At 37.8% G+C, this 60,948-nt stretch overlaps 3 protein-coding genes across 6 annotated transcripts; 1 reads left to right on the forward strand and 2 right to left on the reverse strand.

Annotated features, from left to right (window-relative positions):
* Positions 1-1,035: 1,035 nt before the first annotated feature.
* Positions 1,036-8,640, forward strand: LOC117422213 (zinc finger and BTB domain-containing protein 25-like). 2 transcript variants are annotated; one of them, XM_034036943.3, is made up of 3 exons: positions 1,036-1,137; positions 3,041-3,227; positions 4,968-8,640. In XM_034036943.3, the coding sequence occupies exons 2-3, from the start codon at positions 3,055-3,057 to the stop codon at positions 6,124-6,126; spliced, it is 1,332 nt and encodes a 443-aa protein (XP_033892834.3). In that variant the 5' UTR covers positions 1,036-1,137; positions 3,041-3,054; the 3' UTR covers positions 6,127-8,640. The 2 variants fall into 2 exon arrangements, with proteins under 2 accessions (XP_033892834.3, XP_058847430.1); XM_058991447.1 differs by lacking the exon at positions 1,036-1,137 and adding an exon at positions 1,150-1,901.
* Positions 8,641-13,834: 5,194 nt separating this feature from the next.
* Positions 13,835-20,945, reverse strand: LOC131698646 (uncharacterized). The gene is made up of 2 exons (XM_058991448.1): positions 20,284-20,945; positions 13,835-16,879 (listed from the first exon to the last, which is right to left on the reverse strand). The coding sequence occupies exon 2, from the start codon at positions 16,751-16,753 to the stop codon at positions 14,969-14,971; it is 1,785 nt and encodes a 594-aa protein (XP_058847431.1). The 5' UTR covers positions 16,754-16,879; positions 20,284-20,945; the 3' UTR covers positions 13,835-14,968.
* An 8,159-nt stretch (positions 20,946-29,104) lies between these two features.
* Positions 29,105-60,231, reverse strand: LOC117424974 (C-1-tetrahydrofolate synthase, cytoplasmic-like). Of its 3 annotated transcripts, none has more exons than XM_034041595.3 (28): positions 60,049-60,231; positions 54,028-54,112; positions 52,996-53,055; positions 51,970-52,023; positions 51,470-51,606; positions 50,635-50,735; positions 50,181-50,317; positions 49,952-50,063; positions 48,511-48,638; positions 47,881-47,978; positions 45,977-46,150; positions 45,368-45,504; positions 45,163-45,209; positions 44,791-44,898; positions 44,414-44,488; positions 43,397-43,499; positions 42,452-42,528; positions 41,266-41,406; positions 40,675-40,743; positions 39,666-39,777; positions 38,858-38,997; positions 37,991-38,032; positions 36,594-36,694; positions 35,358-35,535; positions 34,259-34,366; positions 33,386-33,538; positions 30,015-30,116; positions 29,105-29,447 (listed from the first exon to the last, which is right to left on the reverse strand). In XM_034041595.3, exons 1-27 carry the CDS (start codon positions 60,084-60,086, stop codon positions 30,027-30,029), a joined length of 2,805 nt encoding a protein of 934 aa, XP_033897486.3. In that variant the 5' UTR covers positions 60,087-60,231; the 3' UTR covers positions 29,105-29,447; positions 30,015-30,026. The 3 variants fall into 3 exon arrangements, with proteins under 3 accessions (XP_033897486.3, XP_058847433.1, XP_033897485.3); XM_058991450.1 differs by lacking the exon at positions 60,049-60,231 and adding an exon at positions 55,323-55,340; XM_034041594.3 differs by lacking the exon at positions 60,049-60,231 and adding an exon at positions 54,205-54,461.
* Between the last annotated feature and the right edge of the window lie 717 nt (positions 60,232-60,948).

The raw sequence follows: 60,948 nt of genomic DNA on the forward strand, positions 1-60,948 counted from the left end.
AATTTCACACCTTCAGTCACTGCTAAACCAAGCTGGAACTAGACAGCGAACCTGAAAGTGAATGGTGTGATATTTCATTGTCAGTTTAATCTGCTAAATTTAAGAGTAACATTATATATATATATATATATATATATATATATATATATATATATATATATATATTAGCTCAAAGAGGGTAGTTATTTATTATTATTATTATTTATTTATTTCTTAGCCGACGCCCTTATCCAGGGCGACTTACAACTGTTACAAGATATCACATTATTTTTACATACAATTACCCATTTATACAGTTGGGTTTTTACTGGAGCAATCTAGGTAAAGTACCTTGCTCAAGGGTACAGCAGCAGTGTCCCCCAGCTGGGACTGAACCCACGACCCTCCAGTCAAGAGTCCAGAGCCCTAACCACTACTAGAAATAAAGTTTGAAATTAAGTTTTATATAACAGCAGGGTATTTTATGTAATGGTATATAATTTATGTCACATGAAAAAATGAAGCTGAAAAAAAAATATTAAAGATGCAAAATTATGAAGATTATTAAACTTTAGGGGAAACAAAAATAAAATTGGTTTTGATAAAAAAGGAAATAGGTGTGTTTCTGTAATTTATTCAAGAATAATTTGAATAATAAAATTAGTTGTGGCTGGGTCATTTCACTATGTGGAAGGAAACGGCTGTTAACTATTTTAGCGTGGCTGCATACGCTTAACTCCAGATACTATGCTGGGGCAATATGTGTTGCATGTTTATATGCGATGACAACCCATAGGCTTTGCGTGAAGTTAAAGTATAACCTTACCGCTAACGGTACCGATATAATGCTGTTACCAAGCTACAGTAATACAAAATTGTTTGAGATTCAGCAATCTTCAAGCTTGTTTGAAAATAACGTATTCGTTATTTTAGATACAATTGTAACTTATTGTCGTTATTTATTGATAATCCGTAGCTGTATTTTAAAACATTCTATATATTGGATGCAAAGCAAAATGTAATACTGTATCATCATAACGCCTGTACAAGCACGTGATAACAAAACAAAAGCTCACTGGAAAGAAACACCGCGAGACAGAACGAGAACGTCTGCACAGCAACAAATACAAATCAACCCCAAGCTTTAGCGTATAGGGGGTAAGAAACAGTTTACACATTTACAACATTAATTGCTGTGATGGCGTTAACTGCTAAATTAGATTGCATGCATACAGGTTTAGACTACATGGTTGAAGTTCAAGGGCAATATTTGGCTTTTTTTTTTCTTTTAGTAAGAGCTCTGGTCTGGATGCAGCCGTAAAATGGATGTGTTGCTTTGAAATTAGTTAGGCTAGTTGCATTGCAAAAAAGGAATTATACAAATAACGTTTCCTAAATAACAACTACGAAAAAAAGGGATAGGTACTGCGGGTTGCGTGTTAAAGCAACCAATACACACTGTTGTCATATGTCTATATTCTTAACAACTGATAAATCTGTCCAATTATTTATACAATTGTTAATATATACTATGATAATTTGATTCAGTATGGGTCTGTGTTATGCTAAAAACCTCATGGTCTGTCGGTTACTAGTAGCAACAGCAACGTTCTCTTGGTATTTATTTATTTGGTCAGCAGGTGTTTGTAATGCTTTTTAAAATAGTATTTCTAAAATAGCAGATATATTATTATGCTATTGCATGTTGTGTTGTAAATGACGCCAATCACAACGGGCAATGCAGTGCACAAAACAATTGCTTACCGGTGTAGTGTTAGAAAGTAGTGCATCGTCAGAATGTGGTAGGTGCCCCAAACACGACCTGTGTAATGCCAGAAAGCGGAACACTCTCAAATTTTGGTACATGTGCAATCAATTGCTATCTGATGGGTGTTTTGCTGTTGTCAAAAAGAGGTACAAAGGTACGTAAAAGACTGAAAACAGCATAACGTACCAGATTTGAATGGCTGTTTCCCTGCTTTCTTAGTGGAAGTTGTTTAGGCCTGCGCGACAAACCACTTTTTAGAAGGACTACTGGTGTTTAGTTTATGGAACTGAGTGACCTGAGAGTTGTTGTCAGTATTTCGGTGACTTTACTTTGAGTAACTTAGTTGCTATTAAAAGTAATGCCCCTATTAAGATCATCACAGTCTATTGCGTTTTAATAAACATTTCAAGAGATTGCATCACTATATATTTGTGACTCCAAAACTACAGAGAAATGTGACTGTTTTTGAACTTCAGTATCATGTTCATATACCACATGTCTCCTGTTGTTAACCCTTTTTGCCTGTATGCTATCCTCCAGGTAACGGGATTCTGTACTTTAAAAACTACTACAGTGGTGATCCTACTTTGTACTTTTGAAATCTATTCTTCAGTAGGGGTCATTGTAGTATGTGAAACACCTGACTAACACCTCTAAGCTGTATTAAACACATGAGCAGTTAACACTAATAATACACCAAATGTATTTCCTAATGAAGTGATCACATCCTATAGAGTGAATGACACACAGTTTTATTTTTTGATACATATTATAACACCCTAAAAATGGTGGTACTGTAACTTTAATGGTCAGTTCCTTTAGCTCAGCGCTTCACATCTCTGAAAAGCTGCACAAAAGCACCAGAAACATGAGCAATTAAAGCATATAAAACTGAAAAGGGTTATTTATAGTTTTGGAAATTCTGTTTCAAATGTGAACTGGTAGCTGCTGTATTTTATTATTCCTTGCGCAGCTATAGTGGATAATTCTGCTCATCTGTATGTATCAAGGTTAACTGGATGTATTTCGACAACCATCATCCAATTGTGATGAAACTTGGACTGGGCATTCATCAGCTCACGTTCTTGAGAATATGAGTTTGTGTATGAAGGTTAAATCTTTTCGGCTGTCAATAAAATAGTCATTAAAAAAGCAGTATTTATTGTTGTATTTACGTACATTTTACTTATTCTTTTTATTTAAAACAAAATAAACATTCATTTTACTTCTGTACTTCACAGGGTATTTGTTCGATACCTATAGTTTCTAGTTCAATGTATATTTTTACTGCAGGTCACCCTGGCAACATGGATGTGTCCAATCACAGTCTGGCTCTTTTGCAGCAGCTGAACATTCAGCGAGAGTTTGGCTTCCTGTGTGACTGCACAGTGGCGATAGGCAACGTTTACTTCAAGGCACACCGCGCTGTGCTCGCTGCTTTCTCCAGCTACTTTAAGATGATATTTATTCATCAGACGAGGTAAGAAATTTAACTTCAGAATTATGTGGAGCAGTTTGAAATAAAGAAAGACTTTTTGACATGCCATTGAAACCCCAGAGGGACAGTCTGGTTTCAGTTAATCCCTCTAGGGTCAAAGCTATTGGAAGCAGTGAAATGAGTTGCTGTGGTTTGCTGTGAGGTGACAATAGATAAGTGAGTGTCATTTTAAAGTAACTAGGTAACACAGTAATTCCATAAGTCAGCCATTTTGTACAGATGTGCAGTTTTGAAAGAAACACCTATTTTCATTTTAAAACATGATAATATGGTACTACTCAAACTTTCAGTTTTCTGGTTGATAGCATGTCAGTAAATAAGGGAAGCAGCTTCACTCTCCAGGTGCACTGACCAAGGAAGCGCAAGACAGTTTAAAAGCATGGCTTGTAAACAGAGATTTATTTAACCTAGTGTAGAACCAGATATAACATTTTAAAATGAAAAAAACATGTTTGCTATAGCACATGTTTCTTTCAAAACTACAGAGTTGAGACCTACAAAATAAACGGATGTGTATGGTTGAGACATTTCATCGAACTATTTTGTTAGCTACAATGACTTTAGGTTAAACAAGACACAATTAGGGAAAACTTGTCCTCCACATTTTTATTCTTGTTGCTACTACTGTAGTTCCTACTACAATAACATGGGGGCCAGTCTTGTTAAATCTGCCACTTTTACATTACATCTGTACTGGGCTGACCCTTATTTGTATATAAAATGAGTGCTTTTATTGAATCTGTATCTGGCTAAAACCTTTATGCTAACTTGACCATTCTTGTTCACTTGAAAGGGTTTTGGACAGATATAACTAACTGCATAAATACTTTCAGTATTTTATACTGGGTGAAACACATTTTATAAAGCTTTTGTAGTCTGCAATTTACTACTATTTTTGAAAGGCAGTGCCTGTTAATTAAAATCCCACAAAAGTAAAGTGACTCTTATTTCTGGCAGTCTGCCTATGTAGCTTTCTTTAAATTAAAGAAGTAATACATATACTGGTAAAACTGGTCTAGGAAGAAGCCACCCCACAGTACCACACCCAGTTAGAATGTACCACATTTTGTCTGGAGTTTGCCATAGTAAAAAAAATAGCAGTGTGATAAAGCATAGTAAAACCATAGTTAAGCATTGCAAAGCCCAGAGAGGTATGGTAAAGTATATAAAAAATATTGCAAACTATGGTAGCATAGTTTGCCATGGGAAAAACATTGTAAAACTGCAAAATTACAATGCAAGAATATGATGTTAAGCTTTTATAAGGGTAAATCATAGGTAATTAAGCTTATAGATCACATACCTTTCTATTTGAAGTCTGTATCAATTGTAAGGCTGCTGACATGAATTCCCTCATCACTGTGTTCCTGGCGGAGTAAGAAGATAACCATGGTTAATCAATACAGGAAGCAGCCTGTTGGTAATTGGAAAGTGGTTGGAGATGATGGAAAGCAAGTTGAATGACATGTTTCCCAGACACAGTTGTACGTGCAGAGTAATCCACTTGCTGTTTCCTAGAACACCAAGTCTGTATGAGCTATAGCATGATCCAGTTGACACAATTGGTATGAGGAGGCTAAGAAAACAGTTACTGGAGCTACACATTGTGTCTAAAAAGAGAATTCTGGTGTGCCTGTCATTCAAAAGAAAGACAGGGGGTTGATGGTTTCAAAAAGTTCTGCTTTCTTTGTTCCAATTTCTTCCCTTTTGTTCTTATCACAGCGAATGCATTAAAATACAACCTACCGATATCCAGCCAGATGTATTCAGTTACCTGCTCCACATCATGTACACTGGAATCGGCCCAAAGCAGCAAGTCGACCAGAGCCGCTTACAGGAAGGGATTCAATTCCTTCACGCCTTTCAGCTTTACCGTAACGTAAGCACAGCAAACCAGGAGGCTGCTTTGGATGCAGTAAAAATGTCAAACCTCTACGGGATCCAGATATCATCGCAGATGACAGCCAAAGAAACCCTGGGGCTGAAGGACAGTCAGTCGATGGGCTTGGAGGTAGAGAGAGCTAGCACTCCAGATGATCACTCACAGATCCAGCTGCCCCTCGCTGTTGGGTTGGAGGGAGCCTCTTCAGACTTGCAGCTGTCTAACGTCCACCACGTTGCTTCTGCAACCTCCAGAGAGGAGACGGAAGTCTCCAACATCTTTGTGACAATAAAGCAGGAAAAGGTGGAGCCTGAGTTGGCCAATGAGCCCCAAACCAGTTCTCCCCATAGCCAGGAAAATCAAAGCCCCAGTGACTTTAAAGGCGGCCTAAAATCGTTGTTTTGTCACTATTGTGGAGAGCGATGCAGTTCCCGTAGCAGCCTGTGGGAACACCTTCACACGCACGCGACCGGCTCACTTCCTTTGGATGTGCCGGGAGCCGTTTTGGAAAATAACAACCTGGGGGTGGTGCAGAAAATCAGTGAAGACTTTGACAGTCTGGAAGATCGTCCACTACAGAGTTACCTCACCAGCAAGAACCCTCTTCTGCTTGAGCAGGCAGACGCTGGCAGCATAGAGGAGGCAATGTGCCACAGTCAGTCCCTGGCATTATCTTCAGAGGAACTGGCAGCAGAACTAAAAAACAGCAGTGCATACTCCCGTAAACGAAAGATTGCTTGTGTGATCTGCAGCCTTAGGTTTGCGCAAAAGAGCCAATTGCAGGAACACATGTACACCCATACCGGTAAACATTCCCGCTGTCACAGGTACAACAGAGTTTGCAGTCAGCTGATTCAAACATCCCATCAGTACTGTGAAAACCAGGCTGAATATACAGTAGAAGAAACCACTAGGGACACTCAAGACAACCTCAGTTCTTGCTATTCTTTAGACTCTGAGGTTTCTCAAGAAAGTATCGATACTGTTCTCGTAGATTAAACCCAATTCCGGGACCTTTTCTTAGATGGTATGTGTTGATTCTTTTGCCAATGCATCTTTTTTTTTGTTGTTGCTTCCCATTGTGTGTCTCATAATGCAGCTCTTCAGTTTGGTGTGTCTATTCTTGAAGCTGCTCTGTTGGTTCCAGTGTCTGTGAAGCTGTTTGTTTATTAATAGACTCTTCTGAATTGAAAAGGAAAATATTGGAGTGACAAAATTAGAAATGACAAGAGTCTTAACCTTCGTAAGCTTTACTGCAGCTGCATGTTAAATTTCCCCTCTGAGGTCACCAGGGATCAATGCATACTGTAATGCAATAGCCACCATGAAATGATTAGAGAATTGCAACAGTAGTCATAACCAAGGTTGAGATTTTAGATAATCTGCTTTCCTCTTATTCTAGCTCAAGTGGACCAAATTCAGTGGAGGTGTTTCCTCCATTTGTTGTTGATGGTGCAAATGGTTGCAGGGTAGGTGCTGTGTGCATACATAAGAAGAGCTGCTCCACTTGGTCATAACATGTCTACAGTTAGCAAAAATGACCATTTTGATTTCTCCATGTGAGGGAGAACCATGCCACAACGGGCTCTTAAAGAGACAGAAAATTGAATAAAATGGAATAGACTGTAACCTTAAAAAGGTTTTGTGTATTAAAACTAAAAAAACTTAATTAAACGGAAGACTAAATAGGGTGTACAAAATTAAAAAATTATCTCATAAATGTTATTTGTTTTTTTTAATTCTTGTCTTGTTTTCGTTTTTCATGACATCCTGAAACATATTTGTAAAACGCTGAGCATGGTTCATTCATATCAATATTTATTTCTCCTAAAACCATTAAAACATGCTTTAAGTTAGTTCTCTACAAGGGCTTTTTGCATCATCATCAATGTGAGACAAAAGTAAGAGAGAGAGACTAATTTGATTATTGTATGCGAGTTTCACTGCAATGAAAAAAGAACATCAGACTGATTGCATTTCGTTAGCAGCAGCCATTAACTCAACCAGCCCATCACAATGCAGTTGTCAGTAGGGAAGCTCGTACAGAAGGTGATACTTATTATTATTATTATTTATTTCTTAGCAGACGTCCTTATCCAGGGCAACTTACAATTGTTACAAGATATCACACTATTTTTACATACAATTACATTATTTTTTTACACATTATTTTTACATACAATTATCCATTTATACAGTTGGGTTTTTACTGGAGCAATCTAGGTAAAGTACCTTGCTCAAGGGTACAGTAGCAGTGTCCCCCACCAACCCCCAACCCCCAACCCCCAACCCCCAACCCTCCGGTCAAGAGTCCAGAGCCCTAACCACTACTCCACACTGCCGATAATGATAATAATCATATTAGTCTCAATCTCATAACCAGATTAAACTAAGGCATAGTGCCAGTATTTCTTGCTAAACTTGTTAGTTTCTGTACTTTCTATTAAAGACAACTTTTTGAATTGTTTTTTAAACCCATTATCAGCCTTAAAAGGCTTGTTATAAGGGCTTTCCCACAACGAAAAGCAATAGACGTAAACAATTGATGCAAATCATTGATGTAAGGGGTCGAGCAAAAATGTTTTATTTTATATATAGGTTACTGTGTAGAAGTCTTGCAAAACTACTTTTTACTGCTTTTACAGTAATTGTGTAATTTTAAAATGGTGGTGTTCATGACATGTGAAACAAAAATAAAAACAAATGTGTGTTTTGTAACACACAGAAGTGGATTTAGAGAGACATACAGAAATGCAACTTCCTCAAAAGTTTATCTGAATACAATTCGAAAAAAAAAGTGCTATTAGGCCTAAAAGTAGTTTTCTAGATCCATTCTACAGATTACAGCTCTTCCAGATTGTATCAATTCAAAATTTTGGATACATTTTGGGTTTAATCTAAATTTAAAGGTGCAGTGTACCCATAAATACTTTAGACCTGATCTAGTGTTAGAAAGTGGTACATCGTCAGAATGTGGTACACATACCAAAACATGACCCATGTAATGTCAGAGAGTGGTACGTGGTCATGTTAAAAGTGGTACGCTGTCTTATTTTGGTACAGGTGCAATCAATTGCGATCTGATGGGTGTTTTCCTATTGTCAAAAAGAGGTAAATTTACCATTAATTATACATTATTTTTTTTTGTAAACTTAAACTGGAAACAGACAATCAATTTATCTAAAAAGAAAAAATAATTCACGACAAACAAGACAAAATGAGAAGTCCACTGCAAAATTGCACAAATTAAAAAATGTACAAGGCCCAATGTATTGCATATGATAAATATTTGCATACTGTTTTCTTAATGGTGAAAAAATATGATAAATTCAATTAAAAAAAAAAGATGTAAAAGACTGAAAACAGCATAACATACCAGATTTGAATAGGCGCTTCCCTGCTTTCTTAGCGGAAGTTTTTTAGACATGCGCTGCGTACCACTTTTTATCACGTACCTGAAAATAACAATACACCGGTTCTATTTTTTTCTTTACAATTAAACATATATATATATATATAAAAAAACTAGATATACAAAATGTACAGTAGTACCAGAAAAACACAGGCTCATCTACTCAAGCAACTACTCCACATGGCTCCTGCTTTGTTGCTCCTAAAACATTAAGGCATCGTGTGTACATGAAATAGCCTACTGAACACTGGGATGCGTAATATACCAATATAGCAGTAATGTCTCACCGCCACTAGAGGGCCTCCAGGGACTGCAAAAGCGTTATTGATGCATACTTTTTGCTTCTTTTTTTTTTAAAACTGACAACTTTACGGTTTAAAGTTTAAACTCTGTTACTATACAACATTATTACATATCTCAGTTATGCGCTTTCTCTTCTATACAGATGTATACAGATTCATCTAAGAGAAAAAAAAACGGTTTATTAAAATCCACAATTAAAAAATAATATATTATTCAAAGAGTTTATTTATTTAACCCTTTCAGTCCTGGCAGGACAACAAGGTCCAGCCTTATCGTAGCGCAGTAAATTAACATATGCCGTCGGAAACTACGTTGGACCCTCCCGCGACTCCTCAGTCTCAGTCTGAGGCAGTGTACTGTATACTGCCCGCGTCAGGCGGCTGAGGCGTCTTCATAGGAAGTACCAACCACACGTATGTCCACTTCCTGTAATCGCATTCTTCAGCTCGACAAAAGTAATGCAGGACTGAAAGGGTTAAAGAGTGATCCGCTACACTCCACATGGCTGGCCAGGCATCTATAGCAGAACCTATTCCTTCACTGTATGTGCCATAAAGCAGTTACGTTAAGCCTTGTAACACCAGTGCTGTACATACATATTTTTTAGACATATTGTGAAGGGACTTTGGAATACAAATTAGTTCTGATTCTGTGACTATCAATAGGAATATTACAGCTTTTAAGAAGAATATCAATTTTCTACAATCATCTCCAGCAAAAAAAAAAAAAAAAAAAACACACAAAAAACCAATTTGGAAGCAAAAGTAGGAAAATTGCTCTCAGCAGTCATCAGATATTTCAAAGAAATCTAAAAGTAATTGCCCATGTTACTATGGAAACTAGATGGCATTTGAAAACTATATTAGAGAGTTTATTAACACATATCTTTCTATAAAAGAATTGTGTTCAAGTTGAAAGAGTCAAATTAACATGTCAAAAATAATAATTGCCACAGGCTGTGGCCACTTTATTAGGGATATTCTGGTACACTCCACTCTGATTTTCAGCACACTGTTTTGGTCTATGCAGCTTGCTCACAACCTACATTAAGTGTATGGATTATTTCACCTATTGATTTACGTCTTTTCTGCTCTTCTGGTTTAGTTTAAATTAATCAGTAGTGTAAAAAACACAAAAAAATCAACAAAAGAAATACAATTTAACAGTAAAACAATGCTAAGTGTATGGTTGCAGTGTTTTATTCCTCTCAGAAAAGGGCAAGGATCTATACAATGGGTATTGTGACTATAAGTGACGGATACATATTGAAACATGTACTATGGAAATTGTTTCACCTTTAATGAAACTACCATACGGGTACATTTGCAAAAAATAACTTTTCTATTGCCACATTCTTATTTTTTCCCCATGTTGTGCATTGAGTACCATATAGGTCCACATGCACACATTTTGCTCTATGGTAATCTTTTCTACTTTGCATTTATTTTGTAATGCAAGTGCCATCTTTAAACATTATCGTCTTTTAGTCTTCACCCCATCTCATACTGAAGTTGTTCAAATTAAAAAAGTATTTGCAATAGAGCCTTGTCCCTTGCCTTTTGCTTTATAGGGCCTTATGGACTATCAATATGGTCCCTTTCATCCATCAAAGCATTATTGAAGAGACTGATCAGTTCTGTCAGACCCATTGTGGAATGATTGAGTCCCAATTCAATTGATTTATTCTGCTACTGATGGGCCCTGCAATGGGATTTGAACCGCAGACCTTCTGGTTACAAGCTCTGGACTTTAACCACTGGACCACACTGCCTCACAAGCCACTCTGAAAGAAGCGACTGCAAACTGGACAGCCTTCATTCAGTTCACATGCTAGCAGTCCAAGCACATTCAGGGATTGTTTCCACCTGTACAACCATCCTCAAATGCACTGCCACTGCAAGTGCATGCTAATGAACTGTTACAATATCCCGTCTGATAGCTGGAAAGGAGACAAATTTGGACAATATTGGGACAAAGTGGTGGTTTGTTGCTAGAGGACAGGGATATAATAGCTTCTGCTCAAGGAAGGACAAAGTATGTACTGCTACCTGGTCCAGAAGCATGGCGCATACAACAAACAAAACAGCCAAAGCTAGCCAAGGAAGAGAATCCCACAGCCAAGCTGGTTCCTCTCCTAAGGATGACGACGGACCCTGCTCTTCACCACAGCTGAATCATCAATTACACAATACACCAACTGAACAAGGTGAAGATCAGAAAAGGTCTGATCGAGAAGCTCACAGCTGATATTTCAGAAGGAGGGCGAATAGCCACAGCCGGAATCCCTTTAAATTCTAAAGAAGAAACTGATGTGGTCTGCATCTCAGAAGGATACAGGGGTGCTGTCAAAAACAACCTCTACACTCGGGCCTTCCTCTTTATTTCTGGGTTTTCCATATTTAAACTCTTGCTGGTGCAGCCACCAGCATCACCAGCCTGTGGATAATGTGGGCTGCAGGAGATTAAAGTACAAGCCAATCACATCTATGGGGATGCAGGAGTAGCTGAAGGAAGAATGGTCTAAGCTAAAGTTTGACCTGGTCAACTGGAAGAGCTGCATCCCTGACATCGTCCAGACAGGAACGGTTATGACTGTGGTTGAGTGATGCATAAGCATTTGTTTACATTGAAGAGTGAGATTAACCCTATCCTGCTTTGCAGCACTCGTCTGAGTACCAGCAAAGTGGATACATAAAGGAGTGTGTGATGTAACCAAGTCTGAGATTTTAGTCGGTTTGTTGAAGAGGACCATTAACAGTCCACAGTTTGGCACACCAGAGGCTTTTCTACAGAAGAGAAGAAAAGCACAATTTCATAATTCTAGCAAATTAAAGGAGGCAGGGGGGTCTGTCGAATCTGAAAGAAATGATGCCTCTACTGATAATGGTCTGGACTTCTGAGAAAAAGTGACTGAAATAGCAAAAGCTCTCTGGCTTCCTGTGGCTAATAACACTCTGCGGAAAGCTTATCAGTAGCAAGGCAGAAAGTACCAGTCATGCAGACCACAAGCACAGTTTGATTATCATAATATGAAGAAATAAAAATCCCACTGACTAAGCTCAAGACAAAATCTTATAAAATGTGTTTTCAAGGTCTTACCATTCGCTGTATTCAAGTAAAAAGGGAAAGACACATTTGTAACATAATGATGCTGGGGAGTGCTTCACTTCATTCCAAAATTCCAGTTAATACTGTATTATTTTATTCTACAGTTTATTTAACCTTCTTGAAGAGACACGTAAGTTATTACATGTTGATAAAAATTAACATTGAAATTAGCAAATGAAGGTCAATTTTAAGGACTTGATCAACAAAGATTCCTGGTTACATGGGTGAGTATCATTGTCCACAAACTTATTCAGGAGTGTAATACTTACAGATTACTCACAGATTTTTTGAATAAAATATAAGATGTTAAATGTCAATTCTCTTTGTATTTTTAAAAACTATTGGTGGCATTGATATTTGAGCTAAAGTAACAAAAAAAATAAGTTTGTGTTTTTTCTTTATAATAGGCATAAATGAGAAACTAAGAGGGCTTCATCTCCAGCAATGTAGATTTAATTCTAATTTTGGGCAGAAACAATTAATTTGCATAGTACTTCAGTGTCCAAGGGTGCGTTAGGCTTTGTAAATGGAGTATATATTCAACTAGATGCAATTGTGGCCTACTATAGAAGGCCGTTCAACTTTAAATACTACTTGTTAATATTTAGATTCTATTTGCCATTGATCCCAGCACTGGAAATGTTTAAATACACATCAAGTGCCTCTGCGCCTAATAAAGGGTGAAGGGCCTCTCTTTATAAAAAGCATTTCAAACTGACTGAAATTTCCCTGTTAAAAGCATTGTTCAAAGTCAAGTAAAATCACGGCTCCTGGATGCTTCACAAAATGTCAATTACAGCGTCCTTGCAGAACAGATTTTTTTTTTTAATTCTCTAGAATGGAAAAAAAACAGCTTTTTAAAAAAAGAACTGTGTAATCTTAACAGAATTACAGTACTTGTGTTATTCACAAGCCAGTCGATAACACTGGTGAGCCTATAACACTCCTTTATATTACTCATACTAATGTAGAGTTTTTCAAGCAGTGCGGAGGACCTTCAAATTTGTTTATGTAGCAAATAACATTGTTAAAGATTTAAATTACTCTCCAGAATACTTTAATCACCCCTCTGGAGTGTGAGTTTCATTGTCGCAGGAATTGCATTCTAATCATCTTTATTATTATTATAGAATTTTTTTAGTTTTAAAAAACACAAACTGTGATTCATACATAAAACTATTCAACTAATGCATATTGTCAAGTAGAAAGACATTATTTGGACATTTAAAAATTCTGTTCTGCTAAAATCGCAACAACTAAAATACCCAAAAGACACATTATCTTCATCACAGCTTTTGATTGTTTTGTTATTAAGTATGTCTTTGACTATTTCAACACAGTGTACTGGAAAGATAACTGCTCCTAACATGGAAGTCTTGATTATGCTCAGAAAAGATTAAAACGACTTTTCCATCTCCACCATGAAACCAGTCTGTAAAACTCAATCTCATTTTGTTCCAATATCAAAATGGGGCTGGTGCTGGTTTGATCTGCAGTCTGCAATCCAATCTGTACAGAACATTTCACCAAGGTCAAAGATGTATGGATCACGTATTGTATTATTGACAGTTAAATCATTTCTGATCACCCCTATTCTGTCTACATATATATATTTTTTCCTTCTGCAGTACAAGGTTTTAAACCCGCCTCTCGTGCCCTTCACATTGGATGCTTGTTAGGTACAGTAGGCATCTTCCAAGTGGGAGTTGGGGAGATGGGTGCTGCCATGCCGCAGTCCTAACTGGGGCTGACGGTCCCAGCTGAAATCAGTTTGATGTCTTGAGAACTCTCCGAAGTTGGTGTGCTGGCTCTTAAACTTACCAGACAATTTGCTGATCTAGCATGTGAAACACCGCAGTGAAAGAGAATGAGCAGCTCAAGAACTACTCATGGATTTAGGTAAAAGCACCTTAAGACAATTTGAGTAATTACAATAAGCAGCACTCAGAACAACTGTTTTGTATATTTAATAGAAATGCACAATTTAGACATTGTACTGTACATAGCCTATATATAATATTGACTTGAATACAGACATGTGTTACAACCATTACAACACCTGATAGTAGCTAGTGTCATTATGCATTTAAATAGTACAAGAAAGGGCAAAAATATACCAAGAAAAAGTTTGTCCATACTGTATAGATATAGTATTGTACTGGTAATTTTTTTTTTTTTTTTTTTTAACTGGCAAATCATCTATTGCACATATTTGCATTAAAAGTGTGAAAAACAAGAGGTCTCCAGGGTTTAAAAAGAGTATCATGACCTTGGTAAAAAATAAAATAAAAAAAATAAATAAAAAATCCAGATATACCACATTCAAAAGGCATGCAAAAAAGGCTAATCTGCCCTTTAGTCACAGCATGGCATCATTTCCTATAGGGTCACCCACAAGCATCATATTACTTTCTTCAGCCATATGCAACTCATTTTACAATAGAAATATAGTTTCAAAGACGTACTGAATATAAAATAAATAAATAGAGTTATCACTTATTTCAATATAATACAATGCATTGGTGATGCGGTGCATCGGTGAAGATGTACTGTTGGGATACTGCTATATGATTTTTATCAAGTGTGCAACACAAAAATAAACAACAAGTGAAGAACTAATTAATGAGGGACATTTAAAAAAAGAAAATTGCTGCAGGGGTAGGCAACCTTGTCTCTAAGATCTTCAGCTATTTCCTTATCAGAAAATTATCCAAAAGTCCTCAGTCATTTTTTTATATCTATTAAACTTGGAGTGGGATGATTCTTTAGTTCCCTTACACTTGCTCTTCAGCATTTTAAATTTGGTTTCAAACTTGGAATTTTTAGAGCATATCTGTTAAGAAGTGTTGCTTTCTCATTCACAGCTGAAGCTTCTAAAAGAGTCATTGGAATTCAAAATGTAACAGTCTAATAGGAATGAAAAGATTGAGGGCCTATATACGAGTATTTAAGTCCAGACATCAAGAACTTCTCCCTCAAATGGCACACCCCCTTGTCACTGAGCTTGCATGTCTGTTATTAACAGTTCACAGGAGTGTCTTCAAGGTCCTCTGTTACTTGATCTAGGGCTGCCCGCATTGCTGCCTGCACCAGTGAGCAAGCAGTTTGCATTAACAGGAACTCATCAGACTGTAAATCTACATGCTCTTCTGAAACACGCTCTGGAAGGACACCATTTTCTTCCAGGTGTGTACTCTTTGGAGAAAGGAAACAGTGGTCAGCCTTCTCATCTGGTTTCTCAAAATCAGTTGGTACTCCAACACTAGAATTAACCAAACAATCTGAGATACTGTTTTCTGCTTTGTGGAACACAAGTGTGTCATTGACGGCCATTGTTTCGTTCATTAAAGATTCTTTTGTCTTGTTGCTATCTGGTTCAGGGGCATAACCTGGCTCAGGTTCTGCTCTGTTTCCAATTGTTTCCAACCCGCTGCTGCTTATATTTATGTGACTTAAGTCCTTACAATCAGTTACTCTTGTGTTCACCTGAAACATAAGAGATTTGTGAGAATCCACATCAGGATTAAATGAGGGATCATATTTTGAAAAGTTTGAATCCATGCAATGATTCTCTGGTGACACCGTGTCAGCTTCTTTATTAGGTTTGTCTTTTTCTACAGTGGTTGTTTCTGTTTTTGAAAAACCTGATGATGTTCCAGCTTCCGGTGAACCACAGGAAACCTCTTCATCACCTGCTTTGCATCCTACAAGCATATTCTGAGCTGCAGCTTGGATCATCTTGCTGTCTTCACACATCCCTTCAAAAGTTTTTTCTGAATGAGCATCGCCTTTTATCCCTTTGGTGTTTAGTTCACTCACTTCAACATTCACTGTTAAGAGCTCGGAGGGCAATGCATTGCCACCATCTTCATTACGACTTCCATAGACATCATCTGGACTGTTATGGATTCCCTCCACATTTCTGTTTGATCGCACCGCCTTGGTGTCATTTCCAAACTTGTCTAATGCAGTCTGCTGTCTCTTATCCTTGCAAGTGTCTTCATGGAAAGAATCAGATGTTTGCTTGGTCTTGTGTTTGAAAAAAGCTGTAATGGAGTATTTATTCTTGCAGGTTGCTTCTGTCTCTTCATGACCAAAGCAATAGTTTAACCGTCCTTCTTTGGACTTCTGTGATTTACTTTGTAGGGACACAAGCTTCTTGAATGAGGTCCACATTCCACTTGGGAATTTTCCTTTCACCTTGGGTAGTTGCTCAGTACTGGTACCAGCAGGACTTACCAACTCTGCATGGCTGAAAGTCTTATCAGAGTTTTGCTTGTCATCTTCAATCCATGCTGTTTTTTCCAGTTTGCTTCTTTTTTTTCTTAGACAGAGTAGGGAAGGTTGGATGGAATGTTCCTGTCCACCTCTCAACTGTTTACTTTTATTTCTCATCTTGACTTCTAAATGCTCATCTCTTTCCAATTCTGTTTCTGTTGACTGAACTCCGCTGCTCCCTAATGTATGCTCTCCCTCATCGACCCAAGGGCTTCTTTTCACCCTGGTGTCTGTGTCCATGTCTGCATCTTCTTGGAGTTTTGAGTTTTCTGAATCTTCCCAAGGCATTTCATCCTTTGCTTGTAACACGTGGTGGTTCTCATGGCTGCTTGTCCGGTTCCCATTGCTGTTCTCCCTCCCTTTGACTCTCTTGGCTTGAGCTTCAGTCCTCTTCTCGAGTTGCCTCTTGGCCTTGGCTTTTCCGAGAAGCAGTCTGGGAGGACCAGTCAGCTTCCTTTTGAGACCCACAGTCCCCTTGCTCTGTCCACACGACTGTGATGATGCAGGGCCTTCCCGCACAGACATGTTTTGAAAGTCTCAAATTGGCTTAAGCCCTTCTAATTCAAAACCAGCTTCCTTTTGATGAAAATGATCAACAAATAAATGTAGCAATAAAAACAATTAGGGCCAGCTCCAAGAGAAGCCTTGAACCTTAAAAAAGAAGAAAAAATATTTTTCAGTAACAAAAAGAGCATTGCATTATTGTTATTATTAGAAGATAAACATAGCCAGGGGTATATATAACCCAGGAATCTAGGGTTAATCTGTTTGCACAATAAGTATTCAATTGGCTACGTGCAATACATGAAGCCGTCCTGTTCCACTTGATGTGTTTAATGTTTAATTTTCTTCTAAAACTTCTATCTTGATTTCTGAGAAAATAGTCTACTCATTCAATGTGTTCTTATTTCATTATACCAATTAACTCCATGTGACATGTTTGTTGGCTTTTGGTGAAAAAATAAAATAAATAATCCTCTTTGCTCTTTAATGTCAATGCAACGGCACTACAATGGACATGACACACTTCACAGCGATGGCAGCACAAGGGCAGCTTCAGGACTATGAGCCAGTGGTAACATTTTCATATTTTGACTTAACAATGGTATCATAATGGTATGTACTTATACACAAAGGTAAACCATTGCCTTACTTTATCAGGATCACTAGTCAAATCCATTGCGCTTCCATTGCTGGTAATGACATGCTTGGGTTCCTTTTGGGTGTTATATTTGTGATTTGTTTTTTTACTTTTCTGTGGAGTTCAAATATCTAAAGCCAGATCATAAATGCAGATAGAAAAAAGGCATTTTGAGCTCTGGGATGAAAAATGTGGAATGGAAAGGGAATATTAATAAAAAAGAAAGTAAATGGAAAAGAAGGTGAGAATCTCAACAGCACAGTCATCCTTGAAGACCCCACACTAAAATGGGCAGGGACACTATCTCCAAAAATATCACACACTGTTATGTGTTAATGATACAGCAGGTGGCTAGAATTAATACTGAGTGTAGATCAATGCAGTAGTTGTAAATGCTTGTTGTGGCGTCTCAGTTACAATATTTGATGTTTTGATGCTACTTAATTGCAGAACGTTGCTACTTGTCTCAATGTTATTACGAAGGAAGCAGGGATATCCTTCTGACATTGTTTTGTTTTTTCAATCATCAGTATTGAATATTGTATTGGTCCAGTTTTGCTAGCTTTTTTGAAATCCAGATAAAAATAGAAGGAAGTATTTTCTTATGTTTAGCTCTGTATTATCTTTTCATTTTGCAGCTGTTGACAAAAGATCTCCGTTTTGTTACAAGACACAGACAAGGTGGATTTGGCACATGTTACTTAAGGTTCTGTAAAAAAAAAAAAATCACAGATTTGGTGCCAGTATGTCATGGGTTTACTGTTGAACAGGTGCTATCATAAGTAATGCTGATTTCAGAAATAGTAATCCATTGTGTTTGTAATTATAATAAATTAGCAAATTTACTTTAGGCTCAGCTGAAGAAAGTTAGTGTGCAGCAGTGGCAGAGTGTGAATGCATAATTAGCTGATTCTGGCTCATTGGTCCCATGTGACTGTATGAGTCAGGAATCATACTCACAAAGCACACTGCATTTTAAAATCATTCAAGTACTTTACTGTACTGCTAACATAAAATCATGGGTGCTGATGATGTAGTAAAGTTACCATGTTTACCATTTGTTTTTTTGTAATTAAAAAGTGTTTTGTTTCAGAATCTATACATGTTCATATATAATGTATTTCTCTTATTTTATGTATTTTTCGTTGACAGCTTAAAGTAGAAAATAAGTTTTTGACAGGGTTTGTTCACCTGGAGCGTAAAGGTTACAATCCTCTCCCAATTCCCTTTCTGAGAAATCGTGGGTCACTACAGGTACTTAAGATATTATTTTAATATTGTCCTAATCCTACTGGTATGCTGTGTTGAAAGAAGCAAATCCAATTGATGTAAGAACACTGACATTTCAAACTGAACTGAATTCAAACACAAATAGAGACCTGAGCCAGACAGTAAGCTAGACAAACGTGTTCTTTCCAATTAAATCCCATTGAAAATTGCATTGAATTAGACACTTAAGACTAGACTTAGAAAATTGTATGAAGAACGTTCAGACAAAAAGATTTGGAGGTAAGCTAATTGATGGAGGGTGAGTATTTAGGGGCTGCCCAAATGTGGGTACGGGGGGGCAATAGGATGGAGAACAGGAACAGACCCCCTTTCCAGAACCACAAGTTTGAACCAAACAAGGCTATAATTAAACCAATACAAATGTTGTGTTTCTTTGGTTTTGTTTTTAGTGGCAAATTAGGGGAGGAATACACTCCAGCTTTAAATTGTTTCAAATCAATTATCAACTATCAATCAGTGACCATCAATTAGCATGACATTTTACCTCTGTAGTTGAAAACTTCCATTCAGTTGATCCTCTCCTAAGGCTATTAGCCATATTTAGCCACATCGCTCAATAAGCCATCTGTAAATCTGTCACATTGGTATTGTACTGATAAGAAACTGCTAAATGCATGTTCCAGACATTATTGAGCTATTCTACTGTTTTTGTGTCAATTAAGGATGTTAACAGTTCAGAGATCAAAGTTTAAAATGTTGTGTTATTTTGCTTAAAACATTTTATAAAAATATGCATGTCAAATATGCATGTTATTCTAAGTGATTATACAGCAGTAAGTGTGCAGTGTAAGTCTTATTTATTTCATATTCAATATGAATATAATTTTATACACATGAGTTGCATTAAAGTAGGAGGGAGGTAAACATTGCTCTTATTTGGTCTATTCTAAAGTCTTTATTCTTAAGTTTAATCTTTTAAATAAACAAACAATCTAACACTCCTTTCATTTTGCTGTTGACATTTTAAGGCAACAATATCAAAGTCTCTGATTTGGTTCTCACCCATTTCACATCCTGGCACAAGGAAGTTGAGCAGAGGGAGGATGTTAAATAAGTGTAAGAGCTTTCTGCTTCACCAGCACTAAGCACAGGGCAGCTCCTAAGCTTGTAGACTCATATGTTGCAGCTGCACATTTCCTCTAGCCAGGGATTTAACCCTCTATCTCCTCACATAAAAAATAAATAAAAACCAAAAAACAGAGGAACTACTGTACTGTACCAGCTCTCAAACCGACTGTAGCAAATAGTGTTGAGAACATCCACCGATTTAAAAGGTAGATAACATATATTTAATGGAAATTACAGTACATTATTGGACACATAATCAGTGTTCACATATCTGTACAGCCATTTTTTTAATTTTATAAACCTTCGGAAAACATTCTAAACAAAATTGAAGGCGACAGCATGCTGACTACTTTAATATACGTTTTCTGTCTTAAAAAGCACAGGGGTGACAGGGTGGAAAATGTTTGTGACATTCAACAAAAGCACTTACAGTTACAATAGATACACATTCAAACATTTTTATTTAATAAATACATACATTAAAATAGCAGACTGCTATAATAATGTGCTGTATTCCATTTGAGTATAGAAGTGAATTAAAAATGGTTCTACTCACCAGTGCTAAAGATATTTCCAAACTACTTTGCTCTGTATATAGTATGGGATATACAGCTCCCACTAGCTCATTGCATGCTTCCTGCACGCCAGGTCTCAGCGTTCTGCCAGCTCAGACTGTTACCAAGAATGGATTTGAGTTGAAGGGAGGTAGCTACACTGTTTCCATAGTAACCAAGGGATTGACAGTCAAGGAGAAATATTTAAAATAAAAGGGGAGGGGAAAGTAGAAAATAATGTATGAATACATTACTTTGCTGATATTTTTTAAAAGAGCAGATAATGGCTTGATAAGTTGTGTTTTACATCTATTTTTTCTTTCTTAAATGGACCCCAGCCTGCAATACTAACAGTTGAAATTATATGAGAGTAAAAAGCAAACAGACAAAAAACCTATGTGTCTGCTTCTTTTGCTACCTGAATGCAGAAAGTATCTGAGGTACCAGGCATGATCAAGTGGTGCCCATGTTGACACTCTTGATGTTTCAGACTCAATAAATCATTTCCCTGTCTGAATGTATGGACAGGGCCATATGACAAAGAGGTTACAATTTTGTAGACCTCTCTTCAAGAATTAAGATTGGTTGTTTTGTTGTTTTTCATTAGTTTAGTAACTGTGAGTGTTCAGAGTTCATTGAACTAGGGGAATGCTGTCAAACTACCCTTCCGGGCATTGTCGTTCTTCAGATCAGACTAAAAAAGAAAGTGCTAAACACACCTATCACAGAACTTACGCCTACCTGATTGTTGTTGCACTTTGAACATCCTACAGTTTATTTCAAATATTTAAATGTACTTCTCTTTGCCAAAAATGAACAATACTTGATAAAGACAATGCATGAACTACACCCAACTAAATGTGCAACTGGGACATCAAGGAGTTCTGCGTGGTCTGTATGTGGTCGGAAATGTCCCTGCAGGTGAATTAGAAGGTCTGATTATCGTTAGTCATTACATACAATGACTAACTCCATCAATTAAAGTATCAGCACAAAGGACAGAGGGATTAAAATGCATAAGCAGCCCTTCATCTTGACTGTCTTATGTCAACGATGGCAGCAGTGTGGAGTAGTGGTTAGGGCTCTGGACTCCTAACCACAGGGTCGTGGGTTCAATCCCCAGTGAGGGACACTGCTGTTGTACCCTTGAGCAAGGCACTTTACCTAGATTGCTCCAGTAAAAACCCAACTGTTTAAATGGGTAATTGTATGTAAAAATAATGTGATATCTGTATAATGTGATATCTTGTAACAATTGTAAGTCGCCCTGGATAAGGGCGTCTGCTAAGAAATAAATAATAATAATTATTCATACATGCTCTTCATTCCATTGGAGGGCATGTCTATGCATATCTGAGCATTGTAACCAATCAGTTGCCTCACTTTTACTCTGGTGGATGAGGTGTGCTACAAGACGACAATGCAATTCTGGCTTTTCAGTGGTTCATGGAACATGAGCCATGGCAAACAGAATCTTTGGTTGCATAGCCCAGCAGTTAGACCCCAATCTGAATATAGTTCTAGGTCACCTTAGTAAGTTACAGAAAAGGCCTACCAGGCTACTTCTAGGGTATATAAGAGGATTTCATTGATGGTCATAAAATCTTTAATGGTAGATAGTTAACCCAAGTCACTTTCACCCCCTTCAGAGTATACAGTAATCAGATTCACTTTCTTATCCCAATTCTCCTTTCCATCATCCCTAGTGATGAACTGTTCCCTTGGCAACCACAGTCAAGATGACAGTAGGAGATATTTATTCCTGAGGTTGGTATAGTTAAAACCTGCTAAAACCTGGTACTTCTACAGGAGAGAGACCCATTATACTAGCTATGAACAAACAGTACATGAAATGAAAAATAAATCCTACGGAGGGAACATTTTTTTTTTGTATCTTCACTGAAAACACTGTCCAACTTTAACATCCTGAAATATAATTATCTCTTCACAGCCGACTGCTTTACTGTGATTCAGTGCCTAAAACAGGCCACGCAAATGGTGTAAACCTTAATTGAGACTCCATTTTATTTAAAAATGTATCTGTTCCTTATTTTGTTAAATGCATAAATTACTTTCGCCTGTCTGCACTCTTCTGTGAAAATCCAACCAAAGCATACTTTAGTTTGGAATATTCTACATAGCCCAAATTGGAGTTTTAAAATACAAAAAAGAGCTAAAAGATCTTCAATAGAAGAAAAGTGGGACCAGTGATAGTATTGCAGATGCTAACATGCTTCAGGGACACACACAATTATAACGTAAGTGTCACTTACATGACACAAGATGCATTGCATTTTCAATTTAGCCAGTAGGTTAATTTCCATTGACAGTCCCCAGGCAGACATTGATGATAACTGTAATAAATCTCTCTAGATTTATGTAAACAGACATACAGATGGACAAAGAAAATTTCATCCAAAATTAACAAGCAGTTTTACAGATCGATGGAAACATTTTTCCATCTAGCTATAAAACTGCTTGTTAATTTTGGATGAAATTTTCTGAGGAAAAGTATGGATATTTGTGTATCAAACTTAGGGAAAAACCACATGTGATCACATGTACATTTGCACAAGGTTTTCGGACAGTCTTGTGTGATTATTCACATGTTAATGTGAATTAATTAATGTGTAAATCCTGTAATCACATGTGATCAGGAAGCAGTCACGTGTTATAATAGCCAACCACATGTTGTAACAGGGTCAAGAATGCCCTGTTCACATTTATTTTACACTTGTATGTTATTATTATTTTTATAATTGTATCCATTGATTTGATTAGTGCACGTTTTATGTTGTCCAACACTTTATAATTGATTTGTATCATGTTATGTTGGCTTCTCCACTCGTTTTCCTTGATCTGCCTTATTGGGCACTGACTAATTGAATCATTGATACATTCACGCACCTGAATATAAATAACCCATGTTTTTACAAATGGGATGGCCATCCTGGGGTGGGTCTGTCTGTCTGTCTGTCTCTGAGTGAATGAGTGAGTGAGTGAGTGGGAACGCAGCGTTTGGAGTGTGGAACGGTGAGTAAGAGAGTGAAATGGACCAGTAAACCAAGTTTCCCGACAATATTGGGCTGATTGTATACCAGTGTTGAATAATGGACGTGAGCGACTGTAGTGTTTTTAGTTCTCTGAGCAGCTGACCGGAATTTAAGAACTGAAACCAAAGAAATATATTGTGATGCTTCTCTCTCTCTCTCTCTCTCTCTCTCGATATAGTGTGTGATGTTCAGACTGCTGCTTTATCAATGTAAATCTGCTATCTGTATAGGCTTTTTTTTTTTTTTTTTTTTTTTTTTTTTTTTTTTTTTACAAGTGAAGTGTTTTAGGTCAAATAATAGTATAGTTAACAAAATATATTTTTGACAGCACAGGGCATCTAAGAAATGGCTAAAGAAACATAACATCAGCAGGTAACAAATATTCAAGATCTGGTGATCTTGAGCTTTACAAAGCTCCAGACTGCCTCAAGGCAATTTGCACAGAAACGTGCTGCCCATACCTTAAAAAAAAAAAAAACGAGACAAAAAGAAAAATAGAAGAGAAAATACCACTCCATCAAGATAATATAGAGCAACCAATACACAAGCTTATCTCAACCTTTTAGACACATCTATTGACTAATCCAACTGAAAACACAAAATAAAGAAGAAAGAAAAGGTTTACATAGCCGCTCATCAAAAAATAAAGAAAATACTTGATGGGAAGTTTTCAATGACATTATGCCACTCAGTATTCTTTAAATAAGATGCGGTGGCAATGACTATTGCCACATTCATTATTTTGTTGGTCATTTTTCCTACTTTGCATTCATTTTTTAAAAAATGCGGACTCCATCTTAAAACAATATCAGAATCTTTCAATGATATTTATCACATCTCATAATGCTAAACAACATAATGAAGACTGAAGTTGTTCATATAAAAAAATAGGTACAGAGTTAAAAGAAGAGCAACAGACAAGCTCATTTCTGAAAATATACCCTATGGTAGTTCCATTAAAGATGAAACACTGCCACAATAAATACTTCATTTTTGCCAATCACTTGTCACCATCTTACAGCTCTTGTCCTTCAGTACATCATTGTTCAGCTACTTCTGTAGTTTAAGATGACTGTGTTAAACTCTGGACGATGCAGTACAGTATCATCTGCCCTAGGGCAACGCACCCCAGTCACTTGCTTATCAACCATCTTCACCAAAGCATTGACGACAAGTGTAGCTAAGCTCAGCCATTATGTCTATGGATTTCTATTAAACCCCCTTTCAAAGAGAACACTATAGAAGTAAATGTTGCTTCTACAAAATCACTGTGTGGCTCACTGTGAGGCATTCATCCTTCCTTTCACTACAACCAAGAGACTCAGGCCTTACTATGAAAAACAGCCCCAAACCATTATGCTTCCCCCACCACTTTTCACGGTTGGGATAACCCCTCCCCTCCATCTACAATTTTTAAAAGGTTTAGGTTACTGGTCACATAAGAATTGGCTGCACTCCTGCAATATGTAATTAGTCTTGATACATCTTATGTTCTTACAGCATTTGGGATACCTGGTAAATGTAACTCAGCCTGTGATGGAAATACATAATTGAATCAATCCGAACAACAGCTTCACAAGGTTTTTTTTGTATGAAGGACAAGGAAAGGACACAGAACACTTCCATTAATATAATGCAGGTCGCTCTTAACTTCCACTGCAGCAAAGCATGCCAGGTTGAAATGTAATAAAATGACTCAATGTTTCAGTCTTGTCAAAGTAAATTGTGTTATTCAAATATAATAAAAACAGGAACTCAGGTCTTGTGAAGGACAGAAAATAATGTTTCTTTTCCTGCAAATTAGTATATCCCTATGATGTTTGACTTTCTTATAATGCGTTGATAACTGTCGTAGCCAGAAGTTAAGCTAATGAGGAACACTGTTTGCAAATGTTGGATTCATTAATTTGTAATGAATCACCCCGATGAGTCACGCACGCTTGTGACTTATCGGACTATCTTAGTAAAGCTGACTTATTTGTCTGCTCTGTGCCTATTAACCACGACAACTGCCATCTGACTCAGTGGTGGCCAGCAGAAATGTATACCATTAGGATACTATTAGTGTACAACTCTGATCATGTCACAGCAAAACCGTAAGCAGACCAGTGTTAATTAGCAACATGATGGACTTTGAACAAACATTGTGCAGTCGTCAAGATATGACAGTCTAACGGCAGCCACACTGATATAGGATTGTGGTACTGTAAAGGGTTACAAGTGTGTATCAATTCTACCCAGGGAAAGGGCTCTGGTTTTGTACTGCAGTTTAGTTCTGAGCCAACTGATTCTACATTAAAGCCTAGCCTTTTGTTCACAATATGGAGCAAAGGCACTGAATAATTTGTGTAATTTGCAGGCTTCTTTTTAAATCAAAAGTTATCAATTACACCTTGAATCTTAATATTGTGACCAAACGGTAATTTCTAGGTAAGTGTTAATGATCAGGCAGAACCACTGCAAATTTACAGAGTTTTAAATCATGAGCTGTTTAAAAATCAAAGTCTGCTTGGTTGAATTAAAAAGGGCTTCACCTTTTCATTTTGGTATAGGTTTTTCTGCAACTGTTACTATAATATATTATGAATTATTAAGTTCTGTAATGGTGCTCCCTAGTATTTCACAAATTACACATCACAGGGGCAAGACTATATTTTCTACAGCATAGAAGAGTTTGGAGGAAATTGTTATACAAATATGTATGAATCTTTTCTAGACGGTTCTGGATTGCACCAAATGTTATTTCTAGTTCAAGGTTCAAGAAACAGACTTTTAAAAACTCTTTGGTTAAAGCTCTATGAAGAGAGTTTGATGATGACTGATGCTGCAGTCTTACTTCTGCGATATCTTTCTGCCAATCGCTTATACCAGGGGTAGGAAACCGTGGCTCTCCAGCTCATTATTGAATTAATCCTTAGTAGGGTCACTGGGTCAATTAAATAATAATGTAACTGGTTGGAACAGTCCTACAACAGAATGGAATAGAAAACCCAAGATACCCCATGCCTATACCAGTAGCTGGCCATGTACTTCAAAAGCTTTAGAAACATCTGGACAATTCCCTTAACTAATACTGTACAACTAATGCTTGCTTTGAATGACCACTTATGTCATCTTCAGTCATCATTTTAAAATCGGTATTTGCATATTAAACAATTCCTGTCTGTAAAAGTTAATCTTTTTAAACCTCCAGAGCTTCAATGATTTAAACTCCAACATCCACAATTCTGTGAGGACATGTGGTGAAATGTTTAGTGACAATGAATCCCACAGGAGAAAGACATCTCCACCGCATGACTTTAAAACCTTCGCCTGTCAGTCTCACTTTCCAGTCAGTCAAGCAGAAACAGACTTGTGGGACTTTTGCCTGAGAAGCACACAGACATAATAGAAACAGCATTGCTCACAGAATGTTCAGGACACCACTGTAAGGTTAGCAAGCAGGAGATATGTAACGACTACAGTAAAACAATGCTAAAAAAAAAAAAAAAGAAAAATCATAAATATAGCACAAAAAAAGGACCAATAAGAAACTTTTCCAATTCGGTTGTCCTAGAATTGAATTGCACACTCGCACATCGGCCAAACATTGACTGTCTTGATGGTTATATGGCCAATGCAGCCGGCTGCACAAGCAGCTGCTATAATACCCCTTGTCATGAGATTCTGATTTCCCATTGTTATTCCTGAATAGAAAATGTGAACAGGGTCTGTCTATATAACTTAAGCAATACTACAGCCACAGCAACAAAACCCCTTTTTACCATTCACACACACACAGTTATTTTGGTCCAACCAGAAAGTAAGTGACTCAGGCAATGTTTAGAGACAGCTTTCTGAAGATTCGTGACAGGATACAAGTCCAGCTGAAGAGCTCTCTTTCATGTGGAAATTGCACAGTTGCACTCAAAAAAGAATGTATTCAATAACCAGAATACAAAAATAAAACAAAATAACTTGTTTTTATATAAAGACTGGGCGACTGTTAATGAGCAGTACTTCATAAAGGCAGTTGAAGCAAAGTGTCACACAAAACACAGAATAGGCTAAACCAAGAGGCACGGGTAGAAAATCTGTAATCTTTTAGGTAATTGCATAATGTTTTCCTCCTTTAACAGCCCCTTTGGTACAGGACACTTAATTTTAACTGGCCCAGCAGCAGAAATGTTAAGCAGGAAGAACTGGCTGGTAAAACCGATGACCGAGCAAAGAGACCTTTTTTTTTTTTTTTTTTGTCCAGTGGTGTACTTAAGTCATGAGTTCAAAGCAAAATGTTGCTACTTTCCTCTGCTTGATATGGTGGAGAAAATCCTGAAATGATCAAAGGTACACCAATGGCAGAATATCACAATGAAATACACAGGGAAGAATTTGGTGAAAAATATAGCTTTTTTCATCTAATTGTTTAAATATATTTCATTTACAATACTCACGATCGACGGCACATGTTGTATAACTACAATACAATTAGAGAAAGCAAAACACTCAAGTATTGTATTTACGATTGGAACCAGATGTTATCCACTTCTAATTACATCTTAAAACACACCGTCATCCACCATGCATGCCATTCCTGTTATGTGGTTCATGTTGTCGCAAGGATGCTGGATGATGCAAAATGACAACTATACCATGCTCTTCCCCATGGTCTACTGTTACTACCCCACAAGTAGTCAAGGGCATAGGATTGACCACCCATCTAATGTAGATATTAGAAGAATTCAGTCTTTAGTGTTCTCTATACAACACATCCATTAGCACAACTCTCATCTTTTTAAAAATAAAATGTCATCATGTATACTCATCTCATAATGGCACCTGGTATAAAAGTACCTGTACATATAAACAAGAAGCAACCTCCATTTAAAAAAACAAAATCTGAAATGCAAAACTCGATTTTGTTCCCAATTATGGTAAATAGAAGGTCTTTTAAAAAGAGCCACTCCATCGATGCACACATCCTCTTGGCCTTGCCGCTATAGCAACCCAGTGGAGTTTCAAGGTCGACTAAAATATTCGCTCATTTAAATGGAGGAAAATAAGGACTTTTATTGCTCAACCCTGCAAACGCCATCCATTACAGGATGAGAGAGATTCAGACTCTATTAGGGTTGAAGTCGATGATGAAGGTGGCGAGGAACAGAGGATTTGAACCCTGTCAGAATATAGCAATGTCAACCTTTTAAAAATAGGAATAAAAATAAATCCCTACTGGGAGGTCTTGGTTGCTTTTTCAGCACATTCATGCAGTATGCAATAAGAACTACTTATCTAACTATTACCCATTATAAGCATGATGAAAAGGTCAGTAAAATACACTAAGATGATGAAGCTCCGTGGCCTGAAATATCTACAATCATTTTGTTATTAACAATCCAACTCCCACCACCCCGGTGGGAGTTGGATTGTAATTATTATAGAAGCGTAGTCAAGAATAAAAAATATATATTTTTCCTCTGTTGGCTATAACTGAAGTAAACTCTCAGTTTAATGTTTAGAAAGATCTACATGGTAACCGTTGTTGTTGCTTATAGCAACCAAGACAGTAGCTATCGAGTATGGATCACTTTTCTGCAGTCCCATTTTTTAATAACGTGTAACCGATGTACCGTTGACATTTAAGGCTACGGTACTTGGAAAACAAAGTGGCCGTCGCAGAAAATAAACTTTAAAAGTATACCTTTTGTTTGCAACTCTCATTTATACAGTACAAAAAAACATGCTTGAAATGATTTTTGTTGTATTTACTCATTAGTAATCACCACAAGAGTTTTGAACCTAATGACTTTTATTGCGTTGCCAGGACAACATCCTCAGAGTTCCTGCTTATTACAACAATAAAACAAACTCAAAACTGAACTGATAACAGGACCCAGATTTCATAAATGTCGAATAAAGCCGTGACCTTTTCATTACAACTAACATGGCTGTCTCCCCCTGGAGGCAAGACAATGACAACAACAATTTGGCAACAAAAAACAGCAAAGAAAAAAAAAGAAAAACAAAGAAAACAAAAAATCCGACAAAGCGCCTCCTGTGCCCCTGATCACAGACAGGAAATTGCTCCATCAGTTTTGATTGGGAGTCGCCTAGGAAAGACCTCTGCCCAGCAACTGGAAAAAAAAAAACAAGAAAGAAAATTAAATCAGCTCCTAAAATCCAACTCGGGGGGGGAAAAAAACAGGCAGACTAACAGTGGGGGTTCAGAACTGCACATTTTAATTGAACAGCTGTTTAGTAAAAATGTTAGCAACACACTTCCCCTGCCATGACTGAACAAGCAAAAACAGTATCACGAGAACGTACGTCACCATGACGATTATCCACTATTTAATGCTACAGAAACAGTGCTGTTAAATTCTCTAATATCCAGGCGGGGTATAGGTTGAGTCAAGCAGATAAATGTTTCGGCAAGTGCCCTCCCCACTGAGCAAAAGGTTTGTCCGCTTGTAAGTTTTAGCCACAGCACGTACATGTAAAAATGTATGCGGGCTAACATGAATACAGTATTGTACCTTCAGAAAGTATATTAGAAAGAAAAATTCAACTACACAATGGATAGTAGAGCATTTCTAATGGTATTTAAGCTAACAATGGAACATGTATATTTAGGTAGCTTTAAATTTGACCCCACTTCGTTGCAGATGAACCGTGTACTGCAAGGATTGTTCATTACTAACCTTTAGTTCCATTTAGAACAGTCCGTTCACCTGCTCAGTCGTGGGATCCAGATCAATGTCATAAAAACAGGGTCTAGTGGGAAGTCCAGGCATTGTACTCATCTGAAAGCAATGAGAAACACGTCAGCCTGCAGTGAATCAATGTGTCACACAACTGATTATCAACTGTAAGCAAGTGCCAGCAACTCAGACAAACATTCACTAAATTAGTGATCAACTATTGAGGCAAGCGCACTGCAAAAATATAAATCCATAGCAACCTGATTTCATAGCAACACCCGATCACTTATTGAGGGGAGGCTTATTTAACTAGGATGGAATCCCTTCTGAGACCTGTGGCCCTTAAAATATACAACATTCTTAAATGTCATCAATAAAAACATAATTACAGTCACAATTACATTTTCAACAGACAACTCCTTCTATAACAGTGATTTTGTTAAACTCTCAAGCAAGCAGTCAATGTATTCCGAGCACGACTCTACAGACAGAGGGATTATCCAGCCAGGATATTTATGGTAAACTATAAACCATTAGATCTTAACCTCTACTGTGTCTGATTCTGGATAGCACTGGGATGCCTTGTTGAAGCATGTAATATAAATAAAAATGCTTTCTAGTTATATCCACTTCTAGCATGATGACTGAGGGCAACCACCCTGCATAGTATCCCATATTAAATTTATAGGATGGTTGTCAAAAAGGCTTTTTTTCCCCCCACACATGGATCATTTGATTAGATCTCTTCTGTAGAAATGTACTTGCTAGGCAACCTGGCTTTAACACTGGAGGGGGTGAGGCATAACTTCTATTTTACATTTTGAAGATTATCTTTTGTGTGATGTCAGAACAAAGTTCAGCTATTATTCCAATAAACCAAACATTAAAATCAGGCTGTCTAGCTAAGATTCAACTACAAAGCTACAGCAAAGGGTAGGTCATCAATTGAGTTTTCCTAAAATGTATTTTTTCAAGCCAGTTTATTGAGTGACTGATCCATATTGACAATTCCCTTCACAAACAGTAGCTGGAACAATAATCAAAGGGTAAGTCACATTTAACGAGAGTTAAAATAGGAGTTCAGATAAAGAGTTCTAGACTACGGTAGTTATTCCACGAATGAGGATAGCAGAACAACCCCCAAACCCCCAAAGGGTTGGATTGGGTTGATCATGGCTATCCTCATGAGGGAAATATGCACGGCACTCTATGAATGCTCATGGAGTACTCTGTTTATATAACAAGTAGTTTGGAAAGAAAGTAAGTATGTTTAAACCTGCAGTATATTTAACAGTTGATACCAGAGAATTACTTGCGATTCACCCGGTCGTTGGATTTGAATGATTGCAAGACAGATTCCAAAATGAGATCCGGTAATGATTTGATGCTAGATATTTCAACACTTGTTGAAATGATTACAAAGACATTTTCTAACCCATCGCCAATAAATTAAATTCCTTTGTCCTATATTCTTAACCCAGTATGTTACAGATCAGATTACGTAAATGGACTCTTACAGGTTCACTACACTACTATTGGAAACTTTTACAGGCGAACAGATGGAGTGATTGGTAAAATGATGTTGAATAATAAAATCCCAGGATTGTGGTGTTGACTCTACTGCCCAATCACATGCAGTGTTATCTCACAGGGCTGCTAAAAAAAGATAATCTTCCTGCTGTTAATGTGTGCAGTGCCAGATCCTTTTTCTACCCCCATCTCAATTATCACATTTTAAATGGCAGGCTGCAGATCCGGACAATAAATTCAAATCAAAATGTCTGACAATCATTGGCTTAATACAGCCTTTTAATCTCACCTACACATGACAAACATCTTAACATACAATGTAAATACTACACAAAATTGTTCTAAATTGTCAAGCATTTATAATGTATTCAACAAAATAGCAGTGTTCTTTATAATGTCTGTCAATGTGTCATTGTAGCCTCCTATCATTTAATGACAATGGGTGCTGATTTTAACAGCCTACAATTTACCCCCAATTATAAATTTGCACGGCTCTTACAAACAGCTCTCAAGTATGATGATGGTTCCCTGTAGCAACACAGCTGAAGACAATGGCTTCTTCTATAAAAAGCACAAATGAATTATGGTTTCACAAGGAACTTCTTTCTTTCTAGAACAATTTTAACACAGTATATTGCTGTATAATTCTCAATTGTTCCTTCTGCTTTGATTAGTATTAACCAGGCTTACAGGGAATACTCAAAAGACTACTGAGCAGAATTTTATAAGCGAGGTGGTTTTAGAAATGACCACTAAATTTCACCCCTGTAACTGCGTGTTAGTGAGTGAATACATCTGTAAACATCACCAGTTTGAGAGACAGAAATGACAGAAACCAGCTATAGAAGCAGATACAGTGGTTGCTGCAATATACTAATCCTGATATATAATGTGCTAAGCAAAATAACAGAGACCACATACATTAACCAGAAAAGACATTAGCATAAAAAGATACACCTTTAAATGCTTTTTCTATCCAGCTGAAGATGGACTTGTAGTCCGAAACGTCCAGATATAATTGACTTTTCTATCAATTATTCACATTTTTATGTACCTACATGTCCTTTTTCTTTTTGATCTTGGTCCTTTTGGTACGTAACAGCTTTCCTTTTTCAAATTTTATATATGTTGTTTCAGTTTGGTTGCGTTTTCAGATGATCTTCAGATCGGGATCGTGTTCGGATAAAGTGATTTTCTATATCGTGATGGGGTCATTCGCAAGACAACGCCACCCTGAACACGAAATTGTAATTAACCCCAACCCAATGTGGTTGACCCGATCTAGATATATACACACATATACAGTCAGCCTTGGTTAACTCAACACCCCACAGGGATGCCATTCAGTGTTGACTTATCCAAGGTGTCGAGTTAACTTCGGGTGCAAAAAGCCATGGCATTAACATGCATATAAGTAACAGAACTCACATGTTTACAGTATTAACAAGTTTATTTTTAGTTAAATGTACTTATGAGAATGGTTGAAAGAACTGCAGTGAATGAATCAATTACAGTACAGTATTGTACAAACTGTGTGTAATGTCCTTACTCTTTAGTAAACATGTAATGAAGATTCAGATGCACCAGTCGAGTTAACCGAGGTTGACTGTATATATATATATATATATATATATATATATATATATATATATAAAATGTGCGTGTATATATATATATATATATATATTTGCTCAAGAAGCCAACTTCATTATATATATATATATATATATATATGATGGATTTATATTTTTGCAGTGTGCACCCACACACACATTTTGAAAGCATATTTGAATTTAATTGAATCTCAGCACTGATAAGGTAACATTTAGCCCTTTTCTTACCGTGCCCACCAGTGGGTAGAGGAATCCTGCACCCACACTGGCCCTGATGTCACGGATGGGCAGAACGAAGCCGGTGGGCGCTCCTTTACACTCAGGGTTGTGCGAGAGGGAGAGGTGCGTTTTCGCCATGCAGATCGGCAGGTTCCCAAATCCCTACAAAGAGAAGAAGAAAAGATTAAATTCAATAAATTAAGATTTCTTTGAATAATAATGGAAGACCTAACCATTTCTAATTATTGCCTATTATAAACAGTTTCAGCCAATCGCATTCTAAAGCTGACAGTACAAAACTGGCTTAAAAACAGCAACATAAATAACACATAACCAAATGGTCCAGGTCCACAACCCAAAAAACCTTTTCAATTTATAAATAGCATTAACATCTTACCTGTAGAATACTGATCACTGAGCTGGTAATAGCTGTTAAGTTGGTCACTGATACTTAAATATAGGCTTCTTGACTAAAACTGCATGAGGCTAATATTTATTTTATAAGCACATTCTACATAGACATACATGCTGCATATGTGAGGTCTTTACTCCTGAGGTGAAATAACCTAGTGTAACAGATTTCCTGAGAATAAGGCATAGAAACTGAGAATGTTCTTTATCATGTTTTAAAATGAAAAATCCACATTTGCTGTAACTGCACATTAGAGACCTTCACAGCAACTGGAAGTACACAACAGGTAAGATTTATGAAATGGCTTTGTTAGGTACAGTACAATTACTTTAATAGTGAGACAGAACTAAAGCTAGAACCTAGAGGTACAATACTTCAACTGCTGGTCCACAGGGACACAGCTGCTGTTGTAAAAACACAAATCCAACTGTAGAAAACCTGTAACCCTCACCAGCCCACAGAGCACCCACCTGCTTGGTGTAAAGATCTGCTTTCTGCTGGGCCTCAGGAAGGAGTTCTATATCAGCAGCACCATAGATCTTCTGAGCAATGATCCTGATCTTGTCTATGATCGGCAGCTAAATAAATAAATAAATAAATAAATAAATAAAAAAAAAAAAAAAAAAAAATATATATATATATATATATTATATATATATATATATATATATATATATATATATATATATATATATATATATATATTCGACAAATGCTTTCTTTATGTCTCTGTTGAAGTTTATGTTAGTATGACAAGTTTATAACCCACTAGCTAGGTTAACGCATTGGGAGCTGGCATTCCAGATACAATAAATCAATACCAAAATGAAATGTATGTTGCCAATAGCAACGGACAATTAACTCCACTTGTAATTAATGCAATTATTTTTTTCTCCCTGAAAGAATTAGTAGACGACACTTATATAAAACCACTAGAGACTTTTTGAAATGCTCACAACATGTTTATTGCAATAGAAGATATACCATTATCCACCCACCAATGTCATTAGTTTATGTTTGGTGGATTGACACATGCAGTAAAGGAACCCACTAAAAAGTACTGACTCAAAAGTTTTCAACCACCCCTGCTGGTTCACGGTGAGCAAGCTGTTATTTATATACAAAAAGGGAATATCTGAATAGGTGGCAAAAATGAACAGAATTTATAAATGACTGTATCAAAAATATATCATGTAAAGGAATGCATGTGACATCAGAAATAAATATCAGACATTCTACGGTATAGAAGAGCGTTTCACTGCTTTCATTAAAAGTACCAGATTCATGAAGCTCCCGAGTGGTGCATCCAGTAAAGGCGCTCCGCGTGGAGTGCAGGATGCGCCCTATAGCCTGGAGATCGCAGGCATTATTTAAAACCAATATTCTTTGTTATAATCGTTTTTCTGAACCACACAAAATTTCATTCGTTATTCATTTTATACCACATTTAGTGTTGGCATTTTAGGTATTAAATGTAGCTTAACTGGGAACTGTAATTAACTGTAATACACAGAAGTATGGATATACTGTAAAAAGTTACTGAATCAGTTTTGATGCCACTGTACTTACTTCAACATCATAGAGAAACTTGAAGTTACTGGGTGTCTCTGAAGCTCTCTGTACAGCATGAGCCAGAGCGACAGCCCCCTTCCCCCCCTCTGCCCAGTGAGTACACCTCACAGCATCCAGAGCCCCTGCTTCCTTAGCTAAACGACACACCAACTCCAGCTCCGCGTCGGTGTCAGTTCTGTATTCAATAAAGAGGCATTGCATCAGCCAGGAATCAGGGTATCAGGGCAGGCATACAAACCCAGAACCACACTACAGGCCAGACAAAGACCAAACAAGTCTTTATTCGAATACGGTAAAAAGTTATGGGTATCCTGAGCAGGACAGGAATTATAAAGGTTACAGCTATGACTGGAAGAGACTGGACAAACAATGAAGCCAACCTGCCTGAAGGGAGGAATGTGTATACATACAAGGCTATCTGCAGTGAAAACGTAACTCAAAACGAGCTTGGCTTTGCTATCTGTGTGTTAGAAATGGTTGACTTTTGTTATCCAAATGTCACAATTATGACAATATTGTTCCTGCTTTTTGGTCATGTATCAAGGATTTGGGGATTTTTAATGCCAGAGTGCAGTTTTTTTAGAGCTTTAAAAAACTGGCAACTCTTTCCATCAACAAGTTAGCTTTGTTATTAACATCCATACAGAATTTTTTCACTATTTCACTAGAAAATGGTTCTGCATAGACTCTAGTGGATAGAAGTCATTAGCTAAGGCTGTATATGGTGTTGCTATGGTTACAACAGTAAATGTGTGTAAAAGTGTGTGAAAGATTGGGATTGATGAAGTTGTTTTTTGTTCTTCACAACACAGACTTTACCCAAGATTTCAATTTTCATGTTTAAACAAAATCTTTGAATGATAATGCAGAATTTCAACAGGTATAGAAAGCTATTTTTTTTTTAAATACACAATTCTGGAAAAACTGTAATAAATGCATATGATTTGAATTATCAATTGGTATGTTCCTATGTATGTATTATTCATTTCAATACTTAACCATAATCTTTTACATTATACATGTTCATTTAATGATTATTTTATTCAAATGTAAACGTTATTTCTTCTGTCTATCTACATGCCTAATATAGAAAGCACTATGTGCCTGCACTCCCAGCTACTGAAATCCAAGCACTCAAATCAGGATGATGGAACACAGCCTAACAATCTGTGACACCTCAGTCAGTTTAAGAGTTTTGGCAACAGTACAGATCCTAAGTGGAAAGGCACTTACTTGAAAACATTCACAGCAACCACCACAGGCACCCCGAAGGCCCTGGCATTCTCAACTTGTTTCCGCAGGTTACTGCAGCCTTTCTCCAGCAGATCCAAATTCTGTGGATACAAAGTTTGAGGTTATGTATGTTACAGGGGATATAAAAACAGATATATAAAAACAAGCACTGGTTACTGCACAGGTCGTTAATTCACTAGATATGCTTGCTGCAGAATGGTTCAGCAGGAGCTCAAGGAATGATCAGAGAACACAGATGTAAAGTTTTTTTTTTTTTTTCTCATTATAGAAAGAACACCCTTGGCCTAGGTGTTTCCAATGAAATTAATAACCGGCTGTGGTTACTAGCCCTCAGGCTAACTGTGTGTGCCTTAAAGTAATAATCTATGAAGATAGGCTGAAAGAACTGAATCTATTTACCATAGTAGAACAAAGAAGAATGGGGGGGGGGGGGGGGGGGGGGCATGGTTGAAGTCTTAAATCTTAAAAGGAGTTGACAAAGTTAACCCCAATCAATACTTTATGCCCAGCACAGAAGCCAGGACCAGATGACACAGTTGGAAATGAAGCCTTAGTACAGAGGGAAGGAGAAACTTCTTCACACAGAGTGGGGAGGGTATAGAATAGGTTACCTAGTCATGTTGTTGATGGTGAATAAATGAGATCCTTTAAGACTCAACTTGACATAGTTTTGACATCCATCAGCTACTGGGAACCAGATGAGCACAGACTGGCCAAATGCCCCCCTCTCATTCATATATATTCTTAGGTTCTTCTCCCTTTTTAGTGATATGTTTCACTTGGGGGTCAGTTTGATCAACCTCTAACCTTTTGGGATTAGTTGCAAAAAAATAACAACAACAACATTCTGATGAAGGTTTAATATATCGTTATAAATATTGTATATGGTCTTTAACAGCTAAAATATCATGATTTATATTTTGAGGTATATCGCCCACCCCTACAGTATGCTCCAACATAATCCATCTGTGGCTTATCCTAGCAGGGTATGTGTTGATCAAACCCTCCCCTTAGTGTAAACATCAATCAATATAAATGGAATTTCAGATTGCTCCAGCTCATTCCACTCTGGAACATATATACACACACACACAGCTGGCTGATAGCAAGACCATCCTAACCAATACAAATTGTAATTCTTTTATAAGTATGATATGCTGGCCCTCAGCCTGCAACAGAAATTTAGAATACAAAATAAATAATAATAATAAAATACTTGACACAGATCTGGATCGTGCAGCACATGAATCAGCCACTTGGAATACATATTGAATGCTTTAGCCTAAAACATGTGTCTACTGGTCTACTTAATGTTTGAACATAGTAACACATACTGAAACATGTGAGAAAAAGATACATTCAATTAAGCCAATTACCTCTTCTGTGTATTCCTTTTGGAGAGGCAGGCCTGCTGTGACCTATATGAAAAAAAAGGTAATATGAAAGATATTCTTTTGAAAAGGCACAGTTTAGTCCCTAAGAAATATTCATGTATCACCATAAAACAAACCAAAATTATATTTTCACAACTATTGTTGCAAGTCTCATAATTCCAATTGTTTATGCATTTATTTATTGTGAATTACTGCTCCAGGTAATTTCACTGCCCACTGTTCTCAGAGAACATGTCCTATTACTTGTGTGCATCTCTCACCAGCACTTGTTGAAACATCATTGTGTTGAGAGACAATTTCAACCACAACGGTGTCTCTGATGCTTGCATAATAAGAAAAGCAACAAAGAACTGAAAGGCAGCTAGGTCTAGTAGTTAAAATACAGTAAAAGACACTCAGCTATGTTGAGTTCAGGGGGAATTTTTTATAGATGTACCAAACAGACAGACACATCAGTGCACAGCGAACGCTGGTGCACATCTTTTAATAGAACACCTAGGGCACTACTTTGAAGGAGGATCAAAGCTCATCTTAACAGTGTAACATCAGCAAGAAACCACTCAAAACAACATCTGCTCCTTCCTTCAATCAAACTGATTCTTGTTAGTTTTATACTGTTTGTTTTACTTCTCCCACTGCTCTAGGATTGAAATAGGTTCTGAATCGCATCTCCTTATTTGTGGTCTTTTAATAAAACACTTCTGGTATTTCCAATTAAACAGTACTGTAAGGTATCAAGTGGCTATCTCTAAAACAAGGCCTCAGAGATACCAAGAGCTTTCCAAAGAATATTAAACAGTCTTAAGAAAGCACTTATTAAAGTGTTTACAGTGTGAAGTAGGTACTTACAACAGGGCCGCCTCCGTGCATCTTTAGAGCTCTCACGGTGGCTACGAGGACCACCACGTGTGGGCGCAGACCTGAGTACCGACACTTGATGTTGAAAAACTTCTCCATGCCAATATCTGCTCCGAATCCGGCTTCCGTCACTAGCAAAGAAAGCAGGTCAGTAAGAAATGACCACGTATCTCTCCAGAACACTATTGGACTGCTTTGTAGACTGGCCACGGAAGACCAGTTCCTGGCCTGGCCTACTCTACTGGAGGTCAAGCTCTGCATGTGCATTGTGTCAATTCATGTACAAAATGTGATCTGGACAACACTAGTATTGGAACCTAAAAAAACATATGTGTGCCAAATGTGAAAAGGGAATTTCGAATTGTGTGGTTTATATCATTGATATGGCCAGAGGTTAAAACTATGCTGCAGTGAAAGGGTTATTTTTCACTGAACACCACTGGTTTTGGAACTTGACTGATAGAATCATAGAAGCTAATGTGCCATGTGGGTACCAAAAGTTAAATCATGAGCACTATACATTTTTGTATTTATCCATCAGAGAAAAAAAGGTCATTTGAATGTCGAAGATACATCATCCATAACTCAATAGTGCTAAATTTAGAAATACTAAAATGAGTTTAATAAGATCGACGGAAAGAGTTTCATTAAAGCTTCTCTCTATACACACCATCTCATTCTATTATCAATACTGTTCTGAGATTTGAAAGTGTAATTTTGTGTTGTATTTGTGTGCTTGATGAAACGTAGGATTGTGCTGCCTGCTGAACTGGAAAACGTATGGTCTGCAGGAACCTACCTACAAACCCTTCAGGACCAACCAGCTTCAAGGCAATCTTATCAGCCAGGATGGACGAGTTGCCATGGGCAATGTTAGCAAAAGGACCGGCATGAACGAACACAGGTGTTCCCTTGAGAAATAAATAAATATTTAAACCCAAAAATTATTCAGCCTTCATTTTAGGATTTCCATAACACACCCTAAGAGCCAGACAGTTGCTCCACACATTCATTTATACTGTCTTACCTTTTTATGACATTTGTAATTATTTGAAAGAGTTCATCCTGTGCTTACTAAGTTATGTTTCTTTTTTATTTTATTTGTGTGCCTGCTGTACGTATCAACCAATGTCTTTGCATTAATAAGCACCTGCTGTGTATTGCCAGATATACATAAAGGAACCTTGATACAAAAAGCTGTTCACTTTCTTTACTGATTTAGCCTGGATCAACTTGTTTAGAATTCAAAACAGGTGCAACATAACTGATAACCCCATGACTGTAAACATCACTACTGGCAGTCTGTTTATCAATTTGATCTCTTTCAATCACCCTTTACAAAAACTGTGATAAGCCCTCATTTCTATACACTCATCTTTAGTGTGGTCATTGCCAATGGCAGCGTTATTCAAATATTCAATTACATTCAACAAAGCTAGCCAAATGCAATGTTTGAATCTTGATAAAACAACAAGATACAGATAAAAAGTCAAAAGATCCCCATCTGTCTAATTATAATAGTGTCACAAGTCAAAATGTTTAATATGCAAACTGTTGACTGGATTATTGTGGACTGAATCCTAAAGGTTCTCATTAACACAAATTCAGCTAAAAAAATAAATAAAAAATAACTGCCCACGCAAACTCCTGGGATTTAGGTAGGCAATTATAAAAATGAGTGAGTTACACAGAAAAGCCTACGTTATCTTGTGCTGGCGACTCTGCCCACACTCATTAGATGGAGTTAACTGCTTAAATACTTCAGGTACAGAATTAATGCAACAGTAACATTTCCCTCTTCTACCCACCTCCAAGGTCTGCATCAAGTTTGGTTTGACTGCGTCCTTCATAAGAACGGTCAAAGCACCACTCACACCCTGCGGAGAGAGAGCGAGAGAGAGAGCAGGAGAGAGAGAGAGAGAGAGAGAGAGAGAGAGAGAGAGAGAGAGAGAGCGAGAGAGAACAAGAGCAAGAGAGAGAGAGACAGAGCATGAGAGAGCTGTTAAAAAATGCAACAACATTACATATTGGATAAAATTAATACATGTTAATAAAAAGGCACACACAAAAAAGATACAAACAAAAAAAAAACATTCTTTAAAAATGTTGGTTTTAAAGCTTTGTGAATAGTGGCCACTGTTTCTACACTTTCTTAAAAAATAAGCATTCCTTCATATACCATTTTTATGGGGGGACCCCCCTGATACTGAGGAACAGGGTATAAGACAGTGTGGTTATGGCTCAGTTTCTCCATAACCCCAATTCACCTGAGACTGCATTCGTGTTAGAAGGAGGAACACAAGTTTCTATGCCTCATGACTACAGTGTTATGAAGGGGAGGTGCAGTGCTTCTTGTTGAGCAGAGCCAGGTCTTATCTTTGCTTTAACCGTGTACTCACCAGATCCTCTGCAGTAACTGGCACACCTTTCCTGCTTGAAGCCACCACCATGTTGGCCAGGCGTTTCTGCATGTCCTCCAGCCCATCTGTCAGAGCCAGCACCGCCATGATCTCACTGGCTACTGTGATATCAAACTGAGTCTATGAGGGAGATGGGTTTCTTTAAGCCATAAGCAATTCAACTATTACAGAGACAAAATGAAATGTTTTAAATGCCTCTCAAAGTGATATATCAACTACATTTTCATAATTTTTGTTTTACCTTTTTATTATTACAGTGCTCCCTTGCTATAACGCGGGTCTCGAGGGACACACAATATGAGTGTGAATTAACCATGCATAAAGCACCATGTAACGAACGCTATATTTTTTACAAAAAAAAGGTAACATTCCCACTCATGGATCACTTTATAGCAGTTTTAAAACTATAAAATAGGCTGGCTACAGCCATAACGGCTATTGAGTTCATTTTCTTGAACTGAGGTCAGGAGCTGCTCTTCTATTCTTGTTTCCTGCCAAAGAAATATGAAGGCCAAGCCAGATCAGCTAAAGGTTTTTCTTTTTTTTTTTTTAAAGCAAGAGCCAGTGCCATCTAGTGCACTGCTGTGTGTTTCCAGCAATACAAAAAGAAACTTGATCCTTTATATATATCTTTCCACTAGATGGCACCGACTCTTTCTGATCTAACCTGCGTTTATATATATATATATATATATATATATATATATATATATATATATATATATATTTTGTAGCAATGTTTTAATAATAAAGACAACACATTTTATTACAATGGAAAACGGAGCTGATCACTTTCTTTAATTATAAGATGACCGTATAAAGGTTTCTGACGAGTGTGCTACCAAACCTGTTCTGCGGCTGTTTGACAAGGAAGAGTTTGAAAAATATACTGAAGAACGTTGTCGTAGCAGAGACACCTGATACTAATATATATATATATATATATACACACATATACAAACACACACACATTATATATATATATATATATATATATATATATATATATATATATATAAATATAGAGATATACACCTTGAAAATCTAGGTTTAACTAATTCCTTCAACTTTGATGATGGCCATCACTTAAGACAATCTAATAATGTATTTATTTTTAATCTGCATGCATTCCCCCATATTGACTGTCAGGAGTACAGGTACTTACAGATCTTGTAAATCCCTTTTCAGTTGGAGACTGGCCAATCGTTATCTTACGGAGGAACCTGTCGTTTGTGTCCATAACTAACAGAAGAAAACCATCATTTTAGCATCTATTTGTAACTGCCGTCATCGTCTTCTCAGCCAATCAAAATGCACGATTCACAGATAATTCAATACCTTATAGGCAGGTTGACAAAGGGTTAAACAAAAGGTGGGGGGCAAAACTATTAACAATAGAACTTTAATATAACTCCATACTTTAAAACTACAGGAGATGTATATACAATAATACATGTGTGTAGCTGGAGATGTATATACATGTGTACAGCTGACAGCATCTCTTTGGGTATTGGGGTGGTTACACATTTGGTTATAGAACCTGTAGTGATCACAATAAGACAGTCGGATATCAGAAGCTAAAACGTATCTGATATTCAACTGTGTATACATCTGACGGCTGTCACATTTACTTTCCTAGTGGCAAACTGTACAGGACACAGGTTTGTGCAGGCTTGCATAGCTAGACTTCACACCCAAGGTCACAGGGTCTTTTTCTGTGAAGCCTCCAGTTATCTGTCTGACATTACCAGATTTATTTCACTTTTTACAAAAATGGTGCAAATTTAATTTTGGTGTGAATTAGGCCTTTGATTTCTTATTACCGTGAGCTTTTCTGGTTTTCTGGTTTTCTGGTCCACTTAATTAGCTCAACTTCTTTGTGTTTCTCACAATTACAAAAGAGATTATTTAATTACAAAGTTGCCATGATGATAAAATGTATCTTATACTAGCTTTATATTATTCCCTTCCTGTTTGCCAGAAATAATTTAAAGTAAAAAATCTTAGTAACCAGGACACAACCTTTTTATATTTAAGAAAGCTACAGCCAACTTTTCTGCATGTTGTCCCACATTTACCATTACTGAAGATGCTAGTGAAACACAGGTACCTCTCTGCCATGTTATTGTGTCAGGATCAATGTCCAGCCGGACAAAAGCAGCGATTTCTTCCTCTGTCAGCGTGTCAGGGTGGACCTTATCAATGCCCAGTTTCTGGACGAACAGAAACACATTAATATCTCTTTTTACAGATCTGTATAATGCATGGTGTTAAAGATAGCTAAAACAGCAGTTAATTTTCAATATATATATGTATGTTTTTGTCACATTAAAAAGTCTTGATAGATTATATATATATATATATATATACATTTTTCACTTTCATTCCAATTGTGACCAATACGATTGAGATCCGGGGATTATGGTAGCCATGGAAGATGCATGAATTCCGTGTCATGATCCTAAAACCATTCACGCACAATCCTGGCACAATCCTGGATGGCTGCATTATTGTTCTAAAAGTAACCTGCACCATCAGGGTACAAAAGTGCAGCACTGTAAGTAAACTACAACATCTGTCTGGTCTTCTGAAATAATCAAGGGACCTAGGGTATACCAGGAGAAGATGCCCCACACCAGGGCAATGCCAAATCCAATCGGATAGGCAGGCCCTAATAAAAGTGACCACACAGCGTATACTGCCATCTTAGAACATGTGTGTATTTATACCTAATTAAATTGATCATCTTCAAAGTTCTAAACTATTTGAAAACACACCTGAACAGGGTTGCAATGTAATATGGCTCAGCAGGCAATCACTAGCTTTACATGCTGCTAGAGCCAGTCTTTCAACATAGCCACCAGCTGACATCACACAACCACCAACCGCAGGTCAACTGGCATTCTTTGCACGCCCTGGACTGAATGGCAGAGGCTGTCAGAGAACAACTCTTGCAGAAAGTTTGCATGGCCACCGCTTGCACTGTGTCTAGAGATAGCCAATGACATTGTTACAAAACTCCCCAAGCACCAGAAATCCATACTGACTTGTTAGATATGTTTCTGTTAATTAATACCCTTTGAAGGCTCTGAACAGACTATTTAATATAAATCAAAACCTCACTTACCTTCAGCCGGTTGATCTGAATCGGAGAAAATGTTCTCACTGTGTTGTTTACAGGAACTAGCCGGTTATACAAAGCCTGGAAAAAAAAAGTGCTATTTAAAATAGGATAACGAAGCTCCTCGGTTTCCTGGAACTCACTGACCATCAAACCTAGCCCTGTGGCCCTTTACAAATTACAGACAGGACCAACTTCAGAAGACTAATAAGGCAGCCAGCTGCTTGACATCCAGCAGAGCTACAGTATTTGTCTATAAAACTTTCTTACAGTTCTTACACTGGTCATTGCCATTCCATTCTAAGTTTTGCATTATAAAACACGCTTTTAAATAAAAAGAGTAGGGAATCAGAATGCCAAAATGTTCATGAACGAAGAAGTACCTTGTCGCTCTGTGTGTTTTCATGGAACATGCGGGCATCAATGGCAGCAGCGACCAGGTTGTTGGCTGCAGTAATGGCATGGATGTCGCCTGTGAGATGCAGGTTAAACTGGAATGCAAAGGGCACCATTTAATACTTTATATTGCAAGACCATAATCATGTAGAACAGATGTTTCGAAAGAAATACAGCAGTCATTGAAAAATATTTTAAGAAACGTGCTAATGTAACATACCTCCCCTTGGTAGCCCAATGGAAAGGTCAGGAAGGGATTTTACAGTGTTACAAGATTCACAACGGTATCAATATTACACACTCCAGCTCTTATTTATATTAAGAAGATATTAAACTCCAAGATGATTGGGACAATATACCTCTTCCATTGGAATGACTTGAGAATATCCTCCTCCAGCAGCCCCACCTGTGCAGAGAGAACTTTGAAGTGAACAGAGGTCCCATTTTATATACAGAAAAAACAGCTTTCATTGGTTTTTATTAACGTCAAGATACGGTGAATAAAAACCATAAAATCACACCCATTTTGAAGCAGTATAAAGGTTATATTAAAAACAAACTTGCCTTTGATTCCAAATGTGGGGCCCTGAGATGGCTGGCGAACACAAGCGAACACGTTGAGTTTTAGGTGGGCTCCCAGTGCCTGCACCAGCCCCACTGTGGTAGTGCTTTTACCCTCACCCAGTGGAGTGGGAGTAATACTGCAAGATACATGAAAAAAGGGATGTCAGTAAAATACAAGTTAGAAAACAACATTACACATGCTAGACCTCGCACACCGCAAGTCTTTACTATACAAAAGAGCCGGGGGGGGCTGTGTGTAGAGCTTTTAATCTTATCTCACCAGCAGGAGTCAAAATCCTTAACACCAGCAGTGCATTACTCATTATAAAAGTTTACCACGGGTCATTTTGCAGTTTTCTCCTGCTTTCCCCATGCTTATATTATGCATTTACTATAGTTTACACTGGTTTGCCATGTTTATCAGCCACAGTGTATGGGTAACAGATTCAGGTGAGTCTTGAACTCACAGTAAAACGAAGAATATATCAAACGCCATCCATCCCCGTTGTTTAAGTAAATTATGCACAAAATTGGATGGGTCTTTTTAGTTTCAGAACTTTAAGAATATATGTTTTCTATATTTACTAAGCTTAAAAAAGACCGGCTTACCCGGTCACAACAACGTATTTCCCATCCGGCTGGTCCTGGAGTCTCTTCATGGTTGACAGCAGGATCTTCGCTTTGGTTTTCCCGTACAGCTCCACCTCGTCTGAAAACAAGCCAATTTCTCTTGCCAGCTTATCGATTGGTTTTGGAATGCAGGCTCTTGAGATTTCAATGTCACTACAAAGAAACACAATTGTCATTCTTATGTGTGCAGTGAACACTTTCATGGCAAGTTTGAATGGCTTTTCAAACAACTTGGTGCTGTTGTCAGGATTAGTTGTAAGCCACAACCTATGTATTAAAGTGGAAATCCAAATTCTTAAGCTAGAATCATATATTCTAGGCTCCCGCATCCGGTAAAGGTGCTCTGCGTGGAGTGCAGGATGCTCTCTATAACCTGGACGTCGCCGGTTCGAGTCCAGGCTATTCCACAGCCGACAGTGGATGGGAGCTCCCAGGGGCCGGCGCACAATTGGCCGAGCGTTGCCCGGGGGGGACGGGGGGGGGGGACGGGTTTAGGTCGGCCAGGGTGTCCTCGGCTCACCGCGCACCAGCAACCCCTGTAGTCTGGCCGGGCGCCTGCGGGCTTGCCTGTAAGATGCCCGAGAGCTGCGTTGTCCTCCGACGCTGTAGTTCTTGGGTGGCTGCATGGTGAGTCCGCAGTGTGAAAAAAACGGTCGGCTTACGGCACACGCTTTGGAGGACAGCGTGTGTTCGTCTTCGCCCTCCCGAGTCAGCGCAGGAGTGGTAGTGGTCAGCTGAGCCTAAAAATAATTGGCCATTCCAAATTGGGAGAAAATAATAAAAATAAATTGGCAATGACTAAATAAAAAAAAAAAAAAAAAAAAATCATATATTCTAGGATCTGCAGCCATTACCTTGCATATCAGCTGCACCTACTTCTCTTTAGCAGATGTCCTTGAAGATGAACAGGAACCAAATTCATAATTGTACCAAGTTACCAAAGAAAATCGAAGTATCAGTTCATCACATTCTCTGTCAAAGGCAGAAGGCTTTATTTTAATGGCTGACATGAGCCACTTCTGCTTCACAGGTTTAGTTCAATTTACCCAAATGACAAGATCATGTTAGTATACTGCACTACACTCATGTAAATATATTGTTTCACCATCATGACAGTTAAGATTTTGTAATCAAACGCTTAGGACTAGCTTCGTGAGTGTCAAAAAGAAAGAACAGTGTTTTGTACAGTGAATAAACTGTGTGTTAAAAACAATGACATAGCATTTACATCTAATAATATACATTTTCCTTGCATCTCTTGATTTGAAAGCGGACTGTCATAGCAACACACTTCAAAAAATATCTTGAATTGAACAGCAATCACAGCAGGTCAGGTAAAAAAATAAAAAAGTAGATTTTTAGTTTTTAAAGAGCCAGACGGACTCAGATGGACTCAGGCAGAATGTCGAACTACAGACACAGGAAAAAGTTAAGCACCAGAGGGCCTCAATGAGTGAGCAGAGTGTGTGGAGACACCATGTCACAAATACAGAAATATTTAATCCCCTCAAAGCCTTTATGTCAGGAGCATTTATTTTTAAATGGCAGTCAGCAAACAGGGCCCATGTCAACTGCCAAGACTGAGAAGAACAGAAGCTTCATAGCTTTTGTCCTTGAGCACAGTAAACAGAAGTGGTCCACAAAGACACAAAAGGGCCATTTTAACAATGCTTTTACATCAGTGCTAAATTAACTTAGATCTTCTTTCAAACTCTGAAGCATCACCAAAAAAAAAAAAAAAAGATCTACATTTAACACCACGGTTAAACCTTTGGGAATATTGCGCAGAGGCACAAATATATACAACACCATTATAAACTGCTAGCTTTGTTAATATGTGTAGGTGTTTCCCAAATTATCTTAATGTAAACAAGTTTATTTACCTTGGTACTGGCTTTAGAAGATTCAGACTTGTGAGCTGAATGTGCCACCTTCCTGGTTTGTTATCCTCCAAAAAACGCTTTGCACTTTCTACCGTGTTCTGTTGACAATAAACAAAATACAACATATATTTACCGGAGAGCAGTGAATTTGTATATGGTTTCCTGGGACACATATAATACACAAAACTGTACAAATGAAAGGGTGACACACATACAGACAGAAGGTTCCTTCATTTATACAGAGATTCTGAGACTGTCAATAACTTGTGCTAAAGAATGTCCTAGCCAAGTTTCATCACAATTGGCTAAGCTACTCTAGATATGTGTAAAAATGTAAGAGCGATATACATACATAACATGCAGTCACCTCCTTATATCCCTAGATCCTGACACTCAATATCTTTGTCCTAACCATTGGAAATGGTTGTTTCTTACTAGTGTGCCTAAAGAATGAGCAATATAAAAACTGCATCATATTTACGACACATGAACCAAAGCAATTTTTTTTTTTACTGGAGTCTAAATTTGGTTTTATATAAACCCATATGTATTTTCTTTCTGTACCTTTTACATGTACCTACATCACAGAAAGATATAGTTATAGAGTCTACAGCAATCTACAGTCCACACCTCCATCAGCATGGCCACAGTCATTGGTCCCACACCACCTGGTACAGGGGTTATGAAGGAAGCTCTCTCCTTGGCTTCACTGTAGGCAACATCTCCAACCACCCGCTTCCCGCTTGCCTTTGTGCTATCTGTAAGAGAACAACAACAAACTAGTAGAACTAGACATATAACTAAGCATCCCCGACAGCACAGTGGGATGGCCAGTCTGAAGGTTATTATTATTTGTTTATTTAGCAGACGCCTTTATCCAAGGCGACTTACAGAGGCTAGGGTGTGTGAGCTATGCATCAGCTGCAGAGTCACTTACAACAACTTCTCACCCGAAAGATGGAGCACAAGGTTAAGTGACTTGCTCAGGGTCACACAGTAAGCCAGTGAGTGAGCCAGGATTTGAACCGGGGATTTCCTGCTTACAATCCCTTTTTCTTTAACCACTGAACCACACAGCCTCATGAAATAAAACTGATATGTGGAAAAATGAGAGTTAATTATATTGAAATACCAAAATAAACTTCAATGTAATGTCAATTTCTTTTAGTATTTCTAAGCACTATTGAGTTTATAGTTATGGATTATTTTATAATTATATATATATATATATATATATATATATATATATATATATATATATATATATATATAGACAGATGGTTAATTTGTATTGGACAATAACCATTATCAAACTTAAAACCATCAGAAATTGGAGTGTTTACTTGTTTTAGTTATAATAGTATACCACATGCTGTTTGTTTTAGTGAAATCCAAATCCTTATGTAATAACTGTGCTGCACTGCAGTCAATGCTTTCTATAAAACAAAGGTCACGCTGTAGCCACTTCCATTACGTCCATAAAACTGAAAAGGAAACTCAAATTGTACTTTCAAGTCTGGGGATTACTAGAAGTCAACCCTTTTCATGAACTCAGATGCCACCTAGTGTTCAACTCCTTTTAAGTATAGTTCACTTCTCTGGCTCCTGCAAAATTTGCATTCTGTTCCTCTGCATTCCATGAGGGTCAACACATAATTATTATTATAATATACGTCTGTTTAATAGAACCACGAAATTGAAAGAGGACGTAGTCATTTTAATTGACCATTCCCCTTATAATTTGCAATCATTTTGAGTGGTTCTGGGTTCTGACGAGCCTATCTGTCTATATAAGTAGAGTAAGTGGGGCTGACTGATTGGAATGAGGAAGGCTGCTTAGGGCTGGTAATTAGGACTCAGTACTAGAATGACATAACCCAATACCAAACACCATACAAAATGGGAAATAAAATAAAGAAAAATTGAAGTTTACACTTTAAAAATCTACCAAACTCAGTTTCGCAAACGGATTAGTGGGAGGTAGGGGAAAGAGTTCCTTAGTCGCTCAAAGCAATCCAACGATTTTCTTTTCACACCATGTCGCATCGTTGCTCTCCCATCAGCCCCCTACCTGGAACGTGGTTGATGCCACAGTCAATCACAACAGCCCCTTGCTTGATCCAGCATCCTTTCACCATCTCTGGCTTGCCAGCCCCAACGACTAAAATATCAGCACGGAGAACCTGGACAAAGAAAGTGAAAAAAATAAAAATATTTCTGTCTGGACTTGCTTATTCATGTGTGTAAGACTGAACCCACAATTTTGATTGATTAGAAGCAAGACTCAGTGTTATTTTTACCTGCCCAGCTAGGTCGGCAGTCTTGGAGTGGCATGTTGTTACTGTCGCGTGGTTCCACAGCAGCAGGTCATGCATGGGTGCCCCGACGATCTTACTGCGCCCGATAACCACAGCGTTCTTCCCAGCAATGGAGGTACCTTCAGAGAGACAGAGCTCTGTTACAGTAGTTGTATACTACACAATAATTCCATAAATCATATCTATTTCGACATGTTACAGCAAACTGGATTTTTATTTTAAAACGTGATATCTGTTACTACTTTAGGTTAAAAGGAAGTTTCCATTTTTGTTGTCTTGAAAATATGTTAATCTTGGGTTATTTCACCTCAGTATCTTCATGGTCGCAACCTGCTACTGGCTGAAAGCATGTCAGTCAATAAGGGAAGCAGCTGATTGGTTATTGACAGGAAAGAACGCATTGAAAGGGTGAACAAAACAAAGCTGAAATACAAACCTGTCTGTTTGATGAGTTCCATGCATCCTTTAGGAGTACAGGGGATAAAGCAGTCTCCCAAGTCACCACGAGCAAGCTTTCCTGCATTTATACTAGTCAGACTAGAAGAAAAACGAGCATATCAGTGGCAGTCATCCCCAGCCAAGACTGGAATTACAAAACTAGATCCATCAGTAACATGAAGAAATAGATCATCATGACACTCATCCACTGAAAGCACATGCAAAAATGTAGGTTTAACATAGTCCTAGATGCTTCTATATTACCTAACATGTAAGCAATAACAAACTACACTTTAGGACAATTTGTTAATCCAGGTCATTTTTAGAAATTAATATACTGCACACGTACACACAAAATATGAAATACTTTCTCTGCAATGTTTAATCTTTTAAGGACTATTTTGAGCAAGCACAAAGGCACGTTTTCAGATTAATAAAATCATTTGAAATGGTAGAAGACAGTAATAAAAATAACTGATAACAAAACAATAAAAAACAATAGTTCACCCGTCTTACTAAGTTGTTTCTTGATAGTTTTATTCTTTTCAGAACATTTGCATTTCCTTCAAAATACAGCTCATACAATCTTTGAAAACTGTAACTATTCACACCCTGTTCACTGGCTGATGAAACTGACTGTAGGAGAATTGTTTGTATTCTTGTTTTACCTGCAATACTACTGAACTTGTGAATCTGGTACATCACTCTAACTCTCAAGCACTCTGGATGCCTACTGTACATGATTGTAAACAGAGCCTTGACCAGACCTTGGCTCACAGAACATTGACCGACCAGGCAGAACATATTTTGTGTATAAATAACCAGACATTTACCCATCCACATCCTTCTCAGGCGCTACAGCATTGGTGACTCTCTCTGTATTGATGGGGTTGATAGACTCCAGCGGGAGCTGCACTATGAGCCCATGTATCTCTGGGTTCTCGTTCACTTGAATAATGTTTCTTAAAACCTAGAACAATAACAATGGAAGATGAAAACGAAATTGTGAAAAAGATCTGTATCATTGATGCATCCAGATGTGTCAATGAAAAGTTTGAATGAGTTTCTACAAAAACCTGTAATGGAACTTTATTGAGAGAATCCTAGAATACAACACTGTACCAACTGTAAAGAAAGGGAATGGTCTGTACCATTGATATGGCCAGAGGTTAAAACAATGCAGCAGTGAAAGGGTTCATTTTTACTGGACAACATTGGTAATGGACTAAAGAACATTTGCTAAGCACAGACAAAGGTTTTCTGTATATGTCCTTAAAGCTCAACAAATAAATGATCGTATTGTAAACAAAATGACGGTATCTGCTTAACTTGCCTCTTCTTCTGTGGCAGTCTTTGGCAGCCGGACATGGCTGGCGTTGATACCGATCTGAAAACCAACAGAAACAGAAAACAAACTTACAGTAAAATATAAAAAACGGATGTATTTAATTAAAGTAATAATGTGTGAGCAGCAGATATTAAACATGAGTCTGAAAGGGATTTGAATTTGAATGCCATGATTGACAAATAAGACTAAGAAAAAGCAGGCTGCTATTTTATGAAACAGACAAGGCCCCAGCCAGGGCACCGTCATGCCTTTTTTTCTGGCCCATGGTTGGTGTGAAAAATGAAACATCAATTTGACTTGCTCTTCATAAAGAAATGTTTAGTATGTGTCTACAGCTCTTTTGTGCTCGAATCCTGACCAGGCAATGTTCTTTCAGTCGTAGTTTATAATACCATGTGACATTAAGAAATGTAAGTGTTAATGTTACAAGTCTAAAGCAACTTGCAGCGGTAGGTTAATTAAAAAGAAATGGGGTTCCTTTTGACAAAGAAAATAAATAAAAAATGGTGCAAATAATGACTGTAAACAATGTCTTATTTTGGCCCATGGCTAGCTGGATTGATCATCTGTCATTGCATTGGTCTTTAAGACAGGCTGTCTAATTCTACAGAAAACAGCTGGAAACAAGCGCTATATTGTCAGCAACAATTGACATAATTTTTATTATTTTGAGTTTTCCAGAAAGTTCATTCCTCAAGTCTGTTAGAACACAAATGATGAAATTAGTGCAGCAATTAAGAATATGTCTTTGTGCAGCAATTAAGAATGTGTTTTTAACTAATGGAAAGAAATTGAGGCTTTTAAAAGTTGCCTTTAAAAGTTCCAGAAAAGAGCCCACAGTGGTTATGTCACATGGTTTAGTTTGGACTGCGTAATAGTAAATTCATGCATGTAGTCTTCTGTAATTTTAATCAACTCTATTAGATAAACAACATTTACCTGATAGACACTTTTAATTGACAGTACTTTGATTTGCACAAATACATTCAAACTGTTTTGATTAACCATTACCTCAGCTGCAGCCTTCAGCTTCATACTAATGTAAAGGTTGGAGTCATCTCTGTCACCAACCTGAAAGGAAATACATGATAAAGCATTGAATATGCTTATGGCCCTTCATATTTATCTTTTTTTACTTTAAGCTTCATTTTTCTTATAGGTCACTTCCCAAATGTAAACCAATATCCATATTCATTATATGCATTATATTTAAGGCCTGGGAGCAGTCAACAGATGGTCTGGTGCTTATTAACCTTACCTCTTCAATCCTGCAGTTTAGAAGAAAGAAAACATTCAATGATTTATATATAAAGACAGTCAGAACATACTGTTTTATATTTTACATATTTTACAGCACATCAATTGACTTTTCTTGACTGTAGTCTACATTTGATTATCTAGATAAGAGAAGCAATAAATCAAAGGTCTCACACAGCTCTAGTTCTGAGTACACTGTCAAAATGAGAATGTGTTTGCAGGAGACATGATGCAATCTGTATATAATCATAAACATGAAATAAAAAAGGCCAGGTTTTGGCCTACTAAAAGTTTTAGTATATCATAAACTGTGTTAGAGTCAGCATTACAAAGTACAGACCGAAACCCTGGCAGTTTTTAAAAGAGGACATTTCATTAATAAGCAAAAATAAACACAAAAACAAATACAGCTGTATTAAAACTAAACAACACACCTCAGGATTAAGTAACAGGAGGAAATACTATTGTTATAAAAAGATACACAGGTCTGATTTTAAGCCTGTGTTAATCCTGCTAGTGTTTGCCTGCAAGGATCTAAGCTTTACTAACCCATATTTTTCAATACTAAAAGCTTTATGATGTTATAAACAGCTGTCACGTTGATGTACATATAAATGAATCTCCTTTACACTGAGTTTAGTGCCTGAAGGGGGGAAAGATATTCCCTACATTTCAAATGGCTAGGAAATAGAAAAAAATATATATATACACATCTAAAAATGAAAAATTACATGTTGCCAATCTAAGAAAAGATTTTTCCTTTTTTCTTTTTCTTCAGAGACATACCTGTAGAATAGCGAGACCTGGCCTAAAGCCAGGAAGGTCCAACTTCATTTGAGCTACATCTTTCTTCAGTCTCTCTCTCACTAGCCTGAAAGGCAAGACTACAGGTCAGTTTTGAAGCAGCAAGGAGCCCATTATTTATCAAGTAAGCTTTTGAAGACAGGTTTGTAAACTTCTTACAAGGACGTTTTAGATCCTGAAACAATGGCAGCCAACAACCTTCTTCCTCCAAAGCAGTTTGGCAGAGGTTTCAGCCTTGTAGCTAAACAGGAAAACATAGCAAGCAGCTGGACTGAAGCCCCTTTAGAAAAAGGGGGGGTACAGAGTCTGCTTATTTTTCAAAACTCAGTCCTGCAATGGCTGAAAGCAGCCCAGCGGACCAACTAAACCTGTGCAGAATCACAAAATGTGCTTCCAGCAGAACCACAAAAGGAGACTCTTTGGGAGTCTGCCAGTCAAAAGCCCCGTGTCTGTAACCTGGCTATTCTTAAAGCCCAGCTGAACAACAGCATGCAGGACAGCTGTGTTGTTTTCCTGCAATACCATATCATGGCATTGGATTAGCACTTTGTTTTTTTTCCATGATCTACTACAGGTTTGAGAGCAAAGCATGAGGTTAGAACAGGAATTGCCAAGGCTAACTGACTTGCAGTGTGCCAAATTCCAGTGTTGAAAATACAGCAGATAGCTGATTAAAGTGTAAACGGGCGACACAGCTGTGGGTTCTGTGAGTTTTCAGAGGGCAGTGAAAGCCAATCAGCAAACTCTGCAGATGGGTGTGTGCAGCGAGCATAAAAGGGCTGGAATGAAGTTGTGGTTTTATTCCAACTGTGGACATGAACTGGAGCAAATTAAACTGTGTCATTCAGCCATATTTTAAAGTGATATACAGGCTTTAAAATGTATATATTTTTATACCTCTGATTATCCCGCTGCCAGAATTTAGACAACCCCTTGTTCAATAGTCATGGAACTTGCTAAAGATCTTCTTTAGCAGTTATATAATTTACTGTATCGTAATCGTGGTATATGAAGGCTGTACGTCCGACATTGTATGACAGCAGCAAGACCAATAGAGGAAAGCAGACCTATAAGCACAGGGAATGAAACTGGATGCGGAAGAAATGACAATTTTAACCTGTTGTGTTGAATTTAGAAGAATCTGCGTGCATAAATATAATGCAAAACAACCAAGCACAAATACATTTATAAGCATCAGTCAGTTTCACCCTATTTCTCTATTAAATGTAGAAAGCAAGATTTTCTTCAGCATTATTGCTCAGAGATTGTCAACTTACCTATTAAAAAAATCTGCTTCATTAACTCTTCAGTACAAAAAGCGGGCATTCCAGGTTTCCCAGGTTGCTTAGAACACATCAGTGTGATCTGGCAACAAATTCAATCAGCTAAAAAAGAGAGGAAGGAGCTCCATGTGACATTCCTGGATTTGGCTAATGCATATGGTTCAGTGCCACATGAACTTCTTTGGCCAGCATTTGATTTTTTCAGCATACCAATGACAATAACAAATTTAGTGAAAGCCTACTTTGGAGATTTAGTTTTTCAACATCAGAATTCAGCACTACATGGCAATGCCTAGAAGTTGGAATAATGGCAGGATGCACCATTTCTCCACTGGCTTTTACCATGGCAATGGAAGTAATTATTATCGCATCAAAATGGGTAGTGGGAGGAGAGTGCTTGGCTTCTGGAATGCGACTACCACCAATTTGAGCATACATGGATGACATGACAACCATGACTACAACAGTAGCCTACACTAATCGGTTATTGGGCAAATTAACCATTAACATTGAATGGGCACAAATGCAATTCAAGCCCACTAAATCAAGGATCATCTCTATAATTAAAGGTAAAGTAGTAGATAAAAGGTTCTACATTAATGGTAATACCAACAGTGTCTGTGAAGCCAGTGAAAAGTCTTGGGAGATGGTATGATGGAGATCTAAAGGACACAGTTTGTGTGGGAGAAGTTAGACAACAAGCAGTGTAAGGGTTGAAGAGCATAGACAGCAGCGCTTTACAGGGCAAACTAAAACTCTGGTGCTTTCAGTTTGGTCTACTGCCGAGGCTGTTGGGGCCACTGACTGTGTACAAGGTTTCTTTGACAACAGTAGAGAAGCTGGAAGCTTTAATCAGTTGATACGTCAGGAAATGGTTGCGAGTTCCACGGTGCCTCAGCAGAATGGGACTTTATGGTAAAGAAATACTGTAGCTACCAGTCTCCGCTCTAACCGAGGAGTTTAAGTACGCTAACGTCCGACTGGAAATCACATTAGTAGAGTCACGCGACAAATGTGTAAGGGAGGCAGCAACTGTGTTGAAAACTGTAAGAAAGTGGGCGGCAAAGGAAGTCGTGGAAGATGCAATGATTGCAATTTGAATCAGTGATATCATGGGGCAAGTTCAGCATGGAAGAGGGGATCTTGGTCTCAGTTCAGCTCCTCCTTCATGGCACAAGGCAGCCCCAGCTCAACGGAGGAAGCTGGTAGTCAATGAGGTGCAAAAGCAGGAGGAGAGGATTAGGTGCGTAAAGGCCATTTCACCTGGTAGAGTTAACAGTGCCATGGGAGGATGTTGTAGATGAGGCGTACGAGAGGAAGAAACTGCGGTATTCTCAACTAGCCGCTGAAGCAGAACAGCAAGGATGGAGAGTCCGGGTTTACCCAGTGGAGGTGGGTTGTCGAGGTTTTTGTGGCATACTCTACAACCCGGTTTCTCAGAGACGTCGGATTCAGTGGCCAAGAGTTGCGTCGCACAGTGAAGAACTTACCTGAAGCAGAAGAGATGAGCAGCAACTGGCTGTGGTTGAGACGGAAAGATTCTGGTTGGGGATCTCAAGCACAACAGAAAGAAAGAAACGCTGATGTACGGGTAAGTAAGCTGGGTTGAGTTGAGTGGGGGACGGAGGGGGGTGACGCTGGGACGCCAGAATCACTGTCGAGTCCTCTTCAGGTGTCGTGGGCTAGTCGACGAAACACTGAGGATGGAAGGTGCCCATTTGAAGACCACAGAGAAGTACCCTACTTAGCTCAATCCAAACGGTTGTCATGCTGATGCGCTGGGGAGACCGCACTGTAGTTGATCCCTGGAATCAGCATCGCAGCTGTTGTGTGTGCTGATGCGCTGGGGAGGCAAAATAAGCTGATCCCTGGTGCCAGCATTACACTTCAGCCATCAACACCAGGCAGAAGGATATCTACGTCATCAGATGGAAGGAAACGCAAATGGATGGAAACGCAGATGGCTCACATTAGATTACTGTAAAGCTACGTTTAGTTGGTGCTTATCTTGGCGAGAGCCGAGTTCAAATCAGCATGAAGTTTTAACATCTACTCTCATGTAATGGAAATCACTAAGAGTAGCCTAATCACATTAGGTTCAATCTGTTAAAAAATGTAATTCAAAAGCACTGCTTACACTAACCTCTAGTCTAGCTGGACACATTTAGGAATACAAGCGTTGTATGGGAATTGTTTTAGTAAGCAGTGTAAATACTTGTTTTACAATATGCCCAACTTATATCAGTAGCAGCTAGTCCATAATTAAAGTGAATTTCCACTTATTAAACTCAATAAGTCATATTTTAATGAAGAGGCCCTCGCTGTTCCTGTGGTGATACTTTATGATTAATCTGTCACTGAGTACCCAGGAAGACGAGAAAATCAATTCACTGGACCTTGTCTTATGACAGGTCATGTGCCTGGACTAAAGCAAAGTCTACACAGTATCAGGCTGCTAGCACTGAACACCAGAGAAATAGCATGGAACGCAGGCAGCTTTTCACCAGATAGTATTAACACATACCTGTACTCAAGCATGCACTGTCTGTAATTAAACTGACTTTGAGGATGTTTTCAGGCTGGACACCAGTAGCTTGGTAACAGCCTTGCTTAGGCTAGGCAGGTGAAAGATGCTAATAAAATATTAACAGGGGGTTTGCGTCTACAGGACTTCTCTGGAGTTTCCACAGGGAGCGTCGCATTGACTCTGGCACGTTTGTGGGTTAGGGAGGCAAAACACAGGGACTGTTTCTACTCATCATGCTACAGCAGACCCTACTGGCCAGGCGCCAGGTGTGGTCAAGTTGGCCTTTGTCCTCTAGAGCCCAATGGCTGTCTGACACTCTCCAGTTCCTAGGTGGCAATTGGCTTGGTCGTGGGACTGGAGGAGGCCCTTCAGTTCTCCTGAGCTGTGTGGGGAGCTGCTGCGGTGAGGGAACGTATATGGACATTGTAAATGTAAAGTACATTTTTAGGCACTTGGTCTTGGTTTAAATGGTTCAAGATATATGGGTAATTTTAGCTGTGCCTGTGCTAAAGTGCTGCTTTTCTTTTACTCATCAACCTCAATACTCTATAGTCCCCTATTGCAGATTTCTCTGAAATCATAAGGAACGTATTACCATTTAAGCATGTGACCTTAATGCAATAAATCCAGGGTATGTCTGTCTAGTACTACGAAGTCACAACTGGTAATCGAATTACTTAATATAGAAACTGAAGTAGATAATAGGAAACCTCAAACTAGACTTCTCAACATAAATTTACCCCTACACTCAGAGTACAATCCTCTTGTGTGCTATTTTATAAATTCATTTGAACAGGGCATGCAGCATATCAGTTTAAGGATGAAACAAGTGCCCCCCCCGCCCCCCCATAGTTCTTTGATAATATATGCATATTGAACTTTCAAGTACAATGATACAGAAAACAGCTGCAGACAAGCATCAAATTATCATTTTCTATTTGACGATCAATTTACATAGAAAGTACATTTTCAAGCCTGCTGTTGGGCAAACACACTCATCCTTTTCAGAGAGGAATAAAACTTCTCAGAATAATACCTGAATTGCAACTAAGGCATGTCCTGCTAGGTTTTTCTTCCTCTCTAAAAAATATACCTTTTTTCAATTACCTTTCTGTTTTCAGTCCCCAGACTCCCTTGCTAATATTTCTTAATTCCTGCTATTTAAAAATTAATTACTGTCCTGTGTTAGTGGCATTGGAAAACTTTAGACTCTTTTCACTGTAACACTGCAAAATATTTACAAATTAACAATGAGCATTTGGTGTAAACATGGGAGACAGCATACAGCTTTAAATCAAACTACTGTAATCCAGGTATACTGCAGTTCCTTGGCTTTGAAACAATGTTGCAATTCCTGCATTTGTCAGGTTATTTAAATCTCCACTCTACTCATTACAGTATTGAGAAACAAGGGCCAAATATGTGACCTTGGACTCATTCTACATCACCTACCCTACATTAGCCAGTATGGGAATACTCAACAGTCAACCACTTTCAACATTTGTGCAGAATACAACTGTTGTGTTCAAACTCAACGTTTGAAGACTAGAGAAAGACTTTTCCATTCACCTTGCACATTGTTTAGACCAAATGTATGCAAATCTCCAGTTAGGATTTCGTAAAAAGGATAAGCATTTTGCATGCACTGCAGTATTGGCTCAATCGTGTGCAGAACTACAACATTTTATGAGACACTGTAAATTGCAATCCGGTACAGTAAGTACTCTTCAGGCATATCTGCAAACAGATGTCTACACTTACAGTTCATTTGATCATATGGTCAATTTTCATGCAGAACCACGAGCACGGTCGGAGAATGTGTTTTTGAAGCTGCTGTCCATTTTTATTTGAGGTCATTGGGGCTATACTTTATGACAAGAGCAATGTCCAGTTATATTCTAACAGAATTTAAGACTCTTCATTGTCATGTACCCTACCTCGAGACGGTGCACCGATTTGACTGCACGTGATCGCCCAAAACACACCACAATGACAGATATAATTTAAATTCACCCCAATTCAACATTTTACAACATTTGATGAATATTGTATTATTGAAAATCGAATTTATGATGTCGCTGCAGTACTAACATCAACATTAAAAAAAAAAAAAAAAAACATGTGTTTTAGTTACAAGATTCGTATTAACTAACTACATGTACTGTGCAGATGCAGAAAAATACATTAACTTACGCCGAGACAGTTTTACCGCTGAGAACTTCTGCAGACATTGTTGTTCACCGCTGCTGTAACCGCTTTGCAGACCCAGAAGCTACAACTTCACTCTACGAGTAGCAAAATTCTTACACAAACTTTTCTGACTAAATACTCCTGTTCGACTTGCCCAATCGTAGTCGTACAGGCTTATCTGAATAGCTAATAATTTGGCGCAGCCCGCTACGCAAGAAAAGCTGACTGAAATGTTTAACCAATCGGGTTTTGTAATTCATTTTTCGATGAATATTTTACAGTGCTCCAACAAATCAGAAGGCTGATTACATGCAAAGGGTTTACCAACGTTCCAGGAAGTGCGTGCCGTCTGGTTTACAAGAGTTTGGAATTGGCTTCTACCTCTTTGCAAACCCACGCGGTGAAGTGGGCGCTGCCATTATTGAAACACCGCATCGGAAAAGTATTGTAGTGTTTTTGTAAGTGAATGCATGTGTAGCTGTTTTGCAGATCAGAGTTTTTTGCCTTTATGCTTACATAGTTTTGTAACATTATAAAACCGTGCACGTCTCTCAAATTGGAGCTTTGCGATGTATTTTTTCTTATCTACAATATTTCTAAATATTGTATTTCAGGTAATGGAATTGTGTTAACGTGTTAGTTGCCAGAGGCCGCTCCTAATAAGCTAGCCCTCTCATGCAATTCTTCTGAATATATATATATATATATATATATATATATATATATATATATATATATATATTCAAACCGTTATCCTTTTTACATGTTTTATTCATGTTATTTGATCATTGATCTAAGCACCTTGCTAGTATTATATAAAGACAAATATAGGGCAGCAGTGTGGAGTAGTGGTTAGGGCTCTGGACTCTTGACCGGAGGGTTGTGGGTTCAATCCCCAGTGGG

The sequence above is a fragment of the Acipenser ruthenus genome, chromosome 18, assembly GCF_902713425.1.
Source record: "Acipenser ruthenus chromosome 18, fAciRut3.2 maternal haplotype, whole genome shotgun sequence".
Taxonomy (NCBI): Eukaryota; Metazoa; Chordata; class Actinopteri; order Acipenseriformes; family Acipenseridae; genus Acipenser; species Acipenser ruthenus.

Bases quoted from the DNA above. Each gene is read 5' to 3' on its own strand.
- LOC117422213 (XM_058991447.1), top strand. From the start codon at position 1,718: ATGCAGTGCACAAAACAATTGCTTACCGGTGTAGTGTTAGAAAGTAGT. The intron at 1,902-3,040 runs GTACGTAAAAGA...TTTTTACTGCAG, and splicing joins TGTCAAAAAGAGGTACAAAG to GTCACCCTGGCAACATGGAT. The intron at 3,228-4,967 runs GTAAGAAATTTA...TTCTTATCACAG, and splicing joins ATATTTATTCATCAGACGAG to CGAATGCATTAAAATACAAC.
- LOC131698646 (XM_058991448.1), bottom strand. From the start codon at position 16,753: ATGTCTGTGCGGGAAGGCCCTGCATCATCACAGTCGTGTGGACAGAGC.
- LOC117424974 (XM_034041594.3), bottom strand. From the start codon at position 54,302: ATGTTTTCCTGTTTAGCTACAAGGCTGAAACCTCTGCCAAACTGCTTT. The intron at 45,505-45,976 runs GTAAGCCGGTCT...TGTATCTTGCAG, and splicing joins AAATACGTTGTTGTGACCGG to TATTACTCCCACTCCACTGG. The intron at 39,778-40,674 runs GTGGGTAGAAGA...TTATTTCTCAAG, and splicing joins ACTTGATGCAGACCTTGGAG to GGAACACCTGTGTTCGTTCA.